At 43.1% G+C, this 63,898-nt stretch overlaps 2 protein-coding genes across 3 annotated transcripts; both read right to left on the bottom strand.

Moving 5' to 3' along the window:
* Positions 1 to 4,346: 4,346 nt before the first annotated feature.
* Positions 4,347 to 28,692, bottom strand: LOC140122163 (T-kininogen 2-like). 2 transcript variants are annotated; one of them, XM_072142700.1, is made up of 11 exons: positions 28,421 to 28,691; positions 25,584 to 25,694; positions 24,312 to 24,399; positions 22,222 to 22,251; positions 21,114 to 21,289; positions 18,336 to 18,446; positions 14,937 to 15,021; positions 9,687 to 9,835; positions 8,333 to 8,440; positions 7,216 to 7,308; positions 4,347 to 5,315 (listed from the first exon to the last, which is right to left on the bottom strand). In XM_072142700.1, the coding sequence occupies exons 1-11, from the start codon at positions 28,613 to 28,615 to the stop codon at positions 4,668 to 4,670; spliced, it is 1,794 nt and encodes a 597-aa protein (XP_071998801.1). In that variant the 5' UTR covers positions 28,616 to 28,691; the 3' UTR covers positions 4,347 to 4,667. The 2 variants fall into 2 exon arrangements, with proteins under 2 accessions (XP_071998801.1, XP_071998802.1); XM_072142701.1 differs by lacking the exon at positions 22,222 to 22,251 and having other exon boundaries at positions 28,421 to 28,692.
* Positions 28,693 to 45,417: 16,725 nt separating this feature from the next.
* Positions 45,418 to 51,473, bottom strand: LOC140120592 (fetuin-B-like). Its single transcript, XM_072139571.1, has 7 exons — positions 51,216 to 51,473; positions 50,490 to 50,612; positions 49,616 to 49,703; positions 49,329 to 49,495; positions 48,061 to 48,174; positions 47,310 to 47,396; positions 45,418 to 45,811 (listed from the first exon to the last, which is right to left on the bottom strand). Exons 1-7 carry the CDS (start codon positions 51,456 to 51,458, stop codon positions 45,452 to 45,454), a joined length of 1,182 nt encoding a protein of 393 aa, XP_071995672.1. The 5' UTR covers positions 51,459 to 51,473; the 3' UTR covers positions 45,418 to 45,451.
* Between the last annotated feature and the right edge of the window lie 12,425 nt (positions 51,474 to 63,898).

The following is a 63,898-nucleotide window of genomic DNA, read 5'->3' as shown; positions in this document are numbered from 1 at the left end:
GACCCCTCATGACATTGTTGTTTATATTTTTCAATTTTAATAAAAGTCTCAACCAGGTCTGACAACATAAAAATACAGAAGTTATGGCAATAAAAAGTTGTCAATAGTAAAAACAATGCGATATTCTCCAATATTGGTTTTGCTCAGGAAAATTGAGCAAAGATAAGAAAAACTATATAAATGAGGTATCACCGTAATCGTAGTGAACCAGAGAATAAAGATAAAATATTATTTTTACATTACGGTGAGCGGCGGAAAAAAATGCTAAAAATCCAAAATAAAAATTGATGATTTTGTTTGTGTCCCCCTTGAAATAGTTAATAAAATCTCATGAATAAGCTATAGACCCCCCTAAATGAATTATCTATACATTGTATCTCATTCTGTAAAAAATAAGCCCTCATATGTTTGCATTACCAAAAAAAATAAAAATGTATAGGTTGTACAATGTGACAATACAAATCTGCTGTGAATGGCGCCTCCATTCATTCTATACTCGGTCGTGCGCCCGTACAGCAGGTTACCACCACATATGGGGTATCAGTACACTCTGGAGGAATTGGGCATCAAACGTTGCAGTGTGTTTCATTATTTAATTTATTCTGAAACTGTCAGTTTGGCCTAAATGAATGTATTTTCCAAAAAAATTCCATAGTTTCTAAATCGCAGGTCCATATTGTTTTAACCCATGTGAAACACTCAAAGGGTTAATGGACTTAATAGAAGTTGTTTTACATACGTTGAGGGGTGAAGTTTCTATAGTGGGGTAATTTATGGGGTTTTACTATTATTTAGGCCTTACAAAGTCACTTGGAAGCTGAGTTTTCCCTCAAAATGTGAGATTTGGCAATTTTCATGAAAATGAGAAAAATCGCTCCTAAAGTTCTGCACCTCATAACATCCTAGAAAAATGAGAGGATGCATAAAATATCATCTCAACATAAAGCAGACATTCCGTAAATGTAATTTATCAAGCTTTTTGGGTAGTTTTACTTCCTATCTGGAAAGCAGAACATTTCAAACTTGGAAAATGAAGAATTTTTACAAACTTTTGCCAAATTTTCACTTTTTTCAGAACGAATCGCAAAACTTATCACTTAAATTTTATAACTAACATGAAGTACAATGTATCACGAGAAAACATTCTCAAAATCACCGGGATATGTTAATAACCAATTAATAACCAATTATAACCAATTATATAACCAATTATCGTGAGACATGTCAGATTTGAAAAATCGAGTCTGGTCATTGAGCTGAAAACTAGTGTCGGTGATAAGGGGTTAATGTATGTGTATGTTTATATGTTAATTGCTCATCTGATGTCACTATGTTTTGCCTACTTATACTTGAATGTAACTCCACACAAATTGCTTGACAAAGGCTGGGATACAGCTGAAACGTTGCAGAGGGTGGTTAATACACACCCACACATCTAAGGATGCATACAAGGGTACAGTGGTGGTCAAAAGTATTGACACCCCTGCAATTCTGTCCAGAAAATGATTGCAGTCACAAATTCTTTGGTATTAATAGCTTCATTTATTTTGCTTGCAATGATAAAACACCAAAGAGAATGAAAAAAAGTCAAATCATTGATCATTTTACACAAAACTCCAAAAATGGGCCAGACAAAATTATTGGCACCCTCAGCCTAATACTTGCTAGCTCAACCTTTAGACAAAATAACTGTAAACAATCGCTGCCGGTAACCATCAAGGGGTTTCTTACAAGGCTCTGCTGGAATTTTAGACCATTCTTCTTTTGCAAACTGCTCCAGGTCCCTTATGATGGCGCCTTCTCCAATTGTGAGATTGCTCATGTCTCCTCACAATTTTGATTCTCAAGTCCTCAGACAGTTCTTTGGTCTTCTTTCTTTTCTCCATGCTCAATGTGGTACACACAAGGACACAGGATAGAGGTTGAGTAAACTTTTATGCATTTCAACAAGCTGCAAGTGTGATTTAGTTATTGACACCACATATTAGGTGCCACAGGTAAGTTACAGGTGCTGTCAATTACACAGAGAAGCGTCACATGATTTTTAAAACAGTGCCAATACTTTTGTCCACCCCCTTTTTATGTTTGGTCTGGAATTATATCCAATTTGGCTTTTTGACAATTCATTTTGTGGTTCTCCATTGAAGACAAATTAAATGAAGGTAATAATTTCTGATTTCTGATTGCATTAATTTTATCTGACAGAATTAGTGGGGTGCCAATACACCGCTGTACATACATTTTCGGTGGGCTGCTCTGTTGGCCAGCGGGTATGCTGTCCAGGCAAGTGGCTCTGTGGCAGGTGTGCTGTGGTGGGAAGGTGAGTGGCATGGCGGGTGGCTGGGCGGACAGGTGTGCTGAGCGGGTGGGTGAGTGGATCTGTGGCCTGGGGTGCTGTGTGGGTGAGTGGCATAGTGGCATTGACAGGCATGCTGAGCGTGCTAGTGGGTGGCTATTCTGGATGGGGGAGGGACATCTTTGCGGGCTGGTTTGCTGTGTGGGCGGACGGACTGGTTTGCTGTGTGGACGGGCGGGCTGGTTTGCTCTGCGGACAGGCTGGTAAGCAAGCAGACCCAATTGCAGGTGAGTGACATTGCGGGTGGCTCGGTGAGCGGCCTGGCAGAATGGCATTAATGCATTTTTGTACTGCCATCCATCCTGGGCCCCTGGGCGGTGAAGGCCCGATAGCAGCCACTACGGCTGCTTTGGCCGTTGTTACGTCCCTGGTTTGGGGTGAGCTGGACCGGATAGTGAAGGCAAAAGGGCCAACAAGTGCTATGCATCTCTGGGATGAAGGGCATTTCCAGTAACCACCTCTTGAAGCTCGTTAAGAGAATGCCAAGAGTATGCAAAGCAGTAATCAAAGCAAAAATCAAAGCAAAAGGTGGCTACTTTGAATGACCTAGAATATAAGACATATTTTCAGTTGTTTCACACCTTTTTGTTAATTATATATTTCCACATGTTTTAATTCATGGTTTTGATGCCTTCAGCGTGAATCTACAATTTTAGTTTTAGTGGGGGGGGGGGGGGGCTGTATATATGTATTTTTGGGAGCTATATACATATTTCTGGGGGCTGTATATATCTATTATTGGGGATTGTATATATGTATTTCTGGGGGACTGTGTATGTATTAGTGGGGGGCTGTATATGTGTATTCCTGTGGATCTCCATATATTTATTACTGGGGGGCTGTATATATGCCAGATTATTACTGGCAACATTTACTTTATTGAAAAAATTTGTGGGGAAGACCCCCAACAGTTTGTGCCCAGGTGCTTCTACAACCCTTACTCCAGCCCTGATTATCAGTGTGCTCTGCTCTAACATATGATGCTGCCTTTTCTGCGCAGCACAATACATCAAGAGGCTTCGGCTCTACCTGCCTGGGTCCTACTTGGCTTAGACATATTCTGCAACATGTGAACCTGCTGTTTGTTGCTTGTGGTGACACTTTTTCTATTACCGGCACCAGGATCCGCGCACAATTTATAGCAGAATTCTATTCGAGGCAGGATCTGCCGTATATTGAGCACCAGCAGGAGGAACATAGTGGCTGGGTACACAATGTGCCCAGTCATGATAAATTTCCCACCCCTCTGCTGTGTGCATGCGCCCCCGTCTCCTAGGACGCGCGCCTGCCACCTTTAGAAATTTTAAAGGGCCAGTGCGTTGCTGACTGGCGCTGACCGTAACCAGAATTCTTTATATACCATCCTCTTCTTGCACACCCGGCCCATGCCTTAGAAAAAGCTAGTTTCTCATGACTTTTGTGATTAGTGTGATTTCCCGTTGTGACCCCGGACCTGTTCCCGTTTACGCTCCTGGTTGTTGAACCACTATTGTCTAATGCAGTATTAGCAAACTGGTACAACCACTACAGTTGGCCCTCCAGGTGTCCTCCTCACATAATAATGATAAAAGGGCACCACATTCCATAAGTTGCTTGTAAATTACACAACGGTGCTGATTTACTTCACATAATAATGGGAGAGTTCGGCTCCAGGAGTTTGATACCATCAATTGGTTTACAAAAGGGTGAACCTTCTTTATCAGGTTATCATCCCACCTGGTATGCTTTCACCTGTCCATTTATGCACCTATCAGGTTGTTGTCTCTTCTGTGACTTTCTTGCTACTTTATTTTTTATATGATATTTAATCATGTTGATTTCAACAGTAATCAACACAACATTGTATACTATATTGTAATGAGAAGCCGAATAAAGTTAATTTTATATTCACCCTCAACTTCCTTGCTCATCCACTCCACTTACCCCTAAGCATTTTTGTATTGCTGATTTGTAAATCCCATGGTTTTGATAGCATGAAACATGTGACAGGTTCCGTTTAACATATTTATTGGAAAGAAAACATGCCTTGCTGTGTCAGTAAAATCTCAGTTTGTACATAGGTTGTAAGGATGGGCAGTTTACCTATAGGTTTTATGTAGACATTATAGCATATATGTGTGTCATTTATTTTGTTCTGAATATTGGGACCAAATAAATAACTTGTCTTACTACTTGCTGTATGTGATGCTACGTATGTTATTTATTGATCTAAGAATTAGGCCCACACTTAGAACATTTTAACTTTTTATTAAAACCTGTCAATGATGTTTTAAACCATTCTTATATGCAGTATTTTCTAATCCTTTTATTTCTATAGATTCAGGTCATCATCAGTAAACAGCCCAGCCGTGTCTAAACCGGGAAATTGTTTTTCACTTTTTGGAAGAAGATCATCATCATTAAATGTGAGACCTTCAATAACAAATGATTTTTCAGTTGCAATTGGTAGAAAAGGCAATAATGGCTGCCATATCTTTCCTGGACATTTTGGGACATTTTCAGGCCCTGGAAGATCAAATATAAATGTCTCTTGTATATTTGGATAAGTTCCCTGTTTTTCTGGAATTGCAGTTGTAAGTGGCAAAGAGGTGGATGGTGTTGGTGGCTGTGGCACTGGTGGGTCAGGAACCTTTTCTTCATTTACTGGGCTAGATTGTTCTGGGGTTATCAGCACACTAGTGTCAATCTCAGGGACTTGAGGAATTTCTTGTGCAGGCGGAGGTAGGACTTGTGGTTTTTTCCTGTCGTCTTCTGCAGATTCTTCAGAAGAATGATCATATTTGCCATCATGTTTTTTACCCTTTTTTTCCTTTTTATCTTTCTTTTCTTTTTTTCCATTTTTATGTTCTTTTTCCTTCTGTTTTGATTTCCCAGAGGAACGAGATTTCCTACTTCGTGACATACCAAGAGATGGCATCATCCGAAGAGGTGACAAACCTTTTATAACTATACGTGCACTCTGTGGAAAAAGAACACACATTGATTTGGCATTGTTTTTGGATACATTAGGTTCATATTTATGAGCACTGCATTGAATACAGAAAATTGTATGCAACCTTAAAGAAACACATTTTTTTTAAATTTGTACTTTCTACAGTTCAATCTACATTTCACTGTTTTGCAAAGCTCATCATTGATAAAGCATGTTTCTATATTTATCAATACTATCCTATTTGTTGAGCAAGAGAGTTATCCAATCATTCTAACGTTTAGTAAAACCTTAGGTGCCATGAGCTGTACTCACTACCACAACAGTGGTTACCCCAACACTTGGTAAGGATCTGAAAGCTTTGTTGTTATTTCAAAAATTGCTAATTTATTGCATAAATTCCCTTCTGTATATCTGATGGTAGTGGCAGTTACAGCCATCAATTCCCCACAGATGCTGCTTTTCGGATGCACTTATTTGGAACAACAAGCTGTTGCAAAGAGTGGTTCTCACTCAGACAGACAGAAGATATGAAAGATGATATACATTTATAGATATATGATAGATAGATTTAAATCTTTAAATTTAAAGTTGATTTTATATATATATAGAAAGCTAGATAGATGATAGATACAGTAGAAGACAGATGTCAGGCTCAGAGGTAGTGGACCCTCTGTACCACCACGAACAATGACGTAAGCCGACATCTGGGAGCGGAGTCTAAGTATTACCCAGTTTTCACAGTGCCCGCCGCAAAGCAGGTTGGACTTGTTGCAGCGTGGTACCACTAGGTTGCTCCACAGACGCAACTTTGTCCACAGTGGCGGCTAAGGCAAAGTGCAGAGTCATTGAACAGAATAATAGTCAGGGACAGGCAGGAGGTCAGGACAGGGAGCACAGGATCAGTTGGGGATGTAGCGGAAGGTCAGGGCTGGCAGCAAAGGAACATAGTCAGGAACAGAATCGGGGTCACAACGGGAATTCACAACAAAAGCATCAGGAACTGGGCATCAGGAACAAAGTTTTCTCTAAGGCACAAAGATCCGGCGAGGTGTGCAAGAAGAGGCTGGCTTATTAAGGATTCTGGGAAAGGGCAGCGCCAATCATTAGTGTACTGGCCCTTTAAATCCACAAGAGGGGTGCTGGGACGTAGTGTTGCGCACAGGTGTTCCCGTGACCCGAGGTGCGAGTTGTGGGAGCACCTGTGACAACAGATAGATGATCGATTCAATAGATTGACAAAAAGCTAGATAGACAGATATATAGATGGTAAATTGACAAATAATCGAAGATAGATAAATAGACAGAATATATATATATATATATATATATATATATATATATATATATATATATTATACACATACATATAGACATGAGATAGATGACACAAATCACATATAAATACACTTGTGTGCATATACACACATATACAGTGCCATATGCAACATACTCACGTACAGTGTATACAGACACCTTATACACATCACAGATACTGCATAAATACAACACAGTATATGTTATATACATATTATGCTGGACATGTGCAGTACAATATAGATATAATGGTGCACATCCTCCATTCTTTATTGTGTCAGGTCGGATGACGGGGTCCCCTGACACTGTGGGCCCCAAAGCGGCTGCTACGGCTGCTACCGCTGTAGTTACGCCCTTGTAAAGAGCAATACACCCTCTTCCCACAAAAGTTCACATGCAGGGTTCCCCTTTAGGACAAGGGGCTCTGAGCAAATGCCCAGTTTGCAGCCCCCCAAATGCCTGCCCTGGTGCTATGCTTTACTTCAGTGGAGATTTGAAGGTATTGACAATAATGAAAAAGATAAAGCACCATTAATTTCTAAAAACAAATAAAACACATGCTGATATTTGAAACAAGTCACACATGCAAACTGAATACTAAATAGAAAATTACCACTTCTGGTGGGGAAACATGACATTTATAGTCTGGCAGAATGTCGACTGTTTCATTTACAACATGGAAATTTGCTGTACAATAGAGTTTTTCCTAAAAAGAGAAGGACAAGTTTAGTTAATTTACATCAAACAGGTGGTCATTGATTGATATGCAGGCCTGATTAAAAACAAATTACAGGCAGTCCCCGGGTTACGTACAAGATAGGGTCTGGAGGTTTGTTCTTAAGTTGAATTTGTATGTAAGTCGAAACTGTATATTTTATAATTGAATTTCTAGACAATTTTTTTTCTTTTGTCCCAGTGACAATTGGAGTTTCAAAATTTTTGCTGTAATTGGAGCAAGGATTATCAATAAAGCTTCATTACAGACACCTTACTGCTGATTATTGCAGCCTGGGACTATAGTAAAGCATCCAGAGAGCTTCACCAGAGGTCACAGTGGGCTGAGAGGTCCGTCTGTAACTATGGGTTGTCTGTAAGTCGGGTGTCCTTAAGTAGGGGACCGCCTGTATTAGTGACTAACTTCTTTTATAGAAACATTTGGTTCTAAAATCTCTTAGTTTGGAAAGAGGGTTAAAATACATTGATGGCCCATATTTACTACAGAAAAATGGAGAGAAGGCCACAGCATCCAATATGATGAAAAAAGGTTTAACCTTTTTTCATCATATTGGATGCTGTGGCCTTCTCTCCATTTTTTTGTCTTGGACTATGGATCCTGCACACTAGGACCCTGGGCTGCGTGCATCAAACAAACAGCTTTTGGTAAATAGATTGGTTGCTGTCTTTTTTCTTTTTTTGGACCATATTTACTACAGACCATCCATGTTTTGTTGGCAGGTGTTGGTCTGAAGGCCATCGATACAAATATTAGCAGGTCTCCCAAAAGTCAAACTAGTGAAGCCTTATAAAAGGCCTTCAGATTTAAAGTCACAGAGAATACCATTACAGGAAATGAACCACATTAAACCTAAACATATTTACCACTGATGCTCTTAAAATACCGGGGAATTTGGAAAATACCGTAGAAGGCTTCAATGATGCTATCTCCCTGGGATGTGATATGAAAGCAAATGTAGTGTACTAATTTTTTCAATGACAATTTTTAAACTTACATTCATTGGTTCTGTGTCACACTCCTCCCCTAGGATGCTATGGTCTGATTTCGAACAATTGGTCACTTGTATTTTGAACTCTGCTTTGTATTGCTTTTGATTTTGAACCTACAGGATAATATGAGAATACAAAATGAATACAATAGTTTCTTGGTTTGACATTGAAGCTATTGTTGCCCTCCTAGGACGCTTCATTGTTTACTTGCTATGGATAAAACCTGGTCCATGGTCATGTGATGTTACTCAGGTGCCCGGTTTGTTAGCATCACAGAGAGTAATCAGAGCCGTTTTTGTAACCACAGGAAATAAACAATGAGGGTCCCTGTTGAATGATAGCAAGCAGAGATCTAGATAACCGTGAGGAATTGATACAGAAAGTATATTGGAAAATTGTATACGTTTTCATTACACAAACAATATCAATTATTTGCTAAAAATGGCCAGCAACTTTCATTCTTATTTCTACATTTAAAATAACAAAATTCCCCCAGTTTAGACACCACTGCTCTCCATGTCCTAGATGTCCATAGCAAGTTATGTGTAACTAGAGATGACACAGGGATTCATTTCTAATACCTGAAAATCATGAAAGTCAGCCAGCTAAAATCTATCAGTGATTATAAAGCAATCCTGCCACTTAGTGAAAAATAATATAAGCTGGTTCATCTGATATTCTATTAAAAGGTGTGTCTACCAAGAAACATCTTAGCCATATATACTGTGCCCCATGCAGCTACACACACACATGCTGTGCCCAGTGCAGACACACGTGCTGTGACTTCTGCAGACACACATACACACACATGCCGTGCCCCCTGCACACACACACACACACATGCTGTGCCCCCTGCACACACACACACACATGCTGTGCCCCCTACAGACACACATACACACATGCTGTGCCCCCTACAGACACCCATACACACACATGCTGTGCCCCCTGCAGACAAACATACATACACATGCTGTGCCCCCTACAGACACACATACACACACATGCTGTGCCCCCTGCAGACACACACACATGCTGTGCCCCCTGCAGACACACATACACACACATGCTGTGCCCCCTGCAGACACACATACACACGTTGTGCCCCCTGCAAAACAAGCACATGCTGTGACTTCTGCAGACACACATACACATGCACGCTGTGCCCCGTGCAGACACAGACAATACTTCCAACTCCCGACTTCTGTTGATGGCTCAGCAATGTGATAATTAGGTCATCACCTCATCTCAACAGCCCTGTATATGTGCTTGTTAGACATATATGTATGGAGAATCTCTAAGGGTAAACCCCATAGGCTAAATGTAGTTCTTCTAAAAATATAAAAAGTAAATTTTTACCAGTTTTCTTGTTGCCTTTTGAACTTCATTTAATTCATAAAGGTGTGTGTGGTTGTTGTTTGAGTTATATTCTTCTGTGAATTGTTTTAGCAAATTCAACAGTTCTGGGTCCTCTTTTTCCACTTCATCAGGACAGCTAAGACAAAATCCTAAGGATAAGTAAAACATTAGATTGAAAACCAATTGATGCCTCCTGTGTTTACAAATGGATATGATCTGTTATTTAGTACCAAAAGCATTAGCAGGGCCGGTTCTAGACAAAGTGGGGCCCTGGGCAAAACTAAAAGTGGGGCCCCAAAATAAAACTATTTTATGACCAGTCACAGTCAGTAAGAGGCTCCCTTTAGTATGGTAAAACAAACTGTAATATGGGTGAATTTTATAGGAGATAGATAGATGATAGGGAGATTGATTGACAGCACGGTGGCTCAGTGGTTAGCACTACAGCCTTGCAGCACTGGCCAACATCTGCATAGAGTTTGTATGTTCTCTCTGTGTTTGCGTGGGTTTCCTCTCGATCCTCCGGTTTCCTCCCACACTCCAAAAAATGACTGATAGGTTGATTAGATTGTGAGCCCCATTGGGGACAGGGACTGATCTGGCAAGCACAGTGCAGCGCTGCGTAATCTGTGTGTGCTATATAAATAAAGAATTATTCATTATAATTATTATGATAGAAGATAAATATGAAAGATGATAGAGATTTCTAGATGCAGAACTATAAAGTAGTTGATATATACAGTAGATGGATATGAGAGATAAATACAGTAGAAGAGAACTAGAAGATTGATTGATAAATAGATAGAGAAAAAATGAGATATATAAATGGTCAGATTGTAGGAGATAGATAACTAGACAGATAGATACATAGACAGGAGATAGATGATAAGCATCTTCACCCGGGAATTAAACCAATGGGTATTGACCCTGTCACTGCCAGTCATTTCTCTATATTTTGTCGAGTTATTGACCAGAGCAATTTTTACAATTTTGAGGTTTACAAATAAAATCGAAATTACAGCAAAAAGAATAAAAGTAAACCCAACAAACCATATATTTTCTGAAAGCAGATACTTGCCCCATTTTCAAAATTGCATTAAAGAGCTTATAGACATGGGCGCCTTCATGCAATTTTGATTCAAACTGAAACATTTTATAAAAAATAGTTAAAAGTTAACTTTGATGGCAAAAAATGTGCTCAAAACAGAAAATATTTACCTTCACATCTCCTAAATGTAATAGATGGACATGTGTACAGTTCACAAATGTCCCATATTGATATAAATAAATCCACATAATATCACTAAAACTGTAATAACTAGATATCTGCTTTTCAGCTACAAATTTTAAGACAGTCACAACCTGCAAAATATAGCTATAAAACAGAATAAAAAGTAAAGGCCCCCGTAACACTTATATAATTTTGAAAGCAGACAACCAGGCGATGCATTTGGCAATTAACATTCAAAGTGTTCTCTAAAATATGTACAAATCCAGAATACTTATATAAAGAAAATATACTTTCCCAAAACAGTAAGATGTGAGGAGATCATACAGACCCCACATGTGTATTTACCAAAATATGCAACAAAGGGAACGTTAAATTTATAGGGGACACCAAACTATTTTTGCAGGAAATTGCACTAAGACTTACACAAATCTATCATTGTATTCTCCTTACACAATGGTAACCCAAATAATAACTATGTATCCATAAACCCCTCTAATGAGATAATAAAAGTCACGTTTAGATGTGCGCCAATGTATTATCCGCACAATAACAGAACCCTCCGCGCTTCATAAGAATCTGAGAACGTCATAACATATGTTTAAATAATGGAGGATGGTGTGTTATAAAAACTTTATTCCAGAACATGTGTGGTTTTTCGGTGTTACATATAACTTTATGGACATGTTCTGGGTCGCGGTGTTAATGTGTCGGCACATTAGGCGAAGAGGATCGAATGTTCATTGTATCAGTCAATTTCCTCAAAAAAACTATCATAAAATAAAAGGCAATAAGAGAGCAAGTGTGTTCTTTGATAGTTCTGCATAGAAAAGGGTTAAAAACATAAACATTAGTTGATGTTATCCCTTATCAGAATGTAGTAACATATAAAGTGAATATTTCCATTATCTGTGAGGTGCAGCAGCTCCTATGTGCAGCAAATACTCCCTGTAGACTGATGGCTTAGAATCTGGAGGGGTTGACATTTAAGAGGGCTATATTTCTGGATCTGTGACACATAGAACCTCACTCCTTTTTTCTATGAAAGAAGCGAGTCTCCTCTTTTATATGAATCTAAATTTGAGTTTCTAAGTGTTAGGAAAACGGAGATATTAACTGTTAAACTGCAGTCGGGAGTGATTTTTATATATAAAAATGGCACCTGATATTCTCACTTTAAACCTGAATATCTCTGGATCTATAGCACCTACAAACAAAATTCAAAATTCATTTGAAAGAAGAGATTCTCCTTTTTCAATGGGCCCTGGGCAATTGCCCACTTTTCCTACCCATAGCGTCGGCCCTGAGCATTAGTAGAATATTGAAGGCCCTTCTAATCTCTTTGACCTGGCAGGCAATAATTTTGGAAGGAGGACAACTCATTCAGTATTTAGTCATAAGAATAGGAATAAATAATAATAATAATAAGTGCATAGGAATAAACAAATCCTTTATTCCCATATAGCTCACATTTTCTCATTAGGTTATATTGTATACATTTAAATGATATAGTTATTTGTGAATAAAGAAACTTAGGGTCTGCGTTTTTCGATAATATGGAAATTTCAAAGGATGTTGACACATGCAGCGTAATCACTGTAGGTTAGTTGCTCTGGAATTCTGGAATTTGTTACAGTGAGAACATATTGGATTGAATTCAGTACAGCACATGGATGTAATACACATCATGTCCTCATGCTCAATAAAAGACTACAGTGTAAGTTATTTTTTCAGAATCTGAAGATTCTACTTGTAAATGCAAAATAACTTACAAAAATGATAAACACTAACAAAATAGTTTTTAAATAATTGTGGATATTCATTTGTATGTTGTGATTTTTTTATTTACACTGGGACCTCGCTTTGTGCAGTGGTTCTAACTTTTGGTTCCGTAGGTGCTAGGTAGTCCATAATGACTCATATCTTCAAACATTAATTCTAATTCTAAGTAATTCTGTTACATCACTTCTACTGGAATTGAAATCTACTGCAGAGGCACAGGTTATAGTGAATATTGCAAGACAAGATGTCGCAATACAGAAACGTCATGTTCCAAACCTGAATTACCATATTTCCTGCACTACTCTGCCCATTTTTTGAAAGTGGCGTGTAAGAGTCCAAAAGCATCACAATTTCCATGTAGAGGGCCAGAAAGGCTTTTTCATGCCTTGTAAACCAGAAATTTTATGCAAGACATAATGGGGCACATTTACTTACCCGTCCGGAGGAGTTCCCGGAAGTGCATTGTCCGACGACAATGCACTCTGCCGCAATTCACTAACAATGTGCGCCTGATATACTGCATGTGTTGTTTCCCTGCTCAGGTCCACCGGAGTTCACCATCTACCTGCCCCAGCGGCGCAAATCCCTAATACCATGAACAGTCTGACGGAAATGCGATCTGCGGACCCTTAGTAAATAAGCCTCAATATATCAGCCTCATTGGGGCTCATTTACTAAGGTTCACGCTGCTCACTTTCGTCTGACTGTGCACCTTCTTTGGGGATTGTACGGCTTGCACAGGTATTTAAGAAGTGACTGCGCTGAGATTTTGGCGCAAACGATCTTTTTAGGGGGTGTGCCGTCAGACGATCTGACTGATTCGGACTGAACTTGCTATTTAACTTTCAAATTCTGTCGCAATCCCAAATATTACATGCACCACTAAAAAGATGGTGAACTCTGTCGGACCTGAGCTCGGGAAGCAACACATGCAGGATATCGGGTGCATGAACGCGGCACTGTGCTTTATGGTCGGACAATGCACTTTCAGTGAACTCCAGCGGCCGGGTAAGTAAATGTGCCCCAATGTCTTTTCTTGTCTTTAGGGTTTAAAATCTGCAGTATATCATTTAATGCTGTAGATTTTTCATGCAGAATTCAACCTTTTATCATTAAAAGGTAGAACGAGAACGAACTCCCCCACCACAGGTAAGCATCCTCTAAAAGCTGCAGTAACAGGCGGACGATTTTGTTTTGTGTTGCCAACCATTCAGCATAAGATAATTCAGTATCTGACCTGAAACACAACTTAAAATGGATACTATACTATAAAATATACATACAATAAGTGTATACATTCTTAGATGCAATTTTCTTCTTTATACTTCCTCATATATATGTATAATTTGCACAAAAATTGACAGAAATCTTATATATTTCACACATGGGGCACATTTACTTACAATGCTGCTCAAAGTGCATTTGCCAATTATAATATTGTGTGTGGTGATTCACTAAGATTGTGTGCCGCTTCAGGCCCGTCAGAGTTCACCATCTTTTTTGTGGTGCATCTTTAACATGGCGTGCATCCCAATTTCAAAGTCAAGTATGGCGCTCAGTTCCAAATCAGTCGGACCGTCCGACAGCACACCCCCTAATTTGTGTTGCATGGAAGCCAGCGCAGCTGTGCCACAAAAGGGTCGTGTGCACCACAATTGCAGTGCACAGACTTCTCAAATACCCATGCAAGCCGTTTTAACCATGAAGAACGTGAACAGTCCGACTAAAGTGGGTTGCAAAGCGGCGCATAGTCCTTAGTAAATGTGTCCCATAGTGTATGACTATTCTTCACCATCACACTTTAAATTCAAAGCACATCATAAGCTTCAATTCACACGTCCATGGTTGGTCCTTGAATCACAGGCCATGCAGTATCCTGTTTCGCAAACCATGTTTTCATGGAATAAAAAATGATGCAAGGACTCCTTGTATCATATATCAGCATGATGCATGGAGTCCTGTCCTCGTCAGTGTATTCAGTTTGTGAAACAGGACACTGCACAATCCGTGATTCATGGTTTAACCATTAACCATGCCCTGTGATTCAGCCCTACATTTTATGCAGTCAGGGTAGTCCAATTTACACGATTTACAACAACATCATCTGTAATATATAAAAATGGTATGTGAGCTACATAGGTAGGTTTTTATGTAGTATAGAACTTCTCATCTAGCCAATTTGAGCTTCCTTAATCTGTGTATATAGTATCAGAAGTCATAACTTTGGGGCTGTAACTTACCTGTGCTTGAATGGCAGTCTAACCTTAAGTCTCTGATTTCTTCATTTGGTGTTACAAACACACTTGTAAAACAGTCTCCGTGTTGCTGTAAAAGTATATTTAACAGGAAAATTATTAAATATCTTTACTTAAAGGCATCTTGCAGTAATAGACCTTTTTTCGCACTCTATACTGGTAAAGTCTACAGAGTGACATAATATGAAATGATGTATATCAGGCTGACCCTTAGTATGCATTAGATGATGGCCGACCATCAGCTAACATTCTGGGCAGGATTTTGCATGCTGACCTCCTCTGTTTTCCTGAGAGAAGATGTTACCTGAGCTGGGATCATTTCCTGGGATTTAATATAATCTTTCTTCTTCCAATCTACTTAGTTCATTGTTCATAGTTGACCTTTTCTGGTAAATTTCTTTTTATGCCCACATTTAAAATTTGTGAGCAGGATGTCATTGAAGTGAGATGCAACCTATATCAATCCCCCCTTCACTATGGACAGAGCTGTCTATTCCCAGTTCTGTCCTGTGTGTTATCATGTGCTATAATCTGATCGGCAGCAGCAGCAGCATATGGTGCACCACCAGAATCATGCATTAAAGAGGACCTGTCACCCTGGAAAACCCACCCACCAAATGTGCCCCCCATAATCCTCCCCCCAGCCCCTTTCTCCCTAGCCAATTTTTTTTTAAAATTTTTTCAGGTGCAGTAAATTCATTTGGTGTTCTGGCAGTCGGCCTTATTCATGAGGGGGCGTGCTGACACACCACCAGCACGCCCCCGCCAGCGGTCACATTGTAGGAGAAGCCGGCACAATGACTCACAATGTGAAACAGCCATACCGCGGCCGCAGCCGCTGTTAGTGTGGCGCATCACATCGCTGCCGGCTTCTCCTACAATGTGACCGCTGGGCGTGCTGAGGCTGTGTCGACTCGCCCCCTAATGAATAAGGCTGACTGCCAGCACACCAGATACACAATCCGACCTTTTATTTAGTAAGAATGAATTTACTGCACATAAATTTAAAATAAAAATGGCTAGGGAGAAAGGGGCTGGGGGGAGGATTATGGGGGGCACATTTGGTGGGAGGGTTTTCAGGGGTGACAGGTCCTCTTTATTGGCCTATGACTAGATCATTTAATCTTTTGACTTGGAAACCCCTTTTAAAGAAAAAAAAATACATTTTGAATTGAAAGTAAAGAAAGTTTTAAGTACCGTATATACTCGAGTATAAGCTGACCCGAGTATAAGCCGAGACCCCTAATTTTACCACCAAAAACTGGGAAAACCTACAGGCAGTCCCGTACTTAAGGACACCCGACTTACAGACAACCCATAGTTACAGACAGACCCCTCTGACCTCTGGTGAAGCTTTCTGAATGCTTTACTATAGTCCCAGACTGCAATAATCAGCTGTAAAGTGTCTGTAATGAAGCTTTATTGATAATCATTGGTCCCATTACAGCAAAAAATGTTTAAACTCCAATTGTCACTGGGGCCAAATTTTTTTTTTTGTCTGGATCTACAGTTATAAAATATACAGTTTCGACTTACATACAAATTGAACTTAAGAACAAACCTCCGGACCCTATCTTGTATGTAACCAGGGGACTGCCTGTATTGACTTGTGTATAAGCCAAGGGTGTAGTATACAGCCAGCCAGCCCCATGTAGTATACAACCAGCCTGCCCCCAAGTAGTATACAACCAGCCTGCCCCCAAGTAGTATACAACCAGCCTGCCCCCAAGTAGTATACAACCAGCCTGCCACCAAGTAGTATACAACCATCCTGCCCCCAAGTAGTATACAACCAGCCTGCCCCCAAGTAGTATACAGCCAGCCTGCCCCCATGTAGTATACAGCCAGCCTGCCCCCATGTAGTATACAGCCAGCCTGCCCCCATGTAGTATACAGCCTGCCCCCATGTAGTATACAGCCTGCCCCCAAGTAGTATACAGCCTGCCCCCAAGTAGTATACAGCCTGCCCCTAAGTAGTATACAGCCTGCCCCCATGTAGTATACAGCCTGCCCCTAAGTAGTATACAGCCTGCCCCCATGTAGTATACAGCTTGCCCATATGTAGTATACAGCCTGCCCCCAAGTAGTATACAGCCTGCCCCCAAGTAGTATGCAGCCTGCCCCAAGTAGTCAACAGCCTGCCCCCAGTATGCCAAGCGAATAAAAAAAAAAAAATAAACTTAATACTCACCCTCCGACGATACTCACCTTTGATGCTCTGCGGCAGCTCCTGGTCCTCAGCGGCGGCGGCTCCTGATCCTCAGCGGCGGCGGCTCCCGGTCCTCAGCGGCGGCGGCTCCCGGTCCTCAGCGGCGGCTCTCGGTCCGGCGGCAGCTTCTCTTTTCTTTCTTCATTAGTCGGCAGTCGCGTCCATGCGATCTGCCGGCGAGCGCACACTATGATGCGGCGGTGTCGCCACTGATAATGTCATAGACGGCGACACTGCTGCATCATATTGTGCGCCCGCCGGCAGATCGCATGGACGCGACTGCCGGCTAGTGAAGAAAGAAGAGAGAAGTGGAGCCGCCGCCGAGGATCGGGAGCTGCTGCCGAGGATCCGGGTGCCGGAGGGGGAGTATTCTTTTTTTTTATTGACTCGTGTATAAGCCGAGGTGAGGTTTTTTCAGCACATTTTTTGTGCTGAAAAACTCAGCTTATACACGAGTATATAACATTTTTAAAAATCAAACGAAAATAGTCTAAACATTGTATGCTTACTGTATAGTTTTAGCATTTTAAAATTAGGTTTAATCCAATGACAGGTACAGATAGAGAGGGTAGAGGGCTACTGTGCCCCTTTGTATCACATATTTCATACAGCACTTGCTAGCCAAAATCAGTAATTGCGACCTTCACAGAATCCATTGTCATGGATTCACCACAATTCAGGGGTGGGATTACTTGCATTGTATCTATAAATGATGCAAGGATTCCCTGCTAGACAGCACTGCCTATATGATGAGTAACAGCAGTCTTGTTTAGAGGGGGAGAAGGAATTCCTTGCATCATATATTGATCTCATGCCTGCAGTATGATCAGCCCATGACACAGGTGAAAAATTTAGCATAAAATAGATGTAAAAGCATTTCCTATAAAGTGTTGGTTTCTGGTCATACCATACTAAATATATAAAACATATCCTACATTTCTGATTTGCTAGTAAAATTGTAGGACAATCTGCACAGTAGCAAATGGTCCAACATTCAGTTTATGTGAGCGAGGGCATTGATTATTTCACATCAGTTTTTTAATTAAAGCAACATATACCGTAAATGTATTAAATAAAATCAAGCATAATTATAAAGCATATAGAAAACTATAAAATATAGAATATCCCTACATTACAACTGATGAAAATGTTAAACATTTTATTAGACAGCTTACCCCATTTTGATCAAGTGAGCATTCTTCTGGAGTCCATTCCGGAAATAAACTTTTAGAGCAATTAGTTTGCTGTATTTTGTATTGAAGATTGTAGTTCCACCCACTTACCACCTAAATCAAATATTATATGATTATATAATGAATAAAGAACTTGCATTGTAATTTTTTAACATATATACAATATATGAATCTTCCCTAATTTAAGATGAAGCTTGAGAGGTATTGATAGGTCACATTGCGTATACAGTGATGTCAATATGGGCGTGGGTCAGTGTGCTCCACCTATTCACTAGTTCATAGCGCTGTTTAGCCATACTTACCCTTACATACCATTTGAAAAACTCAAGTGGCGAAAGGCTGATAACTACATTTAAAAAGCTTTATACCTCATTTATCATGGGTTTTAAACAGTTTTTGTCACTTTTATGATTAGTACAGCAAAAATGTGTTTTCATTAAGAAGCATGAATTCATAGGCAAAGCACCCAAAATTATAAGAATATGGGCTAATTTTACCACTTTTTTGGGGATAAACTAAGTGAACTAATCAGAGGTGCAAAATAATATTAGATTTACTACACCAGATATATTCAACATTAGACACTTTGATAAGTCTGGTGCAGTATAAGAATATTTATTCTCATGTTGCACTGTAATACTTTCAGACATATGGTAATTCTGCCTCTATCTCTTGTTGGAGTCCTACTTGGAGTTACTTAGCATTGTGCCTACAAATCTTGCTTTTGAAATATACAAATAAGCAGGGCCGGATTAAGGTTGGTGTAACACAGATACATACAGCCGTCTCATCCCCAGTAACACAGCTACATACAGCCATCTCGCCCCCAGTAACACAGCTACATAGAGCCGCCTCACCACCAGTAACACAGCTACATACAGTCGCCTCACCCCAAGTTACACAGCTACATACAGTCGCCTCACCCCCAGTAACACAGCTACATACAACCTCCTAATCCCCGGTAACACAGCTACATACAGCTGCCTCGCCCCCAGTAACACAGCTACATACAGCCGCCTCGCCCAAAGTAAAACAGCTACATACAGCCGCCTCATCCCCAGTAACACAGCTACATACAGCCGCCTCGCCCCCAGTAACACAGCTACATAGAGCCGCCTCGCCCCCAGTAACACAGCTACATACAGTCACCTCACCCCCAGTAACACAGCTACATAGAGCCGCCTCACCACCAGTAACACAGCTACATACAGTCGCCTCACCCCAAGTTACACAGCTACATACAGCCGCCTCATTCCCAGTAACACAGCTACATACAGCCGCCTCGCCCCCAGTAACACAGCTACATACAGCCACCTCGCCCCCAGTAACACAGCTACATACAGCCGCCTCGCCCCCAGTAACACAGCTACATACAGCCGCCTCATCCCCAGTAACACAGCTACATACAGCCGCCTCATCCCCAGTAACACAGCTACATAAAGCCGCTTCGCCCCCACTAACACAGCTACATACAGCCGCCTCACCCCCCAGTAACACAGCTACATACAGCCGCCTCGCCCCCAGTAACACAGCTACATACAGCAGCCACATCCCAGCAGTAACACAGTACATACAGCCCCCTCGCCCCCAGTAACACAGCTACATACAGCCACCTTGCCCCCAGTAACACAGCTACATACAGCCACCTCGCCCCCAGTAACACAGCTACATACAGCCACCTCATCCCGAGACGGACTGCACACGGAACAGGAACGCAGGAACTGGCACAGGATAGGCAGGGACAGATAACGGGAACACAGCAGGCACAGGAAACACAGGAACACTGGAGGGCTTTCACTTAGCAGGAAACAATGCTGAAGACCCAGCGAGGCCGGAAGGGAGGTGCCGGATTATAAGGCTGAGCTGGATTAACCAGCGCCAATCAGGAGGACACTGGCCCTTTAAATCTTGAAGAGCCAGCGTGCACACCCTAGGAGCAGGGAAGCGTGCAGCCTAGACGGATCCGGAGTGTGGAGTAATGAGTATAGGCCTGAGAACAAAGCAGTGGGGACCGTCGGCACCGAGAGGGGCACGGGTGTGCCCGCGATCCGCGAAAAGGATCGCGGGAGCACCTGTGACAATTTTCTAAGAGACTAGTGTGTCTCAGTGTGTGCTCTCCTCCCGGTACCGGGCAGCCATTTGTGGGTATAAAGGATTAATTCGAAAGTCACCTTACAAATGCATGCAGGGCGGTTTAAGCCCTAGATAAAAATCTCTTACATTTCAGACACCAAAGTATAAAAAGTTATTAGCGTCAGAATATGGAAAAATTTATAATTTTTTTGTACAAAAGGTTTGAATTTTTTAAAAGCTATTAAAACCTAATAAAACTTATATAAATTAGGTATCCCATAATTGCATGGAAAAATAAAGGGGAGGAGTCATTTGGAGTGCACAGTGAAAGTGAAAATTTGGACCCACAAGTAAATGGAGCAAAAGTGTTCACTGCATTTGGAATTTTTTTTCTTCCCAATACAAAGCATGGATAATTAAATAGCACCAATAGGAAGTCCATTTTTTACATAGAATTGAAGCCCTTAAAAATCTCTGTATGATCAAAAATAAAATGTTATGGATTTTTTAAAAAAGGGGGAAAAAATTAAAACGCTAAAAACTAAAAAGAGCGGTAATTGGTTAAACATGATACACAATTTTTTAGGCTTCACATTATTATATATATAATAATAGATGCTCACAGTATAAAGTATGATCATATCTAACACATAAAATGGACCATAAAATGGAACAATTGTTTCTGACCTGTCGTTCGGCCTTTGTGAGATTTTCAATGTCAAAATGGAATTTGTGGTTTCCCACTCTGTTCATTTTTTTGATTGCTGAGCGCACTATTGGTAATAAGGTCTCACTGTTGGTGTCTATTAGATTAAAGCATCCCAGGCAAGTATGTTCCACAGCCGTCACAGGTGGCTCTAAAACTACAAGCATTATAATGTATTCATTAGTATACAAGAAGAAGAAGACTTCTCAACCATTTATGTCTCTTTTCTAACAAGAACATGACAATAATTGACAGGGCTGGTTCAATCTTTATATTTGTGCATCAGAAGTAAAATGTTTAATCAAAATGAACACTCAATAAGGGAACAGCACTTTAAACGGAACCTGTCACCACATTTTACCCCCAAAAAACTAACATCCCACCTAAGTGGGATATAAAATAGCCTTTCTATAATCCCCTCTTTATGTTAAATCTTACCTGTTAACCTGTAAAAAAATTAGAAGAGTAAAATATTACCTTAAATGAGTCCCTTTTATAGACTGGCAGGGAAGATGCCTATCTTGGGCTCTATAGTACCAGGAACTTTGCTTTTGAGATCACACTAAAGTAAAAAATCTCACTTTTCAAACGTCTTATAGAAGAGGTTCTGCAATTAGCCAAATGCTATATCTGACCCCTTGTCGCTCCCACAGAGTAATGGAACAGTTGGTGCATGACCGTTGTCTGGATAGGGCCTAACTTGGTTCATGGGACAACCCCTTTAAGGAATCGAATTTAGCAGTAGGACGCATAGTGAAACTGCTGCTCAATCAATTAGGAAGATTGTGGCCCTCTTTTTCATAGTCTCTGGGGATTCCAACAGTTGGACCCATGATCAGTTTGCTTTTGCGATTGGTGGGGTTTAAGTGAATGTGGCTCCTTTGTTCAGAATGTTTTCCCATATCTTGCAAATAGGGTTAACAAGAAAACAAGAGTATCCCCTGTAAGTACTCTCTATCCTTTAGATGTGTATATGCTCTACATCAGCAGTGTTACTTAGTTCCATTCTGTAATGCACTATTAAAATTGGTTGTATTTATGTGTACAATACAGTAACCAAGATCAGAATAAGGTGAAAATAATACTTACCTGGTTGTTTTGGTGCTTCTAGCAACCCCCCTAAAATAATGCAAAAATGGTAAAGACACATAGAACATTTGGCAGTGGTTAATATATTGCAAATTATATGTGAGGTGCCTGTGTAGTCTACTTCTTGCTTTGTTGGTGAAAGATAACTGCTTTGAAAATACCTCATAAGACCGGTGCAATATCTGTGCCCTTTTGGGCTTCAGAACCATCCTCTCTCTGTCAAGTATGGCTGAGAATGCACTGATAAGTGTGATTTTGTTACATTCTGTTCTTAATAGTCTGAACACTGGTGCACTCCTGTAATTTACACCACACCTGTCAGTCTCCTGTGAATTTTGCTCTGGGTTGAAAACAATGGGGCAGCTTTATCAAGTGTCTGAAAGTCAGAATCTTTCCAGTTGCCCATGGCAACCAATCACAGGTCCCTTTTAAAATATTCCTGAGCACTGGTAAAATGAAAGCTGAGCGGTGATTGGTTGCCATGGGCAACTGGAAATATTCTGACTTTCAGACACTTGATAAATCTGCCCCAGTAAGTTTACTTGAGTTAGATAGAATCTTCCTCTCACATTTCTCCCCTGCTGGTCTTATCTGTCTGGATGTCAGAGAATAGGTCCAGTCATCTTCTGGACTTGGACTCTGACATTTTGACATTTTTTAAAAGGTTTGCATGCTATTTTCTCCTTAAATCTTCTTTGGAGCTTGCTAGCTTTAAACTCTATTTTGGATTTCTTGAACGTTTGCCTGCTTTCTAACAATCCGTTTTGTCTGTCTATTCTGTTCTGCATTGGCATCCTGGTTCAGACCCAAATCTGTCAACTACTCTTCTATGTTTGTACTGTCAAGTCTTTATCGCTGTGTTTGTAATCTGGCGCAGGAAGGGTACGTCAACCACTTGTCACCTATTGCTTACGTTTTGCTGGGCTATTAGGCAGAGGAGAGGGTTTAGCATTTGGGCTCCCTGTCTTTCCAGTACACCCAAGCCATTCCCTTACAGCAACAAAACAGTCAGATTGAGATAATGTGCTTTTTTTCCAAACTGGAAATGACACCTATTTTTTTATGATTTCTAGACATTCACTATAATATTCTACTTTTAACTTTGCCATTTAAGGCAGTGCTCAGGTTACACACAAGATATGTTCTTTGTTTGTTCTTAAAGGAAACCTACCACTTGAAGTGGAAGGTATAAGAAGGAAATACCGAGCACCAGCTCAGGGTGAGCTGGTGCCGGAGCTTATTTTTGTTAGTGTTTTAAACCGCTGTATCACGGTTTAAAACACTTTTTAAACTTTATAGCCGAAGCTGCTTCGGCGCAGGGAGGTACACGCTCGGCGCTTACCATGCGCGCGGCTCTCCTTCACTTCCTATGTAGCCGCGCATGGTACGGTCACGCGCATGGTAAGCGCCGAGCGCGTACCTCCCTGCGCCAAAGCAGCTTTGGCTATAAAGTTTAAAAAGTGTTTTAAACCGCGATACAGCGGTTTAAAACACTAACAAAAATAAGCTCCGGCACCAGCTCACCCTGAGCTGGTGCTCGGTATTTCCTTCTTATACCTGCCACTTCAAGTGGTAGGTTTCCTATAAGTTGCATTTATATAGCTGTATTTCGTAAGTGTAACTCCAAACAAATTATATTTTGGGACTTCTGACTATTATATTTAAAAAAATGTGGATTGACATCGGAACAAGGATCAACAAAAAAGCTTTATTGCAGACACCTTAAAGTTTATCATTGTAGCCTGGGACTAATGTAAAGTACATTTCAAGCATAAAGAGAGTTCCCCAGAGGTTTGTTTGTAATTAGGGTTTGTCTGTAAGTCAGATGTTCTTAAGCCTGTATAAATTAACGACGAGTAACAATGGGAACAGATGGTAAAGGGAACGTCTTCCCTTTACCTTACTTCTAGGTGGTATTAACTTAGTAGAAGAACCCAGATCCTCTTGGGGTTGTCTCCAATATGAAAAGAGACTAAAGTTCCACATTGCATTACAAATGAGAGACTATCAGCTCAGTACATTTGGCATTACCATATAAAAATAAATTGTCTTCAAATAATCTGGGTTATTCTGTACTTTTTTTTACATACCTTTTCTGATTGAACAGTTTTGGGTGTATATTTCACAAACTTTTGACTCCACATTGACTAGAACATGTGCACTACATTCGCCATTGTCCTGAGCAGAAAAAAAAGATGATTATTGTCCATAACATTTCTTTATTATTCAGAGGTGGTGCTGCCTACAACACAACACACACAATGCGTGGATGGCACAGGAGTCCCTACACAGGAGTCCCTACACAGGGAAGGAGGGAGCTGAAGAGAACTGAACCACCATCAGTTTGAATGCTTTAAAGTGTTACTGCATCTTCAGAATACTAATACAAAGTAGAGCAGGAAGCCAAAGATTCCCTGCTCTGCCATTTAGAGAAGAGCCGTGCATTAAAGGCCCCAGAAATGGCAAATCTGCCTGCTGGTATTGCAGTTTGCCCCAACCAACATGAATGGGTGGAACTGCAATGCCAGACACCCCCCATGAACAATAGTAATGTTAGCCAGGCACATAAGGCAGGATATTTATCAGGGCTACATCAGTGGCGTAGCAGCCCTGAAATAATCACAATTTCTAGCTTACAGCTAGCACTTGCGATTATTTTCCTCAATCTGCCACGTTCACACCAGTGGGGCATTAAGGGTGGGGGGCATGGCCAGGGGGGAGGGCACGGCTGGCGGGAAGTGGGCCAGTGTAGGGCGTTCCAGTCCCCTTTTCTTCCCACTCGCTGTGGCCTGCAAATTTTATAATGTGAAAATTCGCAGTGAAATTGTGAAATTGGGTTTATTTCTATGCCCTGCAGAGATAAACACTGCACAGGACACCGCCCGATACTCTTGACGTATCTGACTGCGATGAAGCAGTACAAGCACATAAGCGCCGGTGTATGATAAATAACCCCCCCAGGTATCTATCTGCTGAACCACAAACCATTCCAGGCAAATCTGAATTTATGTTCTTAGGAAGAGGGATAAAAGCTACTGCCAGACATTTCTGTCACTATCAATAAATTACAGGTCCTAACAACAATAGATCAATCATTTTGAAATCCATTTACCAGATCCTTCTCTCGCCTTAAGTCCTTTAACAAGATAAAGCTGAGAAGCACCCATACACATAAGATGATCATCCTGTACCACCCAAGCCAGCAGTTTTGTCTGACATCAAATTTGAGCAGCTCGCTCGATTTCCTTACTGAAGAAAAGTCACCAATTCACATTTTTATTTCACATAAAAGGCAAACATTGTATTTTATATACACAGAATAAACATTTTCTGGTGGTAAAAAATAAAAGATCCAGACTTACACCTTCATTTTCCTTAAAGGCACATTGTTGCCAATTTATACCATTTTTAACTTGACACACACTTTCCTTTATCTCCGATTTGAAGAAAATATGGACCCTGCCTGTTTCTTCCTGGATAAATACAATGAAAATGTAACAAACATGTTACACATTGTTTTTATTTATACAGAGAAAATAAACAAAGACTCAATTCTGCACTAGGTTTTCACTGGTCACTTGTTACCTCTCTTACATGTTTGTGGAAATATGTAATCCTCAACAAATCATCTTTTGGCATAACTCGGTTGCTATGGTATTTCTACTAGAAAAATGTAAACTAACAACTAGGTCTTACCAAGTGGGGTGTGTCCCTACTAGATCTTATATTGACCACTCCCTGCTGTCATTATTAGAGTAAGAAAAGACACACTTTTTGTCAAGGAAAATGGTCACTAACAAAATTATTTTATAGAATGGTTTTGAGAGCTAATGGTAATACTAATATTCAAGAGTTATCAGCCGACTTTTTCCATTGAATAAAAAATGCCCCCACCCCCCCTGCAGGGGGGGTACTTCTGGTCTTTAAATCAAATATGTATGGAAAATTGGCAACGCTCACCCAACCAGATACGACTTGGGAAGACTTCTACGTGACCAGTCACGTGACGTGACCACGTGACCAGTGTACTTGAGCAAGTAAAAATCCAAAAAGGCAACGATCCAGTGCATAGAGTTTGGAAATCATCCAGGTTTTTTATTGACTCCCAGGTATACAATACATCTTCACATAAACCATAGCACCGAGTCACACATTTTAATTGGATACAAATTACTTTTACATAAATTGATGTTTTAAAGTTAATGAATAAATGTATTTTTAAGCATTACTATGTAACATACCTTAGTGGCGGCATAATAATAAATAAATAATGAATAAATGTATTTTTAAGCATTACTATGTAACATAACTGAGTGGCGGCTTAAACACCTAAACCCAGTGTACGTCATCTAGGGGATAGGTCTTGGTTTCCTCCCCCTCCTGACGTATTTCCGTTTATATCATATAAGCCCTTTCCACTTAGATATGTGTTAGCCATGACTAAGAGCGTTTAACGTGCTCGAAACGTGTAGGCTGGAGTCTGTAGTCTACATGCAGGACGCGGTGCTATGGTTTATATGAAGATGTATTGTATACCTGGGAGTCAATAAAAAACATGGATGATTTCCAAACTCTATGTGCTGGATCGTTGCCTTTTTGGATTGTTAAGTACTTCTGGTAGCTAATATAATTGCATTGTGGAATTGGAAATACTGAATAACTCTAATGAAGAATTTAAAAATAAGAAATGGTTATAAAAGAGAAATCATATGTTTTGTTATCAGGAAGATGGATCCACTAGATCAGTGATGGCGAACCTTTTAGAGATCGAGTGCCCAAAATGAGACCCAAAAAACACTAGCTTTTCCCAAAGTGCCAACACAGCAATTTAGGCAGTAACAAATTTATTGCTACCAGAATTTTAGAGCTCCAATCCACCCGTCCACACCTTTTAACTCTTTAACACAGAATAGGTCACTTTAAAATAGCAGGGCACTACTTGGACTGCCTGCAGGAAGATGCCATGTCTGGCAAACTCTGTGCCTGGGAGACAGCCCGTGTGCCCACAGAGAGGCCTCCGAGTGCCATCTCTGGCACCAGTGCCATAGGTTCGCCACCACTGCACTAGATGGTTTCAAATATTGTTTATTTCTCCTGTAATGGATGTGCTCATGTACAGGGACTGGCCCGCCTACTCCTCTTTGACAAAGTATACTTTACATAGGAGCCCCCTAGTGGTAAAACTACTTTTATGGTGGAAATTATTTATCAGTTGTGTTCAGGATGGGATAATCTGTTAAAGGAACACAACTTGAAAAGTTATCAACCATGTTAACATTGTGGTTGTTGCATTTCATAAATGTAAAAGCGGAGTTGAGTACAATAGTTGGGGGTGGCTTCCCAATTGTACACAGCAGGCCAGTCCGATGGGAGAGAAAAAGGAAAAAGCGCAAATAGTGGATGATATCAAGGAGTAACTCTCGCCTTGTGGGTTTAGATTAGAGGCAAATCAAGTTGTGTAGGAATCCTTTAGGAGGGTTATTTGATGGCGATGAATGGAGGCGCTGCTGGCCACAAGACACGTGTCCGTTCACCCAGAAAGGCGGACTTGCAAGTGATAAGAATCCACGAGAAGATGGTCTTGTATGAGTTGGCGCTTGTCACTCAGTTACGCAACTATTATGTCTTCTATTGGTGGATACACAACACGTTTCGCCTCCAAACAGGAGTCTTCATCAGATGTAGTAACAACCACTGTTACTACAGTTATATGCGTTGTGTATCCACCAATAAAATACCAACTTTTATATGATTATAGCTGCCTTACTGAGCGACGCAGCACCGACTAATATGAGACCATCTTCTTGTGGATTCCTATGAGTTGTATTTCATAAATGACAGCAATATTTTTAGCCCATTTTCTAAATAATTTGGCATAAGCAGTGGCTTTAACATACATTCATATGTTCTTTTGATAAGCAAGATTTTCGTTTCACATGTTAGATCTGGGTGGTAGTGTAATATCTACACAATGTTTGAAGTAAGCGTGTATATTATCTAAGCACCAAAATAATTAAAATATACCAGATACATTTGTATGCTAAAATTCTATGTACATGTAAGAAAAACATAAACCATGCATTTTACACGGTTAAATGAAGACTATGACATATTCCTACTATGCCACATATTTCAGTATTGCGAGTCTTTGATGTATACCAGAACTTTTAGCTACATTTCCAATAGTAGTATCTCCTACCTTTTTCCTTGCTTCTGTAATTCTGTACAGAACAAATTGGTTCCCAACTTCTTTTGCGTCATTATAAGACCTTAGTGCCGCATCTGCAGCTAGAAAAACATTCGGATCATCACAATCTGCTTCATCAGTACTAGCCTGGTTACCAGAACCAAGGAGGCAGAAGGAGCAGAGGAGTGAAATGAGCAGGAGCTGCATTTCAATCACTGATTCCCTTAACTAATGAATATAGTTTAGAAGATTGTGAATTCTAGGCAATCATCATGAGGGACAAAAGGCAAAAAAACACTGCCTGGACAGAGAAAAGTCAATAAACTCTGATGACAGATGTTACTCAATCGACGCAATGCAAACTGCGGTATAGGTTTAAATAAACAGTCCAGTGAGAGGGCTATATAGACCTTGAAGGCTGCACAGCTTATGTAACAGGGTGCACGGAGGATAAAGTTCAGTAATAATAGTTCAGCACTAACATAATATATGGTTCTAGTATATTATAGTTCTACAACATAGTCTAGTAGTACCTCCAAGTCTATATGGGAATATTCTTGAAGCAGTGATACTATTGTATAGAATTTTATAAAATAATAATAATTCCTTTATTTACTGTATATCGCTCACAGATTACGCAGTGCTACACAGAGCTTGCCAGTATTGCTGAGTGGTATTATTTATTGTGTCAATCATCTCCAATCAACATCTGTTTGACAATAAAACTTTGCTAAACTAAGAATTTTTAAGTATACCTGATTGATTTTAACTAGAGATGAGCGAACATGCTCGTCCGAGCTTGATGCTCGGTCGAGCATTAGGGTACTCGAAACTGCTCGTTACTCGGACGAATACTTCGCCCGCTCGAGAAAATGGCAGCTCCCGCCGTTTTGCTTTTTGGCGGCCAGAAACAGAGCCAATCACAAGCCAGGAGACTCTGCACTCCACCCAGCATGACGTGGTACCCTTACACGTCGATAGCAGTGGTTGGCTGGCCAGATCAGGTGACCCTGGGATAGACTAGCCGCTGGCCGCGCTGCTCGGATCATTCTGTCTCTGGATGCCGCTAGGGAGAGAGCTGCTGCTGGTCAGGGAAAGCGTTAGGGTGTTCTATTAGCTTACTGTTAGGCAGGAGTGATTCTCAAAGAACCCAACAGCCCTTCTTAGGGCTACAATAACGTTCTACTTTTTTTATTTTAATTTGCATCTTTTACCATTTTGTGAGGAATTAGCAGGGGGACTTGCTACCGTTGTGTTTAGCTCTTAGTGGCACACATATCCATAGCAAAGGCCGAAGTGGCAAAATTCAGTAGGGGTTGGATTTCTATTAGGCAATAACTCAGTGTCATCTCATCTGGCATAGTAGTGTGCTTCCTTTGATACTTGGCTAGAAAATAGCCATAGGAGAATACAAACAGCTTCTTGAAGCCTACAGTAGCGTTCTATATATTTGATTTCTGGTTGATCTGCTGGTGGCTGTAGTTTCTGCAGTGCATGTACTTGCCAATTCTGAGCAATTTGTAGTGAGACTTGCGACCGCTGTGTTCTGCGCTTAGTGGCGCACATATCCATAGCAAAGGCCGAAGTGGCAAAATTCAGTAGGGGTTGGATTTCTATAAGGCAATAACTCAGTGTCATCTCATCTGGCATAGTAGTGTGCTTCCTTTGATACTTGGCTAGAAAATAGCCATAGGAGAATACAAACAGCTTCTTGAAGCCTACAGTAGCGTTCTATATATTTGATTTCTGGTTGATCTGCTGGTGGCTGTAGTTTCTGCAGTGCATGTACTTGCCAATTCTGAGCAATTTGTAGTGAGACTTGCGACCGCTGTGTTCTGCGCTTAGTGGCGCACATATCCATAGCAAAGGCCGAAGTGGCAAAATTCAGTAGGGGTTGGATTTCTATTAGGCTATAACTCAGTGTCATCTCATCTGGCATAGTAGTGTGCTTCCTTTGATACTTGGCTAGAAAATAGCCATAGGAGAATACAAACAGCTTCTTGAAGCCTACAGTAGCGTTCTATATATTTGATTTCTGGTTGATCTGCTGGTGGCTGTAGTTTCTGCAGTGCATGTACTTGCCAATTCTGAGCAATTTGTAGTGAGACTTGCGACCGCTGTGTTCTGCGCTTAGTGGCGCACATATCCATAGCAAAGGCCGAAGTGGCAAAATTCAGTAGGGGTTGGATTTCTATTAGGCAATAACTCAGTGTCATCTCATCTGGCATAGTAGTGTGCTTCCTTTGATACTTGGCTAGAAAATAGCCATAGGAGAATACAAACAGCTTCTTGAAGCCTACAGTAGCGTTCTATATATTTGATTTCTGGTTGATCTGCTGGTGGCTGTAGTTTCTGCAGTGCATGTACTTGCCAATTCTGAGCAATTTGTAGTGAGACTTGCGACCGCTGTGTTCTGCGCTTAGTGGCGCACATATCCATAGCAAAGGCCGAAGTGGCAAAATTCAGTAGGGGTTGGATTTCTATTAGGCAATAACTCAGTGTCATCTCATCTGGCATAGTAGTGTGCTTCCTTTGATACTTGGCTAGAAAATAGCCATAGCAATAGGATAGGATTGTTTGGTTTTAAAAACTCAAAAAAAAACAAAAAACACAAAAAAAAAAAAAAAACACAAAAAAACACCAAAAAAAACAAAAAGAAGTAAAAAAAAAAAAAAAGTTATAACTCTCATTTTAAAAATGTTTAACCCGAGGGCTAGGGGTAGAGGACGAGGGCGGGGACGTGGGCGTCCAACTACTGCAGGGGTCAGAGGCCGTGGTCCTGGGCGGGGTGAGACACCACCTGCTGATGAGGGAGCAGGGGAACGCCGCAGAGCTACACTCCCTAGGTTCATGTCTGAAGTTACTGGGACTCGTGGTAGAGCACTGTTGAGGCCAGAACAGTGCGAACAGGTGATGTCGTGGATTGCTGACAATGCTTCGAGCAATTTGTCCACCACCAGTCAGTCTTCCACGCAGTCCACCCATGTCACCGAAATCCCCACTCCTCCAGCTCCTGCACCTCAGCCTCCTCCCCCCCAGTCTGCCCCCTCCCAGGAAAATTTGGCATTTGAACCGGCATACTCTGAGGAACTGTTTTCTGGACCCTTCCCACAGTCACAAACCACTTGTCCGGTTGCTGCTGAGCAATTTTCCGATGCCCAGGTTTTCCACCAGTCACAGTCTGTGGGTGATGATGACCTTCTTGACGTAGTGGAAGTGTGTAAAGAGGTGTCCGACGATGAGGAGACACGGTTGTCAGACAGTGGGGAAGTTGTTGTCAGGGCAGGAAGTCCGAGGGGGGAGCAGACTGAGGGATCGGAGGATGATGAGGTGACAGACCCAAGCTGGGTTGAGAGGCCGGGTGAACACAGTGCTTCTGAGACGGAGGAGAGTCCTCGACCTGAACAGGTTGGAAGAGGCAGTGGTGGGGCCAGACGGAGAGGCAGGGCCAGAGCTGGTGCATCAGCGCCACTGTCAACTAGTGAAGCTCCCGTGGTGAGGGCTCTTGCGGCGAGGGCTAGATCTTCAGAAGTGTGGAGGTTCTTTAAGGAAACACCGGATGACCGACGGACTGTGGTGTGCAACATTTGCCAAACCAGGCTCAGCAGGGGTTCCACCACTACTAGCTTAACTACCACCAGTATGCGCAGGCATATGAATGCTAAGCACCCCACTCAGTGGCAACAAGCCCGTTCACCTCCGGCCGTGCACACCACTGCTCCTTCCCCTGTGTCAGCTGCTAGTCAGCCCCCTGCCCAGGACCCTGGCACAAAAACCCCATCGTCGCCTCCACGATCCTCCACAGCATCCACCAGCGTTCAGCTCTCCATACCCCAGACGCTGGAGCGGAAACGCAAATATAGTGCAACCCACCCGCACGCCCAAGCCCTTAATGTGCACATCTCCAGATTGCTTAGCCTGGAGATGCTGCCCTATAGGCTAGTAGAGACCGAGGCCTTTCGCAACCTCATGGCGGCGGCCGCCCCTCGGTATTCGGTCCCCAGCCGCCACTACTTTTCCCGATGTGCCGTCCCAGCCCTGCACCAGCACGTGTCAGACAACATCATCCGTGCCCTGACCAACGCCGTTTCTGACAAGGTCCACCTGACCACGGACACGTGGACGAGTGCTGCCGGGCAGGGCCACTATATATCGCTGACGGCACATTGGGTTAACTTGGTGGAGGCTGGGACCGAGTCTGACCCTGGGGCTGCTCATATACTGCCGACGCCGAGGATTGCGGGGCCTACCTCGGTCCAGGTGTTTCAGGCCTACTATGCCTCCTCCTCCTCCCACCCCTCCTCCACCTCCTCCTCCGAACTACCATCCGTGGGCACGGCGCCATCAGTCGGTAGCTCTAGGCACAGCAGCAGTGCCGTCGCTAAGCGACAGCAGGCGGTGCTCAAACTGCTGAGCCTAGGCGACAAAAGGCACACCGCCCAAGAGCTATTACAGGGCATCACGGCGCAGACTGATCTGTGGCTGGCACCGCTGAACCTCAAGCCGGGAATGGTTGTGTGTGACAACGGCCGTAACCTGGTGGCGGCTCTGCAACTCGGCAGACTGACACATGTGCCATGCCTGGCCCATGTGTTAAATCTGATAGTGCAGCGTTTCCTCAAGACATACCCCAATCTGTCTGATTTGCTCACGAAGGTGCGCCGCATCTGTGCGCATTTCAGGAAGTCCAGCCCAGATGCTGCCACTCTCAGGGCAGCGCAGCGCCGCCTCCAACTGCCCGCTCACCGACTGTTGTGCGACGTGCCCACGAGGTGGAATTCAACACTGACCATGTTATCCAGAGTTTACCAGCAGCGCAGAGCGATTGTAGACTGCCAGATGTCAACTTCCACCAGAACTGGTAGTCAGGTCAGTCAGCTTCCTCAAGTCTACAATGAGGAGTGGACGTGGATGTCTGATATCTGTCAGGTGCTGAGTAACTGAGTCAACACAGATGGTCAGTGGCGATGCCGCCATCATCAGCCTCACCATCCCGCTGCTTGGCCTGTTGAAAAACTCTCTGGTCAGCATGAAGTCGGAAGCTTTGCGCTCGTCACAAGAGACGGGGGAAGAATATTCCCTTGTTGATAGCCAAAGCACCCTGAGGTCTGTTTCTCAGCGCATATCGGAGGAGGTGGAGGTGGAGGAGGATGAGGAGGAAGAGGAGGAGAATGTTGGCGAGACACAAGAGGGGACCATTGTTGAGTCCTTCACTGTTCAGCGTGTATGGGCAGAAGAAGAGGAGTTGGAGGAGTTGGAGGAGGAGGAAATGGACAGTCAGGCCAGTGAGGGGAGTGAATTCTTACGCGTTGGTACTCTGGCGCATATGGCAGATTTCATGCTAGGCTGCCTATCCCGTGACCCTCGCGTTCAAAGAATTTATTCCAGCACCGATTACTGGGTGTTCACTCTCCTGGACCCACGGTACAAGCAAAATCTTCCCACTCTCATCCCTGGAGAGGAAAGGAGTGTGAGAATGCATGAATACCAGCAGGCCCTGGTGCACAAGCTGAAACAGTATTTCCCTTCTGACAGCGCTAGCGGCAGAGTGCGTAGTTCTGCGGGACAAGTAGCGAGGGAGAGTAGGCGAGCAGGCAGCTTGTCCAGCACTGGCAAGGGTACGCTTTACAAGGCTTTTGCCAGCTTTATGTCACCCCAGCAAGACACTGTCACCTGTCCCCAGTCTCGGCAGAGTAGGGCTGATCTTTACAGAAAGATGGTGAGGGAGTACGTAGCTGACCATACCATCGTCCTAAATGATCACACAGCTCCCTACAACTACTGGGTTTCAAAGCTGGACATGTGGCACGAACTGGCGCTGTACGCCTTGGAGGTTCTTGCCTGCCCTGCCGCTAGCGTCTTGTCCGAGCGGGTTTTCAGTGCAGCTGGTGGCATCATCACCGATAAGCGTACACGCCTGTCGACTGACAGCGCTGACAGGCTGACGCTTATTAAAATGAATAAAGGCTGGATTTCTCAGAATTTCCAATCTCCACCAGGTGAAGGAAGCTCAACCTGAATAATTGATCCACTCCTCCTCCTCCTCCTCATTTTCCTCCTTCTTCTCCTCTTTGTACAGTAAAGCAGAGGAAAATGGCTATTTTTTGACAGGGCCCACTGGCTCTTGCTATAGTACTTCATGCATTTAATTTTTCTGGAGGGCCACCTACCCGGTCCTCTGTTTGAAACAATTTTTGTGAGTGCCACATACAGGCACTCAATCTATTCCATTTTTCTGGAGGGCCACCTACCCGGTCCTCTGTTTTAAAAAATTTTTGGGACTGCCACATACAGGCACTCAATCTATTCCATTTTACTGCAGGGCCACCTACCTGCTCCTCTGGTTTGAACAATTTTTGGGACTGCCACATACAGGCACTCAATCTATTCCATTTTACTGGAGGGCCACCTACCTGCTCCTCTGGTTTGAAACATTTTTGGGACTGCCACATACAGGCACTCAATCTATTCCATTTTACTGCAGGGCCACCTACCTGCTCCTCTGGTTTGAACAATTTTTGGGACTGCCACATACAGGCACTCAATCTATTCCATTTTACTGCAGGGCCACCTACCTGCTCCTCTGGTTTGAACAATTTTTGGGACTGCCACATACAGGCACTCAATCTATTCCATTTTACTGGAGGGCCACCTACCTGCTCCTCTGGTTTGAAACATTTTTGGGACTGCCACATACAGGCACTCAATCTATCCCATTTTACTGGAGGGCCACCTACCTGCTCCTCTGGTTTGAAAAATGTTTGGGACTGCCACATACAGGCACTATCCAAATTAAATTGTCTCCATAGCAGCCTCCACACGTTGTCTCCATTGCTACCTCCAAAAGTCGTCCATATAGCTGCCTCCATACATCGTCCCTTTATCAAACGAGGTGTGTCAGGCAGAAATTTGGGTTGTTTTCATGGATTCCACATCAAAGTTGTTAACTTTGTCGCCACCCTGCTGTGTTATCCACAAAATATACTGGCAAACTTTTACCATTTAGGGATATTATTTCAGCGCTTCTTGCGCATCTGTTTACATTCCCCTCACCCGGCATATCCTAAACTTATAAGAACGCTACTACACTTGATCTTATACAAAAGGTTCTTAGAAGTGCTGTTTGGGGAGTAGCCTAGAGACAGGGGCTTGGATTGGCGAAAGCTCGCCTGGCAGCGGAACGCCAGCTCCATGCGCATCATGCGCTTCTTGCGCATCTGTTTACATTCCCCTCACCCGCCATATCCCAAACTTATAAGAACGCTACTACACTTAACTTGGTGCAGGCTGGGACCGAGTCTGACCCTGGGGCTGGTCATATACTGCCGACGCAGAGAATTGCGGGGCCTACCTCGGTCCAGGTCTCAAAGGCCTACTATACCTCCTCCCACCCCTCCTCCACCTCCTCCTCCTCCGAATTACCATCCGTGGGCATGGCGCCATCAGTCGGTAGCTCTAGGCACAGCAGCAGTGCCGTCGCTAAGCGACAGCAGGCGGTGCTGAAACTGCTGAGCCTAGGCGATAAAAGGCACACCGCCCAAGAGCTATTACAGGGCATTCCACATCAAAGTTGTTAACTTTGTCGCCACCCTGCTGTGTAATCCCCAAAATATACTTGCAAACTTTTACCATTTAGGGATATTATTTCAGCGCTTCTTGCGCATCTGTTTACATTCCCCTCACCCGCCATATCCTAAACTTATAAGAACGCTACTACACTTGATCTTATACAAAAGGTTCTTAGAAGTGCTGTTTGGGGAGTAGCCTATAGACAGGGGCTTGGATTGGCGAAAGCTCGCCTGGCAGCGGAGCGCCAGCTCCATGCCAAGATCCAACTAACATAGTTTTAACTGCAGCACCTTTAATCTACTACTAGTTCACTGCCTCCATACATGGTCCCCTTATCAAACGAGCTGTGTCAGGCAGAATTTTGGGTTGTTTTCATGGCTTCCATGTTAACTTTGTCGCCACCCTGCTGTGTAATCCACAAAATATACTGGCAAACTTTTATCATGTACCGATATTATTTGAGCGCTTCTTGCTCACCTCCTTTGGTTCCTCTCTGCCACCCATTGGTTTGAAGCCTGAGTCCATTTAGGGTATGTCGCCATGACACTCTCTAGCCTGCTGCCGCTGCCTCTGCATGCCGTCCCCTATAGTGTCAGGGTCAATTATTGGATGTTTTAGATGCTATCTAGCTTCATTCTGTCACTCTGTCATGGCCATGCTGTTGCCCATAATTTTGGCATAATGGTGCGATTATGCAGCCTCAGAGGCATCCATGCATGCTGCCCCTGCTGTTTCCGTGGTGTTTCCATCCTTTTCTGAGGTTCCCAGGTGTTTGGCCAAGCTTCCCTGTGCAGAGCCTTGGTCCCCTTGAAAAATGCTCGAGTCTCCCATTGACTTCAATGGGGTTCGTTATTCGAGACGAGCACTCGAGCATCGGGAAAAGTTCGTCTCGAATAACGAGTACCCGAGCATTTTAGTGTTCGCTCATCTCTAATTTTAACTATTAAGCGACAGTAGAAGACCATGGGACACATTTACTTACTCAGTCCCGTGTGATCCCCGCTGTGCATTGTCCCACAATCATGCACTCCGGCACGATTCACAAAGATTGTGCGCCCGATTTCCTGCATCTGTCGCTTCCCCGCTCAGGTCCGCCGTAATTCACCTTCTTCTGCCGGGTGTATGTAAGCAGGGCTGATTCTAGCCTTTTTGCTGCCTGAGGCAAAAATTCAAATGGCGACCCTCTTCCCCAATGCTGTATACACAGGCCTATTTAAATGTTTGTATGTAGACAATCACTCATACACATGCCCATATTTATCAATTGTTTAGCTCATGAGATAAGTATTTTCTCCCTCTCTGGGAGGTGGAGGATACATCTCACTCCAAGACCCAAGGTGTAGCACAGCCACCATCACCCTGCTCCCTCTTCTTCTCTGACCTGCAGTAATATTCTGCATTAACATGGAGGGGGAGGAGGGCTCTGAACAGAGTATGAACAGGGGCAGAATAAGTGGCAGCTATTTGTCCTCACTCTTCCCCTAGTAGCCTGGTCTACAGAGTATAAATAAGCCGCTTCCTGGCTCCTGCTATCACATAGGGCTAGATACCACTAAAAAATCTTCTCTTTCACTTGGGACAGGAGAAGGTCACATGGCCTTCTATTGTCAGTTAACCCCTTACGGACTAAGCCTATTTTGACCATATGGACACAGCCATATTTTTCTAATCTGACATGAGTCAATTTAAAGTGTAATAACTTTAGAACACTTTGATATACCAAGTCACAGCAATCACTTGAGAGGGGGGGAACTTCTATTCTATGCTTAGAGCCTTGGCTCTCAGAAACGACAGGATCAATCCTGTTACCCTGCGTTTTGTCAAAGTGACAGATATAAGTCATGACGTTCCACAACGTCATGGTGGCTTTATGCACTCCTGCCAATAAGATTGGGGAACGTCATGGTAGCTTGGTAGCCAAAAGGATACTTACTGAATAGTATATGACCTGTGCAGGTGGGAGCAGAGAAGGAACTTCTGCTGGGTGATAGAACAGGTCACGGGCTGCCTCCTAAATCACCCAGGCTGCCATTCTGCCGCCTCTGATATCTGCCGCCTAAAACAAGATTTTCATCTTGCCCAATGGCAGATGCGGCCCTCTATGTAAGTGCATCGGTTACGATACAATTTGAATATTAAATCCTGCGCTCTGTCCAAATCAGTCGGATCATCTGATGGCCCGTCCCCCAATTTCTGTTGCATGAAAGCTGACACAATGCCAGCCACAATGCTTTCAGCATCAATACTGATTTACCATATGTGCAAAGTAAAAAAGAAATACACAGGCACTGCCAGCTATTAGAACAATCTAGGGCACAACTTTGTGCAGGATAGAGGGGTCAGGAAACACAGGCGTGCACTCACAGCCAGCTCAGCCATGATACAGAAAGAAGGATAGCAGCACTTACCGTGCAATCTTTTTTGTCAGTGGACAACACACACAGGGAGGTGCAATACTACAAAGACAATGGTCCGTTTCGCTCCAAGTGGTGCTTTTTCAAGCCCATGACGGCTAGAGGTGAATGTCGCTATCCTTCTTTCTGTATATTGATTTACTATAATGTTACTAAATACTTCAATGTCAGCACGCTCCATTGTAAAAGGGCCCAAATGTGCCACCTAAGATAATGATTCTCCCTCAACAGTAATAGTACCCTTTCACATATCCCATCAGTAGTTATGACCCCATAGTGCCTCATTTGTTAGAATATCCCCAAATAAAGCAAGTTCCCATTACTACTTATGATGTTGCTGTTAATAATAGTGGAATATTGCTGCCTTAAATATTAAAGTGCTCCCTGTAATAGAAGTGGAGTCTTAGTCGTACTGGTCTCTTTCTCCCCTGTACTAATAGTACTAATATGGGAACATAATGGCAATAACAGCAACATTGCCCTCATAGTGGCTTAAATATTAAGACTAGGTTGACACCTTTTTTTGTGCACACGCTGAGTGTATATAACAGGAAAACTCCTAAAGAATACATTCAGCCTAAACAAAGAATTGTACTGGCCGACAGTGGCATAGTTGTTGCCTCCGTCTGGCCAGTTTACTGTGTAAAAACTATGCATCCTGCTGCTTCCTGCTGAGCAACGTATGCGCTCGGTGGAGGCCATAGAACTGTATAGGGGCCAGTGCTACATTAAACCGGGCCTCCACTAAGCGCATAGGTGTTAACAGTTCCCCTTGGATAGCCAAAGTAGTAACAATGCCCTCCCACGTTAATCAAATAAGTAAGTTTGTATCTGTGTACTGAATGTACAGCTACTGTTTTGAATCAAATACAAAAATCTGTGTACTCGTGTATTTATCTCTGCCTCAAATCAAGCTATAATAAAGTAAAGCATGCATATAGAACCAGTTTATTGTTCAGCTACAGCACTTTTATTGATCTTGAGTGGGAGTCACCCTTCTAGATGCTAAATGTAGTTTCAATTGGTTATAGATTAGTATAAGTGATTAATATGCATAAACAGTATCTGTAATGTTAGTAGGATATATCGATATATTTTATATATATATATATACACTCACCGGCCACTTTATTAGGTACACCTGTCCAACTGCTCGTTAACACTTAATTTCTAATCAGCCAATCACATGGCGGCAACCCAGTGCATTTAGGCATGTAGACATGGTCAAGACAATCTCCTGCAGTTCAAACCGAGCATCAGTATGGGGAAGAAAGGTGATTTGAGTGCCTTTGAACGTGGCATGGTTGTTGGTGCCAGAAGGGCTGGTCTGAGTATTTCAGAAACTGCTGATCTAATGGGATTTTTAGGCACAACCATCTCTAGGGTTTACAGAGAATGGTCCGAAAAAGAAAAAACATCCAGTGAGCGGCAGTTCTGTGGGCGGAAATGCCTTGTTGATGCCAGAGGTCAGAGGAGAATGGGCAGACTGGTTCGAGCTGATAGAAAGGCAACAGTGACTCAAATCACCACCGGTTACAACCAAGGTAGGCAGAAGAGCATCTCTGAACGCACAGTACATCGAACTTTGAGGCAGATGGGCTACAGCAGCAGAAGACCACACCGGGTGCCACTCCTTTCAGCTAAGAACAGGAAACTGAGGCTAGAATTTGCACAAGCTCATCGAAATTGGACAGTAGAAGATTGGAAAAACGTTGCCTGGTCTGATGAGTCTCGATTTCTGCTGCGACATTCGGATGAAAGGGTCAGAATTTGGCGTCAACATCATGAAAGCATGGATCCATCCTGCCTTGTATCAACGGTTCAGGCTGGTGGTGGTGGTGTCATGGTGTGGGGAATATTTTCTTGGCACTCTTTGGGCCCCTTGGTACCAATTGAGCATCGTTGCAACACCACAGGCTACCTGAGTATTGTTGCTGACCATGTCCATCCCTTTATGACCACAATGTACCCAACATCTGATGGCTACTTTCAGCAGGATAATGCGCCATGTCATAAAGCTGGAATCATCTCAGACTGGTTTCTTGAACATGACAATGAGTTCACTGTACTCAAATGGCCTCCACAGTCACCAGATCTCAATCCAATAGAGCATCTTTGGGATGTGGTGGAACGGGAGATTCGCATCATGGATGTGCAGCTGACAAATCTGCGGCAACTGTGTGATGCCATCATGTCAATATGGACCAAAATCTCTGAGGAATGCTTCCAGCACCTTGTTGAATCTATGCCACGAAGAATTGAGGCAGTTCTGAAGGCAAAAGGGGGTCCAACCCGTTACTAGCATGGTGTACCTAATAAAGTGGCCGGTGAGTGTATATGGACAACATCATGTGATCATATCAGGTGCATCTTTACAAAAAAATTACATAACAATACATCCATAAATATAACACAGTGAACAACATCCATTAGTGTATATATATATATCCATCTCCAGTCTCTTTATAGATCATGGTCAAGGAATGTAATGTACTCCCTTAAAGGCTGTTTCGGACATGATGTTCTCTTGGAGGCCATACCAAGCAGATGCCATCTTCAATCGCATCAGAATATAATACGAAGATTTTATGCAAAGATAAGGCAGAAGTGAACAGAAAATGGTGATTTTATGGGGAGTTAGGGGGCTATTTATCAGGGCTTCTGTGCCATGCCGGTGGCATAGAAGTCCTGAAATAATTGCAAATTCTAGCTTATTGAGTTTAGTGCATGTTTGAAACTGGGTATTGATATACTACAGGGGGCTGGCTGTATACTACATGGGGCTGGCAGGCTGTATACTACTGGGGGCTGGTTGTATACTACTGGAGGCAGGCTGGCTGTATACTACAGGGGGCTGACAAGCTGTATACTACTGGGGGCTGGCAGGCTGTATACTACAGGGGGCTGGCAAGCTGTATACTTATGGGGGCTGGGCAAGCTGTATACTACAGGAGGCTGGCAGGCTGTATACTACAGGAGGCTGGCTGTATATTACAAGGGGGCTGGCAGGCTGTATACTGCATGGGGGGTGGCAAGCTGTATACTACTGGGGGCTGGTTGTATACTACTGGGGGCAGGCTGGCTGTATACTACAGGGGGCTGACAAGCTGTATACTACTGGGGGCTGGCAGGCTGTATAGTACTGGGGGCTGGCAGGCTGTATAGTACTGGGGCTGGCTGTACACTACATGGGGGCTGGCAGGCTGTATACTACAGAGGGCTGACAGGCTGTATCCTACATGGGGGCTGGCAAGCTGTATACTACAGGGGGCTGGCCAAGCTGTATACTACAGGGGGCTGGCAGGCTGTATACTTATAGGGGCTGGCTGTATACTACAAGGGGCTAGCTGTCTGTATACTATAGGGGGCTGGTTTGCTATATACTACATGGTGGCTGTCTGGCTGTATACTACATGGGGGCAGGCTGGGTGTATACTACTGGGTGTTGGCTGGCTGTGTACTACATGGAAGCTGGTTGTATACTACAGGGGGCTGACAGGCTGTATACTACTGGGGGCTGGTTGTATACTACTGGGGGCTGACAGGCTGTATACTACTGGGGGATGGCAGGCTGTATACTACATGGGAGCTTGCAGGCTGTATACTACAGAGAACTGGCAGGCTGTATACTACTGGGGGATGGCAGGCTGTAAACTACATGGGGCTGGCAAGCTGTATACTACAGGGGGCTGGCAGGTTGTATACTTAAGGGGGCTGGGCAGGCTGTATACTACAGGGGGATGGCTGTATACTACATGTGGCTGGCTTGCTGTATACTACTGGGGGCTGTCTGTCTGTATACTACATGGGGGCTGGCTGTATATTACATGGGGTTGGCTGTATTCAAAATGGGCCTGGCTGTATACTACATGGGGCAGGCTGGCTGTATACTATAAGGGGGATTGCTGGCTTTATACTTATGGGGGCTGGCTGTATACTACATGGCGTTGGCTGGCTGTATACTACATGGGGTTGGCTGGCTGTATACTACTGGGGGTTGGCTGGCTGTATACTACATGGGGTTGGCTGGCTGTATACTACTGGGGGTTGGTTGGCTGTATATTACATGGGGTTGGCTGGCTGTATACTAATGGGGGTTGGCTGGCTGTATACTACATGGGGCAGGCTGGCTGTATACTATATGGGGGCTGTCTGTCTGTATACTACATGAGGTTGGCTGGCTGTATACTACATGGGGGCTGGCTAGCTGTATACTACTGGGGGTTGGATGGCTGTATACTACTGGGGGCTGGCTGCACACTACATGGGGGCTGGGTGGCTGTATACTACTTGGGGGCTGTCTGTATACTACTGGGGGCTGTCTGTATACTGTATGGGGGCTGGCTGTATACTAATGGGGGCTGGCTGGCTGTATACTACTAGGGGTTGGGTGGCTGTATACTACTGGGGCCTGGCTGGCTGTATACTATATGGGGCAGGCTGGCTGTATACTATAAGGGGGATGGCTGGCTGTATACTTCATGGCGTTGGCTGGTTGTATACTACATGGGGTTGGCCGGCTATATACTACTGGGGGTTGGCTGGCTGTATAGTACATGGGGCAGGCTGGCTGTATACTATAAGGGGGCTGTCTGTCTGTATACTACATGTGGTTGGCTGGCTGTATACTACATGGGGGTAGGCTGGCTGTATACTACTGGGGGTTGGCTGGCTGTATACTACTGGGGGCTGGCTGTAAACTCCATGGGGGCTGGCTGGCTGTATAATACATGGAGTTTGCAGGCTGTATAGTACTGGGGGCAGGCTATTTGCTACTTTAGGGCAAAGGGGGCCCTCGGGGGGGGGGCAGTATTTATTAAAAGGATGGAATGGAGGGGGCAGTATATACACCACCTTGTGTATATGATATGGAAGAAGTTGCTGTACTATATATATATAAACAAGAGTAACCCCCCAGAAGGTTTACATGAGATGAAAGGGGGGTACTCTTGTTTATATATAATACACCAACCCCTTCTATTTCATATACACAATGGGGTGTATATACTGCCCCCTGGAGCCCCCTTTGCCCTTCATCCATTTTTATAAATATTGCTCCCCGGGATCCCCCTTTGCCCGCCATTCTTCTTTGGCCTGAAAGTGGGGGAAAAAAAGGAAAAAAACATAATAACTTATCTAAGCACCGTTGGCACGTCCTCGGTCCTCTCATCTTCAGTTCTTTGGGTCCGAAATGAAGAGCGAGATGACGAATGTACGGCTGCGTAATTGCGTCATTACGTGCCATACCGTGTACTGTGGCTGTGGCTGCTTCCCGCTTACCACCAATGTCCGCGATGAAAGTCCCGGACCAGACATGTCATATGCAACTTCAAGATGAAGATGACAATGCCTGGGGCCGGCTGTCACCAGGTGCTGCAACTCGTGGCAGTATGTTTATTATGTTATTCACAAGCCCCCCGCCGACCCAGTCCAACACTGCTTGTTTGTAAGAAAATACCTTGACTTATTTTGGGGACTAGACCTTTTATACCTCTATACAGGTTACTGTGTATATTATGTATATTTAGTTATTTTGACCACTGGTGGACTTTTTCTGTGTATGTTATCTTTTTAAATGAATTTATTTTAATGAATCTGATAAACTGTTTTTTGCTTTCTACAATTTGTTTTTGTTTCCTCTATTTTGTGGTGTGATCTGATTTTGTGAACAATACATATGAACTGGTGGGGGTACATTGGGGCTTTTTTACTAAAGGTCTGCGATAGCACTTTCGTTGGACTGTTCATCGGTTTCGGCATTTGCGCAGCTTTGACAGGTGTTTAACAGGGTTTTGCGTTGGGATTGTGCGCAAGCGATCAGATTGTGGCGCAGCTGTGCAGGCTTCCATGTGACAGAAATCGGAGGGGCGGGCCGTCGTATGATCCGACTGATTCAGACTGAGTGCGGGATTTAACTTTCATATTGTGTCGCCAGACATTGCACTTACATGCACCAGGAAGAAGAAGGTGAACTCCGGTGGACCTGAGCGAGGAATATACACATGCAGGAAATCAGGCGCAAAATCTTAGTGAAAAGCAGCACAATGCATTATACACTGACAGTACCTTGGGTGAACTCCGTTGGAAAGGCAAGTAAATGTGCCCCATTGTGTTGTTACTTGTATTGTTGTTCCCTTTAAATAATTTCCTGAAATAGCTTGATAGAGTAAACAGTGGCTTTGCTTAGTGGAAGTGAGAAATGCTTGTATGTTTAAAGATTTCCTTTTTTATGTTAAAACTCATTCATTAACCTATAAAAAAGTTGCTTCTAAAGTTATATACAAATGATCCAAAATGAGTCACTTTTTGCCTGAGATTAGTCATACTGAGAGCCTGGAGGGGAAGCAGGACATTGCAATGGTGCTATTTTTTGAGCACAAAAGCCTAATACAGTTTAAAGATATGGTTCTAGTTGCTATAGTACCCAAAATAAGGGCATCTACAGTTAAGCCCCCTTAGAGCCTCTAACCATTACTAATTGTTTTCACCTAATTTCTTTTTGAGTTTTAACATAAAAGAAGGAATGCTAAAAATGATATTACATTTCTTATATAAGGGTGATGTTGGTTTATTGGTATGAAATCTTGTGGAAGGTTTCTTTTAAATGTCTTTCTGCAAGTGATTTTCCCAATGTCACACTCCAGTACATGGACACTATATTATAGAGTTACTATAGTTCTGTCTTATTACTGATAGTGAATAAAATTTCCATAATTTGTTGCCAGTTTGTGCCCATATTTGTCACCACTTTCACCCTTAGATCCTACAGAGAAAAAGGATAATGAAAGGTTTTTCATGTGTTCTCTGTTTCGGCTCCATTTCTACTTTAGGCTTTCAAATACTTTCATATCCCAAATACTTATCAAATACTGACCATGTGAAACTGACCTACAACTAAAATAACATTAATTCTGACCTAAAAATAAAAAAAAGATTTATTTAGATGAAACTTTAACAAAATTGAGTTTGACAAATGCTATATTTTATTTAAATGCATCTTTTATAGAATTTTTAAAATGTGTACAGCATTATATTACTGTAGAAATAGCATTAGTCTTGATTAAAAAATATACATTTTAACCATTCCTGGTAAGTAAACCAGTGGTTCTCCGGGACAGGTTTCCAGATTTGATTGCTCACTTGGGAATTCAATATTATCATGCTTTCCATCATTTCCAGGATGCTGTGGTGGTGGAGGAAGACGGGCAATGGTTGGAACTGGCACTTTTTCCTCATCAGAAAGGTCATACATCTGAACTGACCCTTTAGATCTTTTCTGGAATGGTTTGTGATCAAAATGTTCTTCAGATGAACTGCCATCTTTAGATGAGGTATGATTGTGATGATGATGATGATGGTGATGGTGATGGTGATGATGTGATGGGTCACAATGTCTGTGTCCATGATGGTTTTGACCATCCTAAAAAGGCAAACAATATAAATCAATTTCTCTACCTCATAAGGAACTGTAAAGTTATGTAAACATATAAGGAAATGAATAAATTTTCTGAGTTTATTCCAATATTGAGTAAAGAGGCTGTCCTGGAATAAAAAAATGTTATTTATGGCTGAGGGGCCATAAAAAAATAAACCTCTTATTTTCTTCTCTCATTGTAATGCCACCCATTACTGGTGTGTCTCTGTTTGTATAAAAAGGCCAGCAGTGGAGTCCCGACCACAGCCACATACCAGCTGAACAGGTTCATGGCAGTGGTCGGGGAGCACCGCATCCATTGGAGAGCTGGATCCATGAGAGCGCCGGAGGAAGTGGGTATACAAGGTTTGTTGTTTTTATAGCCCCCGAGCCATATATATAATTTTTTTCATTAAAAAAAAAAAACCCTTTAACTTATTAGAATGAAACTGTATGGTAATGTCTAATATGCCTGAAAATTCCTTACAATCGTTCTAGTTCTAGTTTTTGTCAGTGAATGGAAATATTCTAGTTTATATTTTGAGATGAAAAATTTGTGAAACTCTTCTGACATAGTTCACTAACAGCATCTCAAGTTTTTTATTGTAAGGCCAGGAACACACTTGGCAAAGGTCAAAGGTTTATGATTTTACCAAAGCAACTGTTTGAATAAGTTCCATTCTTATGCTCTTTAGGCTATCTGCACGTGATGTGTGATGGCTAATTCTAAATATGAACAGGGGCTGGCGTTGAGTGAGTTAATGTGGAGATCCACGAACATACACCAACAGGGCCAGTAGGAGAAAAGAGACAAAAAAAGCGCAGAGGATGTAATTTTACCTGACAAAGGCTCCTGCCCAGAGCCGAAACGGGTTGTGTTTTACCCATCAATTAAACTTTTTTATGGATACAAAACTTCGATTAAATTACTGAGTGTTGCAGCGCCTACCAAAACGGACGACACCTCGTGGATCTTCACTAATCCTAAATATATAATCCTTAAAACAGAAAGCATCGCCAGCTCACCATCCCTCCTGTACTCTCATTCTGACAATGGGCCGGTTATACAGCGAAGAAAAAGGATAATCACCTCCAGCTCAATGATTAAGAAGAATATCAATCTCCTATATGTGACTTTCTCTGTGACTACAGAGGGAGATTTATCAAGCATGGGCACATTGTCCCTGCCTCTTTAATACATTTAGATATAGCAAGAGGCTCCAGCCTCTTAATATTTTTGGCTCCCGACTGCGCGGCCGGACAGTTCTGCCTAATGTAGAATCATGTATAAATATGTGCCAGGAATGAGGGCAGTGAAAACCTAAAGCGCTGGCACAGGATATCCCTCTCATAGGCCACTTGGCATGGAGGTGGCATAAGGGGGTGAAAGTCCAAATTTATGGCCGTGCTATAGGAATTGAGACTTTATCAAGGCTTGTACATATATATCAAGTATTCTATGACTATAAATCTATTAATAGTATAAAGTATGTTTGGAGCTTACCCTAGGATTGTAGATTTCACAGGTCACATGTAAACCTTCTGTTCTGTCTATATTGGTGAAAGTACTACCTTTGCAGAAACCAATATGCTGTGGAAAAGAACACTGCAGTTATGTATGCTGTTTATTATGAAGAAAACATAGCAAAGCCCTCATGTGAAACCATTGCATGCCATGTTCATGTATATGTAAAGCATATCTATATATCTACTTATATACACAAATATCCCATGCTGGCACTTGATAGAATTGAGGGTTGACATTAATGGTGCCTTCTTCAGGATTCATCAAGAAATCTATGCAAAATAAATCTGTTGCTTGTGTGAAGATGGCCATTAACAGGCCATTAACAGTTAACAGATGGCCATTGAGTATTTTCAAGAAAAAAGGGTGTTTCTGGTGGTTTACAATGTGTTCAGCTGCAGGAGAAGATGCTCCAATAGTGTGTTGACTTACTGTTACTCAGTTATTGGTGGACAAAAGCTAAAGACCCAGAAATGCTATGGCACTTATGGCTCATTAACATAATTCTAACGTTGACTTGAAATGGAAGGAGGTCATGCATAACAAATATAAGAGGTCTCTGTATCTTGAGCTATGAGTAGATGCCCCTGGTTTATCATACGTGATGATAAATTTCCTTTAAATACAAGCTAAGATGTCATCAATGGTGTAACAAGTGTTATGTTATTCACATTTTTCTGTTGTCTTAAACAAACATGTTGAAAGTGACATGGGGATTGCTAGAACTTACTGCTTCATGGTCTTTGAGGTAATTGCAGTTGGCAAGATTTACTTCAGTTTGTGTTTTTAAACACTCTGTTTCCTTAATAGTAAACTGAAAGAAGTAAGATTGTCCAAACACATACTGTAAAATAAGCAGAAAAGAAACATGAGCTCATGGGGAACAATGCAGGCCCAATTGGGGTTGTTCAGGATTGGCTTTGTTGTAATGACTTTCGGTATATTAACTGTTCAGCTTTCATCTCTTATTTTCTCATTACAGACATTTTCATTCACAGTATGGGTGAAACCCACTGCGAGCTTCAGAACGTGGGTCCTCACTCTGCACTTGTGACTTGTTTGGTTTACTTTTATGGGAGTTACAGAGAGCCATGCTTTTGGCATCATGTGAACTGGAACTACAGAAGTAGAGATACAGGAAGTTAAAGACATAGAATGAGAGCAACAGATAAAGATCCAGTTCCTGTTATTGTCTTTATCTGCTTGTATCTCTGGTACTGTAGCTCCCAGAACAACAATCTGATTGTGGTTGGAAAGATGAAATTCTCTTCTTTAAAATTATACTATATAGCCCAAGAAATGGACTTCCAAAGAGATGCCCACTTAGTGTGTCTCATCTCAAAAAGTAACTCTGTTTTGCTCATTTGCATATTACTTTAGAGGCATTATTTAAAAGGTAAACATGCACAATTTTACATTAAAGAGAGAATACCAGAAAGGAGATTGCATACCTCAACTAAGGGGGCTTTCTAGTGTTCTAAAAGCTGATGACATTGTCACACTGTGACACTGTCTCTCTAACATACACTATTCCTTACCATTAGGAGATGTGTACATTGTAGACTATGCACAAACATCCTCTCAATGATTGCAGTGTACACTATATTATCTGCTTTGTTTGCATGCCATTCTACTTCCTATCTATCACATTTCATTGCATAACACTTCATAGTATAGGCAGATAGCAACTAGTAACTAACCAATAAAGTGTTATGTGTATTATTCGTCATTATATAGATGATGACTGGATCATTAAACAAATGAAACAATTGTATCTCTTGTGTGGATTGTGTGAGTAAAAAATAAGGTGCTAGTAATGTCCGATTTTTTCTGTAGATGTACACAATGAATGTAACATAAAAGATGTAACACATTTACTGTAAATTTCTACTACATAGTAAACTTCTGTTACATTTAGAGTATGTTCACATTTGTTGAGTCATTATTAAGCATACCCTAAGAGCCAGTGGATTAAACTGTACACAGATCCCATCTTACCTGTCTTCTCACTCTTGCGATATTATCCACCTTGAAATGATGCATCTGGTTGCTGTCTTTATTGAACTGTTCAATTAGGCGATCAGCTTTTTCTTGAATATCAGGGCTGATGTCCCTTACTAGAGCAGGACAGTCTGGACAAATCATATGAAGTTCACTGTCGGGAACTAATAATAATAATAGGGTCAGTAAAACACTTTATTGATTAAACATAACAGCTGACAAGCTCATGCCTCCCACCAATGCATACTGTATATACAATACCTTCTATCTCATGTTGCTCTTACCTGTACCAAGGGTGCAGTTGTAATTCACAAGTTGCATAATTCTACATGTCCTGGATATGAAAATGGTGGCTTTACAGCGACCAAATACCTTTGGCAGAAAAAAAGGTTCTAAGTAAGGAGAAATCAACTTGCTGTTTGCGCAAACATTTCATGAACATGTGAAGTGTGTAAAAGCCTGACCACTATTTTTGAAACAATGACCCCTGAATGCCAAATAAGTATATCAAAGGGTTATAAACCCATGAATCTTTGGAGCAGAGCCCTTTCTTTTGTTTTCTCTTTGATTTCCTTAATGGATGCTCTGAATGTAAAGTGATGTGAAGTTAGATCTTGAGACAAAACCAGCTGTGGAGACTAGACAGAAATTAGGCATAATGGAAAGATTTTTTGGGGAGTTGACTATTTCACAGTGGTCAAAAATTGATGAAATAAATGAGGTTAAATTAAATTGACTTTGTAACTATGATGAAGACAATAATGGTTAGTCAACATGGGTTGCATTGCATGGTCTTGGTGGACGCAAACTGCAAATTGCATCTGTGTACTCCCTCTACTTGTGCTCCTGGTGTCCCTGGTAGTTGCAGAGTCTTCTAGCACTTCAGATGATTCCCATATGACCAGGAGATATGCACATGAGTGCTTTTCAAAAGACATTGGTTAGAGTACTAATGGTAATACCCATTTATACAGACAATAAGATCTCAATGACCACATTGGGTGTTTATATAATATTATATGACATATACTAGTCAGTGAATTCAACTTTTGAAAAGCAGATCACTATTAGTTACATGGCCCAATTGTAGGATCTGTAACAAATGATTCTCATGTTACAATCAACTCATCTTCATTGTGAAATCAAGATAATACTTACCATTTCATGAAATGGAAAATCAATAGAACAGTCTTTCCATGATTTTCCACTCACAACAGGGCATTCTGTTTCTATGACATCAAAATCCAAGTAGTAGATAAAAGCTCCTCGCAGTTTCACAGACTAAAATGTAAAAATAAGCAAATACAACTATCCTGTAAATAATAAACATTTCTTCTTGACCAAACAACATTAAGTTATCATCATTCCAGGGAACTATGGAAAAATGTTGCTTCTGGCTTATGAATTTCTATTTTAGATCTTTGAGTTTCTAATGGCATGTCTTTGGGTGTTAGACTGATATTTCTGTAACTATCTCTACTACTTCTAAAGAACTAGATTAAGGTAAAATATATTGTTAGACCTAGGACATGCATGACTTGTATGATCAATTTTGCCCAACTATTAAAGTTCTGCTTCTGTCTAGTGTCAATGGGCTGCTTTAAGCTTCGGGTTACACATGGGTAATATTCATTTACATTTCAATCACAAAGATTTCCGCAGTGTTATACAAAGCTGACATGTTGAAGATGTAACAAAGGAGATTATTATATCATATACAGTAATTTCAATATATGTTATAACAAGTGATAAAATCAAATATATATGTATCTACTTAATAGTATAATATTTATTCATTATTGATCATTTGCCATGAATTTCAATGTCCCTATATCTATTATGTGAAACAGTACAATGAAATCATCATTAAGGAAGGTCACTTACCTCCTGCTGAAAAACTGATTCAATTCGAACTGGACTCAACACAAAGCCCTCATTTCTATCTTTATTAATGAGGTCCACTGCCAGATCTGTTTGTATCTGTGTTGCATTGCAGTCTAAAGGGATTATATTTGGAAATGGAGGGCTTGTGGCAGTACACACCGTAACCAACAAGGCTACTACAAGTATCCGCTCCATATTGATCAAGCACTGCAAGTTAAATGCTTGTCCTGATATACCATTCATGCTAAATGTCTTCTATTATATAGCCTTTTAATACAGACCCTTGCTTTTTCCTTGACCTTACTTTTAGCAAACTACAAATAGAAGGTAAATGATTATGAGGATATTTGATTTGCCAAATACTCACTATGCAGAATGGGTGGTTATCCACTGTTTTGCTCTCTTATCTTAACAGGTCAACAAGGCAAAAATCAGAATGGTGTACTTAAAATTAGGCAACTGTGCATTTTATACACAAATGAATTCTTATCACATATATCATTTATTTAAAAAATACATTATTTGTATATACACATATTAACAATTAATTTTTATCATAGGAACAGAAAAACCTGGAGCAGACTAGGGATACTTCTCATATCTTATGGACTCCAACTGATTTATACAGATCGCTTCTAACTATAGGAGGCTTGGCTGGTTTTCCATTATGCTTTAAATTACTTTGCCAAACATAATAACACAGCTATTAAGGTGGTTTTCATCCATCAGACATTTATTGTACACTGGTATACAGCTCTTATCAATTAAGCCTAAGAGTTATTTGTGTCCTATTACACAAAAGCAATCCACTGTAATAACCCAAGCTTTGTAGAATCCATGGCGAAATGCGCATCAAGTTGAGATAGGGACCCAGGTGTCTGCTTTGACATTTAAGTAGTTATTGTAATACCTTACCATGTACCACTGCTTATTATGTACATATTTTAGTACATATTGGGAGTTTATGCATTGTGCTAGGTTTTGATTCAGATAGCAAAGCGAACACTTGGAATTAGCTGCTGTTTACACTAGGGAATTGGTGCAATAGAGTCAATTTAAAAGTTGCATATTCCCTTCTCTAAAGCGGACCCTGATTAGATCCCTTCATTTTTAAACCCTTTTGATTCTGGTCCATTTTTTATAAAAAAAAAGATTTCCAATATAACAAAATGCAAGGATAAACATTGCTAAATAGGAAAGAATTATCATGCATGTGACACTATAGTTAACACTTTGTTATGTATGTAGATTACACAGATGTGGATAAACAAGATCGTGCAGGATTTCAGGCTAAAAAACTGAATAAGCAACAATATGTCAGTCATCAATAGTGAGACCGTGGGTAATAAACATTGCTTGTGATCATCATTTTATCTGCCTCATCGATCAAGCAATTTATATAGCAATGTGTGGATGGTAAGGGTAAAGGCGACTCACAAGAGAGTACCATAGGTCATGAGTCCCTTACCACCACACTTCATCCCAATAGGGGAAATGGTCTTGACCCACACGGCATTAATAAGCATGTAAACATATGAAAAATGAATGACTGAGGGAGGGGACGCAGAGGTAAGGACTGGGGGAGGGGGACACACAGTAAGGGAAGGGGATTGACGGAGACAATTACCATAGGACCCTTCTGTTAACTGAATAAATTGTTGTTATCCGGGGTATCTTTAAAAAGGAACCAGGGCTGCCACAGGCTGACAAACTTTTCAGTTGTCTGGTTCACCTCCGCAGCGAGCACCTCCATACGACATATATAACTCATCTTATTTACCCAGACGGCAAACGGAGGGGTGAGAGGGAACCTCCAATAATGGGGGATAACCATGAGGGCTGCCGTTAAGTAAAAGGGCAGGATTCCCTTTTTTTTTAATCGAAATGTGCCTGGGAGGATGGACAATAGACCTATTTTAATAATGACTAGAGATGGGCGAATCGATTCTAAAGATTCTAACTTCGGTTAGAATTTCAGGAAAAATTTTCCGAAGTTTATGCTGATTCGCTGGAACAAAGTAGTTTTTTCCCCCCTCTTTTTTTAGCTAAATGGGCGCAAGAACAACGTTTTACATGGGGCAGAGAACTCTGGGAAGGAGAAAGGAACACCCCCGATGACATCTGCAGACCTGTAAGCCAATCAGTGACCAGCAGGCATATGTGAAGTCACACAGGCCTATAAAACCCAGCCATTTTCTATCTCAGCACTTCACACGTAGCGTCTAGCTGCTGCTACTGTACTGTGTAGTAACGATTCTTGCTGCAATCCCTGGTTGTTGTTTAAGGGGGATCTGTATACCCCAAATAGCAGTTCTATTTAGTGACAAAATCGAATAGGAAGAAATCTGTTTGGCTGTTCATGCATCTGCAGTAGCGATTTGTGGACCAATCCCTGGTTGTTCTTTAACCCCTTAACGCTCTGCGCCGTAGCTCTACGGCGCAGAGGTATAAGGAGTGTATGAAGAGTCCTCTTTGCACCGATCGCGGCTATTACCCCTCTCAACGCCGCCGGTAAAGTTTAAAAGACGTCATCGGGGGGCGGCGATCGGTTGCCATGGTAGCCTCGGGTCTTTTTTTGACACGAGGCTACATGGCTTCTGCAGGTTCGTTACAATGAGCCAGTGGCTCATTGTAATGAATGACCTGCAAAAATGCCATATATTGCAATACTGTAGTATTGCAGTATATGGTAGGAGCGATCTGACCATCTAGGGTTAATGTACCCTAGATGGTCTAAGAAATAGTGGGAAAAAAAAGAAAAAAAAAGTTTAAAAAATAAAAAAAATTAATAAAATATTAAAAATTCAAATCACCCCCCTTTCCCTAGAACTGATATAAAACATAATAAACAGTAAAAATCACAAACACATTAGGTATCGCCGCGTCCCAAAATGCCCAATCTATCAAAATATAAAAACGGTTACGGCCGGCGGTGACCTCCGAGACGGGAAATGGCGCCCAAATGTCCGAAATGCGACTTTTACACCTTTTTACATCACATAAAACATGAAATAAAAAATTATCAAAATGTTGCACAGACCTCAAAATGGTAGCAATGAAAATGGCTCATTTCACAAAAAATTACACCTCACACAGCTCCGTGCGCCAAAGTATGAAAAAGTTATTAGCTTCAGAAGATGAACAATTTTTTTTTTCTTTTTGTACACATTCGTTTAATTTTTGAAAATGTATTAAAACACAATAAAACCTGTATGAATTTTGTATCACCACAATCGCACCGAACCAAAGAATAAAGTAGGCATGTTATTTGGAGCGAAGAGTGAAAGTCGTAAAAACTGAGCCCACAAGAATGTAACGTGCGTTTTTTAAAAAAATTTTTCCACATTTGGAATTTTTTTTCAGCTTCGCAGTACACGGCATGTTAAAATAAATAACATTACGGGAAAGTAAAATTTGTTACGCACAAAATAAGCTCTCACACAGGTCTGTACATGTAAAAATGAAAAAGTTATGGATTTTTTAAGTTGGAGAGCGAGAAATGAGCGGAAAAACCCTGCGTCCTTAAGGGGTTAAGGGGGATCTGTATACCCCAAATAGCAGTTCTATTTAGTTACAAAATCGAATAGGAAGAAATCTGTTTGATTTTCATGCATCTGCAGTAGTGATTTGTTTATGCAGCTGCTGTAGTGATTTGTGGACCTCTCACTGGGTGTCAGTTGTGGGGTAACTGTATAACGCACATTGCCATACCTTTTTGGGGCTATAGTTTACAGCCAGATTTACGTATCAAATCCACATAGTTTATACAGTGATTTTCGCTGAAATTACACTGTCCGTTGTGGGGTATGTGTATAACGCACATTGCCATACCTTTTTGGGCTATAGTTTACAGCCACATTTACGTGTCAAATCCACATAGTTTATGCAGTAATTTTCGCTGAAATTACACTGTCAGTTGTGGGGTATCTGTATAACGCACATTGCCATACCTTTTTGGGGCTATAGTTTACAGCCAGATTCATGTGTCAAATCCACATCGTTTATACAGTGATTTTCGCTGAAATTACACTGTCAGTTGTGGGGTATCTGTATAACGCACGTTGCCATACTTTTTTGGGCCTATAGTTTACAGCCAGATTTACGTGTCAAATCCACGTAGTTTATACAGTGATTTTCGCTGAAATTACACTGCCAGTTGTGGGGTATCTGTATAATGCACATTGTCATACCTTTTTGGGGCTATAGTTTACAGCCAGATTTATGTGTCAAATCCACATAGTTTATAAAGTGATTTTCGCTGAAATTACACTGTCAATTGTGGGGTATCTGTATAACGCACATTGCCATACCTTTTTGGGCTATAGTTTACAGCCAGATTTATGTGTCAAATCCACATAGTTTATACAGTGATTTTTGCTGAAATTACACTGTCAGTTGTGGTGTATCTGTATAACGCACATTGCCATACCTTTTTTGGGCTATAGTTTACAGCCAGATTTACGTGTCAAATCCACATAGTTTATACAGTGATTTTCGCTGAAATTACACTGTCAGTTGTGGTGTATCTGTATAACGCACATTGCCATACCTTTTTGGGGCTATAGTTTTCAGCCAGATTTACGTGTCAAATCCACATCGTTTATACAGTGATTTTCACAGAAATTACAGTGTCAGTTGTGGGGTATCTGTATAACGCACATTGCCATACCTTTTTGGGGCTATAGTTTACAGCCAGTTTTACGTGTGAAATCCACATAGTTTATAAACCATTATGTCAGACAGAAAGGTGGCAGGTGGAGCAGGCAGAGGTGGCAGCACAGTAAGGGAACGTCGCAGCAGGGGTGACTGTGAGGCCAGATGTAAAGTCCGTGCCTAAACGTTGCACTATCTGCAGTTTGCGGAATAGATGGCATTTATTTGTGTGTGAAGTGTGGCTTACTGCTTGTGTTTGGATTAACTGAGCCACACACTCCTCCTTGCATTTCAGCCATGCCCAGCAAGGGTTATTAGCCTGATGGACAGTTCCCCAGTGCTGCTGAACGGCCTTATATACCTACCTACTCCCATCATACCTTGCTAGTTATTCTTTAAGTCTGACCTGTATATTATCTGCTTGATCTTGACCTGTCTCTGCTTGTCTGTCTGTATCTGAACCTGACCTGTATCTTGACCTTACCTGTTTATACTTGCCTGAAGTCCTGTATATATGTTGTTTGTTCCTGTCCCAGACCTGTGTTAGTATTCTGTGCACCAGTGTGAACACTGGTCTATACCTGTATTCCCGCTCCACCATCCAGCAGCTGCCAGACAAAGTAAGCCTTCCCTGTCATCTTGTAGGGTCACTGAGGGACCGTCAGTTAGTTTCCTGATTCGCTCTTATCAGAGCGGTTTATTTGCTTTAGGCAGGGCCTTAGCCCACAGGGACGTTGCATGGTGAGTTTCCCACCGCTTACCTAGTCTGACAGCTAGCGCCAAGCCTGGTTGTGGTTGCGCGTTTGCTGGACAGGTGCTGACACCAGAACTGCCATTGTCATCTAGCGGCAGTGTGTTGATCAACAACCCAAAGGTTGTTGAATGGTTGACTAGGTCATCCAATTCCTCAAATATAACATCTGACAACCCCAGCCAAGAGTCTGTGGGTTTCTCAGATACAACAATTAGTTGGCATGGCCCAGGAGCAGGTCAGCGGCCCTCACCTGTCCTCAACCAGCCTCTGTCCTGTTTCTTTCCCGCAGCAAGAGAGCTACTAAGTGGTCTCGGCTCAGCGCCACTATTCAGCCAGGACGAAGTGTTTGAGGACAGTCTGCAGCTGCTTGGCAGTGAAGAGGTGGGGCAGACTTACACTGCTTCCTGCAGTAGGCAGGCTGTGCATACTGACACTGGTGAGGAGAGTAGCAGTGACCGGGAAACGCAAATTGACGATGATGTAGCTGATCGCACTTGGGAGCTGGGTGTAGCAGGGGATTCAGGCAGCAAGTTGCTACTGTGGCCGTGAGTCAGCAGGGTGGCAGCAGTGTGAGAACTGGAGCCAAACGTCCGCGGGGTACAAATCCCGACTCGCAGGTCCAAGTAAGTAGTGGCACAGGGGCTCAGCGAGGCAGCGGCGGTAGGATTCGCTCAGTGCAGAGTGTTGGGGGTAAAATTACCACCTCGGCTGTGGGGCAGTTTTTTTGTAAAGACACCAGAGGAGCCGAGCGTCGGTATATGTCGTATCTGCGGGCAGAAAGTGAAGAGTGGCCAGGGAGCTAACCTTGGCACCACGGCCCTGCGCCAACACATGTAGCGTCACCATCCAATGGCCTGGGAGAAACGGGTGTCAGATGTGGTCCATCCTGCAGGCACAGCAACAGCAGCACCTAATGGCACACATGCTGCTTCAGCAAGTCAAGGCTCCAGCACCTCTGCCGAAGGGAGTTGTTTGTCTTTGATATCATCTCCAGGTCCAGATGCTACTGCTCCTCGCTACGCATGGTGCCAGCCTTCGTTGAGCGAGGCGATTACAAATAAACAACGCTATGCATCCAGCCATCCTAAGGTGCATGAGCTGACTGTGCTCTTGTCGAAGTTGTTGGTACTGCAGTCTCTCCCTTTCCAAGTCGTGGACTCTGCACCCTTCAGAGAACTAATGGCTTGTGCCGAACCGAGGTGGAGAGTTCCAAGCGGCAATTTTTTTTCCAAAAAGGCTGTGCCAGCCCTTCACCAACATGTACAACAGAAGGTGGGCCAGTCCTTGAGCTTCTCAGTTTCTTCTAAGGTGCACGGCAGCGCGGACGTGTGGAGCTGTAACTATGGTCAGGGCCAGTACATGTCCTTTAGAGCCCACTGGGCGAATGTACTTCCCACCCAGCCACACCAACAACTTCCAAAAGAGACAGTGCTTTCTCCTCCACGTTGTCAAACTGCTGCTCCTGCACAAATGTCCTCCTCCTCCTTCTTCACCACCACCTCAGCCTCCACAAGTGCTGCCCTATCATGCCAAATGTGCAGGGCACAGCGATGTCATGCAGTTCTACACCTGGTTTGCCTGGGTAACAAAGTCACACAGGGGAGGAACTGCTCTGCGTCATGCAACAAGAAATCAATGAGTGGCTTTCTCCGTGACAACTAAAAATTCGAACCATGGTGACAGACATGGTGTCAGCGCTGCACCAAGGAGGAATGGTCCATGTGCCCTGCATGGAACACGTGTTCAATCTGGTAGTCAACTAGTTCCTGAAGTCTTACACCCATCTGCAAGATATTCTAAAAATGGCCAGTACACTGTGCACACTCTACTCGAGTTGCAGCGTCAGAACGGCCTATCCCAACATAGTCTAATATGCAATGTTTCCACCCATTAGAATTCCAGCCTCCATATGTAAGACCACCTGTATGAACAGAGAAAAGCCATTAATGATTTTTTTAAGATGCAAGCTGACCGTAGTACACCCCTGTGTAACTTTGATGTCAGCCACTGGCAGCCCATGCGGGACACATGCCGTTTGCTCAGGCCCTTTGAAGAGGCCACATTATTTGTCAGTCACCAGGACTTCGGGATGATTAACGTCATTCCACTGCTTCATGTCCTGGAACTCATGCTGCAAAATCTATCTGGTCAGGGCACTGGAGAAGTATAGACTACATCTCATGTCCACATGAGTCCGGTGGGGGACTGGAACTGGAGGAGGATGAGGAGGAGAACATTGGAGCACAAGCATAGTCTGGTGAAATCAGTGTTTTTTCCACTCAGGTGAGTGGAAGTGAAAGAGAGGAGGAGTAGGAGCATCCAGAGGAGGTAGAAGACGAGGCAGATGACCCAAAAGCACCGTGGCAGTATACTGGGGAGATGGAGGCCGGGAGTCCCTCAGAGTCACTTGCGCAGATGGCCCGCAGCATGCTGCTTTGCCTAAACTAGTGACAGACGATTAGTCAACATCCGCCATAGGGATGACTTTTGGCTCTCCACCCTCTTGGACCCTTGCTACCGGTCAAAAATTGGTGACTTTTTTCCAGCTCCTGAGAGGGCAGCTGCTGAGAGGGCAACTGGCATACTATAGAGAAATACTGTGCACACAGTTGGCCGCTACCTATGTGCCACATTGTCCATCCTCTGTCAGGTCTGACTGGGGGATTCCTGGCAGTCATCGCTCGCGTACTACTGCCACAGCTGCTGTGGGGAGCTGGGGGGGGGGGGGGTAGGAACAGTAGCAGCTCCATCAGCAGCAGCTTAAGTCTGGATTCCTTATTGAGCAACTTCCTTCACCCGCCTAGTGACGAGAGTAGCCGCCACCAGCAGCAGCAGGACATGGAGCAGATCCTGCACCAGCAGGTGGTGGCCTACTTGGACAGCACTTTACCACCTCAGGTAGAGGATCCCATGGACTACTGGGCAGCCAAACTTGATGCGTGGCCGTAACTTGCGGAGTTTGCAGTAGAGAAGCTGTCCTGCCCGGCCAGTAGTGTGGCATCAGAGTGGGTGTTCAGTGCGGCAGTAGCCATCATTACCCCAAGCAGAATCTGCTTGTCCACCCGTAATGTGGAGAGACTGACCTTTGTCAAGATGAATCAGGCTTGGATCGGCCAGGATTTCAACTCGCCAATACCTAATGCATCAGATTAGATCAGCCATGGCGCCTCCTCAAAATGTTGAGAAATGAGTTTGGGTTCTAACTACATGCATCAGCCACTATTCTGATGCTGCCACCCGCCTGATGCCACACATCTGCTGCCAGTTGCTCAATCTGCCTCCTACAAGGGACTGGAATTGTCCGCCACCTCCACACAATATCATTGTGCCACTCTGCAGGCTCCTGCTGCTGCAGATGCCACCTCCACACTATATCATTGTGCCACCCTGCGGGCTCCTGCTGCTGCTGATGCCACCTTCACACTATATCATTGTGCCACCCTACAGGCTCCTGCTGCTGCTGCTTCTGATGCAACCTTCACACTATATCATTGTGCCACTCTGCGGGCTCCTGCCGCTGCTGCTACTGATGCCACCTTCACACTATATCATTGTGCCACTCTGCGGGCTCCTGCTGCTGCTGCTACTAATGCCACCAACACACGATATCATTGTGCCACTCTGCGGGCTCCTGCTGCTGCTACTGCTACTGATGCCACCTTAACACTATATCATTGTGCCACCCTGCGGGCTCCTCCTGCTGCTCCTGCTACTGATGCCACATTCACACTATATCATTGTGCCACTCTGTGGGCTCCTGCTGCTGCTGCTACTGATGCCTCCTCCAGACTCTATCATTGTGCCACCCTGCGGGATCCTGCTGCTACTGATGCCACCTTCACACTATATCATTGTGCCACACTGGGGGCTCCTGCTGCTGCTACTGATGCCACCTTCACACTATATCATTGTGCTGCTCTGTGGGCTCCTGCTGCTACTGATGCCACCTTCACAATATATCATTGTGCCACTCTGCGGGCTCCTGATGCTGCTGCTACTGATGCCTCCTCCAGACTCTATAATTGTGCCACCCTGCGGGCTCAGGCTGCTGATACTGATGCCACCTTCACACTAAATCATTGTGCCACACTGGGGGCTCCTGCTGCTGCTACTGATGCCACCTTCACACTATATCATTGTGCCGCTTTGTGGGCTCTTGCTGCTACTGATGCCACCTTAACACTATGTCATTGTGCCACTCTGCGGGCTCCTGATGCTGCTGCTACTGATGCCTCCTCCAGACTCTATCATTGTGCCACCCTGCGGGCTCCTGCTGTTACTGATGCCACCTCCACACTATATCATTGTGTCAATCTGTGGCCTACCATGTTACCTCCAAACCTCTGACCACATGCTGCTGCTGGAGCCACCTTTGGAATTCTTTTTTGTCAAAGACCTGATATTTTCAGGAAAAGTGTAAGTGTTCTGCTTCCACCACCTCCAGCCTTTATCATTGTTCCACCTTGCTGGCTCCTGCTGCTACTGATGCCACCTCCACACTATATCATTGTGCCACTCTGTGGCCTACCATGTTGCCGCCACACCTCTGACCACATGCTGCTGCTGGAGCCACCTTTGGAGTTCTTTTTTGTCAAAGACCTGATATTTTCAGGAAAAGTGTAAGTGTTCTGCTTCCGCCACCTCCAGCCTTTATCATTGTTCCACCTTGCTGGCTCCTGCTGCTGCAGATGCCACCTCCACACTATATCATTGTGCCACCCTGCGGGCTCCTGCTGCTGCTGATGCCACCTTCACACTATATCATTGTGCCACCCTACAGGCTCCTGCTGCTTCTGATGCGACCTTCACACTATATCATTGTGCCACTCTGCGGGCTCCTGCCGCTGCTGCTACTGATGCCACCTTCACACTATATCATTGTGCCACTCTGCGGGCTCCTGCTGCTGCTGCTACTAATGCCACCAACACACGATATCATTGTGCCACTCTGCTGGCTCCTGCTGCTGCTACTGCTACTAATGCCACCTTAACACTATATCATTGTGCCACCCTGCGGGCTCCTCCTGCTGCTCCTGCTACTGATGCCACATTCACACTATATCATTGTGCCACTCTGTGGGCTCCTGCTGCTGCTGCTACTGATGTCACCTCCAGACTCTATCATTGTGCCACCCTGCGGGATCCTGCTGCTACTGATGCCACCTTCACACTATATCATTGTGACACTCTGCAGGCTCCTGCCGCTGCTGCTACTGATGCCACCTTCACACTATATCATTGTGCCACTCTGCGGGCTCCTGCTGCTGCTGCTACTAATGCCACCAACACACGATATCATTGTGCCACTCTGCGGGCTCCTGCTGCTGCTATTGCTACTGATGCCACCTTAACACTATATCATTGTGCCACCCTGCGGGCTCCTCCTGCGGGCTCCTCCTGCTACTGATGCCACATTCACACTATATCATTGTGCCACTCTGTGGGCTCCTGCTGCTGCTGCTACTGATGTCACCTCCAGACTCTATCATTGTGCCACCCTGCGGGATCCTGCTGCTACTGATGCCACCTTCACACTATATCATTGTGCCACACTGGGGGCTCCTGCTGCTGCTACTGATGCCACCTTCACACTATATCATTGTGCCGCTCTGTGGGCTCCTGCTGCTACTGATGCCACCTTCACAATATATCATTGTGCCACTCTGCGGGCTCCTGATGCTGCTGCTACTGATGCCTCCTCCAGACTCTATCATTGTGCCACCCTGCGGGCTCAGGCTGCTGATACTGATGCCACCTTCACACTATATCATTGTGCCACACTGGGGGCTCCTGCTGCTTCTACTGATGCCACCTTCACACTATATCATTGTGCCGCTTTGTGGGCTCTTGCTGCTACTGATGCCACCTTCACACTATATCATTGTGCCACTCTGCGGGCTCCTGATGCTGCTGCTACTGATGCCTCCTCCAGACTCTATCATTGTGCCACCCTGCGGGCTCCTGCTGCTACTGATGCCACCTCCACTATATCATTGTGTCACTCTGTGGCCTACCATGTTACCTCCACACCTCTGACCACATGCTGCTGCTGGAGCCACCTTTGGAGTTCTTTTTTGTCAAAGACCTGATATTTTCAGGAAAAGTGTAAGTGTTCTGCTTTCGCCACCTCCAGCCTTTATCATTGTTCCACCTTGCTGGCTCCTGCTGCTACTGATGCCACCTCCACACTATATCATTGTGCCACTCTGTGGCCTACCATGTTGCCGCCTCCTCCACACCTCTGACCTCATGCTGCTGCTGCTGGAGCCACCTTTGGAGTTCTTTTTTGTCAAAGACCTGATATTTTCAGGAAACGTGTAATGTATTATGGATGTGGCGTCTCTAATCTACAAATTAAAATGGAAAATTTCAACTTCTAACTCATTTCAAACTTCATCATTGTGCCACAATGCGGCCTCCTCTGCTGTTGGCTATATGGGCTTCTGCTGCCGCCACCTCCAGACTCTATCATTGTTCCACCCTGCTGGCTCCTGCTGCTACTGATGCCTGCTCCACACTATATCATTGTGCCACTCTGTGGCCTACCATGTTGCCGCCACCTCCACACCTCTGACCTCATAATGCTGCTGCTGGTGACACCTTTGGAGTTCTTTTTTGTCAAAGACCTGATATTTTCAGGAAAAGTGTAATGTATTATGGATGTGGCATTTCTAATCTACAAATTAAAATGGAAAATTTCAACTTCTAATTCATTTCAAACTTCATCATTGTGCCACAATGTGGCCTCCTCTGCTGTTGGCTATATAGGCTTCTGCTGCCGCCACCTCCAGACTCTATCATTGTTCCACCCTGCTGGCTCCTGCTGCTACTGATGCCACCTCCACACTATATCATTGTGCCACTCTGTGGCCTACCATGTTGCCGCCACCTCCACACCTCTGACCTCATGCTGCTGCTGCTGGAGCCACCTTTGGAGTTCTTTTTTGTCAAAAACCTGATATTTTTAGGAAACGTGTAATGTATTATGGATGTGGCGTTTCTAATCTACAAATTAAAACGGAAAATTTCAACTTCTGATTCATTTCAAACTTCATCATTGTGCCACAATGTGGCCTCCTCTGCTGTTGGCTATATGGGCTCCTGCTGCCGCCACCTCCAGACTCTATCTTTGTTCCACCCTGCTGGCTCCTGCTGCTACTGATGCCACTTCCACACTATATCATTGTGCCACTCTGTGGCCTACCATGTTGCCGCCACCTCCACACCTCTGACCTCATGTTGCTGCTGATGGAGCCACCTTTGGAGTTCTTTTTTT

Source organism: Engystomops pustulosus, chromosome 3 (genome assembly GCF_040894005.1).
Source record: "Engystomops pustulosus chromosome 3, aEngPut4.maternal, whole genome shotgun sequence".
NCBI lineage: Eukaryota > Metazoa > Chordata > Amphibia > Anura > Leptodactylidae > Engystomops > Engystomops pustulosus.
This window is presented reverse-complemented; position numbering and strand designations above follow the sequence as displayed.

What these genes read in the sequence shown, in the direction of transcription:
- LOC140122163 (XM_072142700.1), bottom strand. Translation starts at nt 28,615, where the DNA reads ATGCAGCTCCTGCTCATTTCACTCCTCTGCTCCTTCTGCCTCCTTGGT. An exon ending in AAACTGTTCAATCAGAAAAG is followed by an intron (nt 22,252 to 24,311) that starts GTATGTAAAAAA and finishes GCATTATTTTAG; the next exon opens with GGGGGTTGCTAGAAGCACCA. An exon ending in AGACTGCCATTCAAGCACAG is followed by an intron (nt 9,836 to 14,936) that starts GTAAGTTACAGC and finishes ACTTATCCTTAG; the next exon opens with GATTTTGTCTTAGCTGTCCT.
- LOC140120592 (XM_072139571.1), bottom strand. Translation starts at nt 51,458, where the DNA reads ATGAATGGTATATCAGGACAAGCATTTAACTTGCAGTGCTTGATCAAT. An exon ending in AATCAGTTTTTCAGCAGGAG is followed by an intron (nt 50,613 to 51,215) that starts GTAAGTGACCTT and finishes TTTACATTTTAG; the next exon opens with TCTGTGAAACTGCGAGGAGC. An exon ending in ATTTTCCATTTCATGAAATG is followed by an intron (nt 49,704 to 50,489) that starts GTAAGTATTATC and finishes TTTCTGCCAAAG; the next exon opens with GTATTTGGTCGCTGTAAAGC.